Source organism: Lepisosteus platostomus, chromosome 2 (assembly GCF_059453375.1).
Source record: "Lepisosteus platostomus isolate fLepPlt1 chromosome 2, fLepPlt1.hap1, whole genome shotgun sequence".
Classification (NCBI taxonomy): Eukaryota; Metazoa; Chordata; class Actinopteri; order Semionotiformes; family Lepisosteidae; genus Lepisosteus; species Lepisosteus platostomus.
Window position 1 is genome coordinate 22,098,422 of NC_142612.1, and position 72,089 is coordinate 22,170,510.

The window sequence follows — 72,089 nt, forward strand, 5'->3', positions numbered from 1 at the left end:
TCTGTCTCAAAGTATCTGGTGTTATTGAGCCAGGTGAAAATCTTAAGCAAATAACTACATTTAATGATAGAGCTGCTGAATAGTTTTATTTTTGCAAACTACAATCCAAATGTTTGCATATTTTGGGGTCATATAACTTGCAGTGGGCTCTGAACAATTTGTAAAGTTTTAGGATTTTAGATGTACGTCATCACACAAGGACTTCTCAGGGACAACAACAATAAATCAAACAATATAAAGGAAACTTCATCAAAGTTGAATGTATCAAGTGTGGTAATGGAATGTTTCAAACAATTTCACAAGTAGGAGTAATTTAAACCTAGTTCTAATTTGAAAGAAAATCACTACATATTAAAAAGATGCAAAGGTGTAGAACTATACATGAAAACGAGAATTCAATCAGAGACATAATCAAGAGTCAAGGATCTTAGAATATAAATGGGTGAGACTTTACAAATTACAAAGAAGGGCTTAGGATAAAACACAAACAAAGAACATAGTGTTAAGAGATGCTACAGAATTCTACAATTATTTGTTATTTAGAATGCAGTCTTATATAATGAAATCTGGAATACTGGTATGTGATGGAATCATATGTATTGGTAAAAGAAGAATTGAGTATTGTAGGATATTTTAATTTTCTTCACATTGATTTAGAAAATCATCATGTTAGTAGCCGAAATTGAAATACTAGATGTGATTAATGACTATTTTAACTAGAAAGCTAGAAAAGGGCAGTAAGGTGTCTCAAAACTGACAAACATTTAAAATATTACATAGAAATGTGCTGTGTACTAAATAAATATTTTACTCAGGTATTTTTCAAGGAAGGAGACACACAGCTTCAGGCTGAGAAAAGATGAGGTTCCATGTAAAATAGTTTAGGTATATTACAGGCACAAATACTACAGGTACAAGAAGCAGAGATAAACTCTAGGGCCTGTTGGTATTCTAGAAAATGTACATAAGGAAAAAAACTGTGTTATTCATAAGCCATTAACGAAACCCTGACAAAACCAACAAGGTAAGTATAGATTATCAAATATTCATTCTAATATGTTTAAAATGATTGAAATACTTAATCTGTGCTTAATATTTTGGATCATCTAAATGAACAAGATAGATCATGCTTGTAAGACACCTCTAAATGAAGAATAGCAGGAATATATAAATATATAAACAGAACATAGCATATGGTAAAATGATATTTTAATAAGACATTTGAGAAATTTGCTTATTACATATTCATTCTTAAACTGCTGGCAGTTGGTGTTCTAATTTAATTCATCTATTTGGATTAAGAATTGGTTAATGAAAAGAAAATACAGTACAGATAAGGGATTGCATTGCACTCTCAATCCAGAAGCGCAGCAACTCTACTCCAAGATTCATTTTCATTGCCAAGCTCCTCACCCAGTCACGGAGAGTAAACCCAGCAGGCTTATGAAGAAACCATTCCTCCACTTGTACCCACACTCTCAATCTTCCAGTCACTACCCAGAGCTTGTGACCAAAGGTGAGGATGGGGACATAGTTTGACCAGAAAACTGTGAGCTTCATCTGAAAACTCGGCTCCTGCTTCACCAACATGATTTGGTAAAGCATCTGCATTACTTTCACTGCTGCAACAGTCCTCTGGTCAATCTCATAATCACCTCTACCCTCACTTGTGAAAAAGACCCCTAGGTACTTAAACTCTTCCACTTGGGCAACCCTCCTCACCTGGAGAGAGCCAGCCACTCTTTTATGGGAGAGATCATGACCTCGGATGTGGAGGTTCTAAGCCCTTATCTCGACCCCATCACTGCAAACCTCAGTGCAAACCTCAGTGCAAACCTCAAAGCTGCAAACCTCTCCAGTACACACTGGAGATCACAGTCAGATGAGGCAAAGAGGACAATATCATCCACAAACAGTAGAGATGTGTAAATAGGAATGGCAAACTCCAATGCAAGTACAAAGAGTTGTACTACTGTTCCTATGCAAGTATGGATTCGTCATTCTTTCTCCTGTAATTGGGGCTCATCTGTTGGGTGGAGTCTTCCTTCCAGCCTGGCATAAGCTTCCACCCTAGAATAAGCTTTCCCTGGGTGGCTGAGGAGTGTTATCCCTCTGTAGTTGGAATGCACCCTCTGAAGCCCCTTTTTAAAAATGGGGACCAACACCCCAGTTTGCAAATCCAGAGATACTGTTGTAGCGGTGAGGCTTATTAATAAGAAAGAATTAAGCGTTGGTATGCTTTCCTAAAGGAGGCCCCATCTCACCCTCCATCTCTGTGGTGCAGCCACAGAGAAACTATTCATGAAGGCTGATTTAAGGTTTCCTTTGATAAGGGACAGCTCCCAAAGGGGGATGCACTTAGCTAAGCCTGGTTATCATGATCAATGGTCATCCATTGGCGCCTATCTGTCTAGGGAGTGCCAGATGGACATCTGGACTGCATTCCTAAGTGTCAGGAGTAAGTGACTCATATCTCACCTTGATCAACCAATCAGGGACTGGTAGGGCCGAGTAACCCACGTGGGACTCTGATGCCCATGGAACTTTCAGCCAATCAACGAGCTGAAGTTCCTCCAGGTAAAAACAGGCAACACAGAGAGCCTGAGAGATTCTGAGAGAATTCTGTGGACCTTTCTAAAGGGAATTCAAAGGAGAATTCCAGGGCAGGACGGCCCAGGAGCAGAAGGCTCCCAAGGGCAGGACATTCTCGCAGCGCGCCTCCTGACCATCCTGAGACTCAGCCCGGACAACCAAGGAACGGCCAGTGTGTCCGAGTGCCAGAACTTTCCTTTGTTCTAAGAGTCTAGAGCGGAGGTTGCCAGAGAGTATCCAGAGGATCCACCCGAGGTTAGCATCAGCAGCAAGCCTCGTGAACAGGTTGGAACTGTGGACAGCTGAATCACTATTCAGATCTAGCGCTTCATCAGGAACGAACCGGTCTTCTTCCTGACTTGCTGGGACCCACAGTCATCTTTTCTCCTGTGCGTAAACTGTGCTAGTTAAAGCCAACACTAACTAGCCGGTCAGTGAGCATCAGCAGCGCACCCTCGCAAGCCGCACAGCACAGCCTGGCACCTAGCCAGAGAGCTCGGATTGGACAGCAACAGCCTGCAACTGTTTCTTTGTGCCTGCAGGAGATCTGAATCCCCAGAGATTGGATGAGTATTCAACTTCAATGCATTACTGCTTGAGAATTCAATTGTTATCCCAACCAGTTGATATCAATTTAATTCCTAAGAGTTACGGTATGTACTTGTTTTGAGTATCTAATGTAGAAGTTATAACCAAGTTCATTTACGAAACGGTCTAAATGAATGATATACTGAACGTATGTCCTCTTGATATATGTAACTCTTTGTAACTGATTGAATATATATCTTTTGTATTCTGATAACCCTCTCGATAAGATCTGTTAGTTCTACATGCATATTCTATGTATTAATAAATGTATCCTTGTGTATTAGTACCTGTGTGTGTGCGTTGTTTGAGTTATGTCGCATGGTTGGATTCTAAAGCCATCAGAAGAATCAATTTTGTGTTTTACTGCTACAATTAATAATTGTCCCAGTAAATGCCCAAACCCTACAGAACTGGTGCCTTCAGAGAGCACACTACACTGTCCTTGCCTTTGCCTTGATGGTGTCCACCAGTGGGTACTAAGATTCCTGCCATTAGAGGCATGGACCATCTCCTTGTCACAGCTCTTTGTAGCCACCTCAGTGACTGTAGTTTTCAGAAAGGTCTATTTGGACTCAATGTCCCTGACCTCCATCAAGATAGTGTTTCTGAAGTTTCAAGTTGAAGTCATCCCACACAGAGGCATCTGTCAAGCACTCCACTTTGTGCATATACTGTATAATCATGGGAGCAATAATAAATTGTGCTTAAGTATTAAAAAAAGAAAAAAAGTATTAAAAAGTATAAAATATTAACATTTCTAAGTTTTATTTTGTACTGTATATATGTTTAATATGTACAGGTATATACATAATTGGAATGTATACAGGGAAACCTCTGTATTTGTGAGGTTGACGTACTTTGAAGTCTCTACAAATGTTGAATGTGAGACTCCCAGGTCCAATATCCATAATTTACAGGGCAAATTCCCCTTGTTCTATTAGGAGATGTCTGATCAAAATTGAAAAAATATACTTTTTTCTTTTAGTATTCTTTTAAACATAGTTCTCTGCGCCCTGAGGAGAATCCTTTTCTTGTCATCCACATTGACCTGTGGGTTTGTTCACCCATGGCTACTTGGAGGGCCACCTCCCAGAACTGTGTAGTGCCCTTTCCTTCTGGGGGCTCGGTAGCTGGTCTCATCCTGGAGCCAAAGGTACCAGATTCTTGTCGGCGGGCTTTGATGAGCAGTCTAATATGGGGCTGTCACTTTGCCGAGTCAGCCTCTCTTTTTGATCACTAGGGATGCAGACAGCCGGCATCTCCCACACCGTTGAGCTTCACTTGGTTTCTTTTCCTGCTCCACTGGTCAGTTCTGTTTTTTTTTCTTTTTATCACCACCTTTTTGTTTTATCCTGGAGCATCCTAGCCCTCAATCAGTCGGGTCTCCTTGAGTGTTTTGCCACTCTCCGGTCATTTGTGCTTGGGTTCTGATGCATCACCACTCGTGTGGCCGTAACTTATATAATACTTTTCTGGACACTCCACTCAAAGCACCAATGTGTAGCACCCACCTGGATAATGCGACGGCAGCCAAAGTACTCTCACCATACATCAGTAGTCAGTGGGGAAGAGAACAGAGAAATGAAGCCAATTCATAGATGAGGATTATTAGGAGGCCATGGTAAAGGTCAGGGGGAAACGTGGCTAGGACACTGAGGTAACACCTTTACTCTTTTCAGTAAATGGGATTTTTAATGATCACATAGAGTCAGGACCTCGGTTTTAAGTCTCATCCAAAGGATGGTGCCTTTTTCGCAGTAGTAGTAGTGTCCACATCACTATACGGGGGCATTACACCCACACAGACCACAGGGTGAGCTCTCTCTACTGGTCCCACTAACAACTCTACCAGCAACATCCTTAACTTTCCCAGGAGGTCTCCCATCCAAGTCCTGGCTAGGCTCACACCTGCTTAGTTTCAAGGGTTGCCAGTTGTGAGTTGCAGGATGATATAGATGTTGGCTATTTAACCCTAGTTTTTTTAATTGTTTCTCGTATAGTTGCATACCACATCTCCAAATGACACATTACAATACTGTATAACAATAATAGGATTATTGTTTTTTTAATTATATACAATATACATAATTATTAGTAATTTTGTATAAATAGTAATTAGAAAACAGATTATTTTATTGTATATTTGGATGGAAATATATATAGTGGCTTTAATACATATCATTTAAAAGCAAATAAACATGCAAAAACAAAAAGTGGCCAGATTAAAAAGTTTTGAGCAGTGATGTAAATGACTTTGTCACATGCTCTAAGTTGTATTGTAGCTGATACAAGTCTGCACTATATTTTTAAACTGTTAATATTGTAATTTGCTTTATATTGTTTAGGTACTGTAGCACTGCATAAAACATAAAAAAAATCAATCAATGCTTGCAAAACAGTGGTGTAAATAATTGCTTCTAGATGAAGGCAGAATGTTTGCCAGAAATATACTAATGATGTAGTTTTTGCAGACTTCCTTCATCTAGATGCAATTATTTACAGTATGGATATCTGTGGCTATTGCAGAAATTCTTTAACGTGTGTGAAATGACATGGTTTTTGTCCATATATTGGGCTCACACACCATATAAAGATGCAGCCATTCAAAAGGCGCCGGCGATACCGCATTATTTTGCGGTGCGCTTTACGCAGTCTACTGCGAGTTACCGGTAAATACCGCTAGTTACCGTAAATTCTCCTATAATACCACAAGCAAAATAATAGTATCCGGAATTTCTGCAAGGTGGAGCTAATAAAGCTCAACCTCTCATGTTTGAGCTGTCGCCATCAAAGTCTTTAACGAAGATATTACTAATAGTATTAATAATGAATGACTTTGGACAAGCTGTAAACTCAAAGTATTGCCCTGGTCCACATTATTTTTTTCATAGACCGTCTTTGTAAAAGTAACACCACAGCATTTTGCAATCACACATTTGTTTCCAATCATGCAAAGTACAGTAATTTTTGAGAATCGATTCACCATGCCTTTCACATGCTCATAAAAGAGATTGATTTAGGAACATAAACATATTACCATATGCAAACTGTACTATATACAGTATGTATATGTATATTTAATATCTTAACTGTGCCCGTTTAAGTATTGAATATTTATATGGAATTTTACCACTGAAGGGAAATCTTAGTACCTGAGCATAAAAAGAATAGGAGCATACTGCAACGCGTGTGAAGGCCATAAATGATATTAATTTTGGAACTTAAACATACAGTATATGGCTGGTCTCGGTACTTAACATACACACCAGTATTCCATTTCTCCCTAAACATTTTAAGCATCGAAGTCTTTAACTAACGTGATACGGGAGTCAACAAGCATACTTTTAGGACATGAAAACTCCCTTGCTTTTAACAGAGCGTTCCATAATTTCTAACTACGAAAATTATTTAAACTGCAACACTTATCATTCAACAAGAGCTTGAAATATCACAAGGATCCCCAAGAGCACAGCAAAGACTGTATTCAAAGAATCGCGTATCTAAAGAAATTAATACGATATAATTATATTTGTGTACTGCGACAGGGCTGTGTAGGGCTGTTTCACCTCTCTCTTCATGTGACTCTATTCAAAAGCCATTTAGCAAAGAGAAGAGTGACAAACTAGTATACTTTAGATCTTTTTTTCTGAACCGGGGAAAATCTGATCATGTTTCTCTATAACAATAATAAAAAACATTGCCACACCCGGACTCTTAAACCAATGCATTAGCACGTCAAAGCCCATTGAGGAGCCGGGCGCAATAACTCTTTTGTCCCTTGATTTACTGATCTGCATTAATTACAGAAATCGAGTTCCTGCTCTTTGCCAACGACCTGATCCTGCTGTCTGCCACAGAACAGAGGCTGCGGCAGAACCTGGCACTACTGGAGCAGCACTGTCAGACCTGGGCGCTGACAGTCAATCTGGACAAGACCAGAGTTATGGTTTTCAAGAAAAAAAGCCAGACTTCCCTTAGTCTTCCTGAAATTGTCGGATTATGAGTGAATAAAAGCATCTTATTAAAAACACATTTGCGTTTGTTTGGGAGCTATATTATGTATTTTTCATATGTAAGATATAATGATGTGTTCCCGCTTACACATCGCACGACTTTAAAAGCTAGAAAAGTTCGATTCACATTATCTGGCGAGCCTTGTTTTGTCAAAGGACAGCACAAAAAAAAAACAGACAATGCAAAGGGTGGGGGGGAGGGCAAGTGAGAGAGAGAGTTTTTTACCCTCTGTCAAAAAAAACCAAATCACCCGGGGCAGAGACTCTGGGGGGATCATTGTGTGGTACAGAACGGAGCTCATTCAATCCAAACAAGTTCAGTAGTAAAGAGAGAAAAGTCAACAATTGATTTAAGGACGATCTGTCAAAGTGCAATGAAATACAATACTGTTGTTGTTTTTGTTATTGTTGTTTTTATCCTGTGAAGCGTTTTGAGAAGCCACCTATAAAGGCAATATATAAAAGCGCTGATTCTTATGGAATGTGTTCCGCCGGGGATTCAAAAAAACTGCAACGGACATAAAAACTCCCTTGCTTTTAACAGAGCGTTTCATAATTTCCAACTACGAAATTTATTTAAACTGCGACACTTATCATTCAACCAGAGCTCGAAATATCACAAGGATCCTCTAGAGCACAGCAAAGACTGTATTAAAAGTATACTATTGACAAACTAGTATACTTTAGATGTTTTTTTTCTGAACTGGGGAAAATCTGATCATGTTTCTCTATAACAATAATAAAAAACATTATTTTACATATCACCTTTATGTGATATCACCTTAAGGACAGCACATACAAGGGTTAATTGCACAATGGACCGCGCAAAGAAATTTAAAATAGTCTTCTTTAGGTGTGAAGGCAGGAGAAGGCATAATCAGCAAATTAGGAAAACAAAGAACAGGACAGGTGAGACGAATGATCAGAAAAAGGAACAGCTGTTACGCCCAGGTTTTACGCTCTCTCTCTGCTGAATGAATAAAAGCATTTTATTAAAAACGCGTTTGCGTTTGTCTGGGTATTTACTTTGTAATCTGTGGTTTACATCTACTGTATTGCTTTGAGATGGCACTTTTAAAGGTGATATGTAAAATACAGTTTTTTATTATTGTTATAGAGAAACATGATCAGATTTTCCCTGGTTCAGAAAAAAGACAATTAAAATCTGTAATCTTTCCACTTGTATGTCATCGGAAAATACAAGAAGTTTCTGCTTTGTGTAAGGATGGTATCAAAAAGTAATCTAAGTGGTGAGAAAGCTGTGGTCCTCAAAGCACTTTACAGGATAAAAACAATAACAACAATAGTGTTAAGCTGATTTTTTTATAGAAATACAAAATCAGATATAATGATGTGTTCCGGCTAAAACATTAACGAGTACAACTCCCCTCTCTGCGGGAGTGCTGGCTGTGACTAATTAAACCGGTTTCACAGGTATTTTCAAAGTAGAAGGGGGCGAGATTTCCAGCGAAAGACACCTCCCCCCTCCAAAACCAAGGAAGTACAGTACTTACTAGTTAAGAAAGCTAGGCTCCTCAATGAAATCGCTTTAACATGCTAATGCGTTGGTGTAACAGTCCGGGCGTGGCAAGCTTTTAATGTCAACTCGACTCGATTGGAAGACAATGAACATATTCTAGCCCTAAATGAATTAATAGCAAACATGGTTTACATAAAAGACATTTTTCAAAGAAAGTTTATAATAATACGATCTATAGTTGAAATCTGAGCCTAAATAAAAAGAAAAAGCATTTTCAGAGAGCAATTACGCTGTGTTTATGTAGAAAAAGTGATTAGGTTTATGAGCAATCTAATTACTTATTCGTTTAAAACGCTATATTAAATAAAGTTTATTATTAATTTGCTGGACAGAGCAGTGAACATTATTATGGATAAGACAAAGATAACGATCCTGATCAGTTTAGAAATCTGTGTACGCTGTAAGGTTTTTACTTCTTAAACTTTTAAAATACATGTTTCGAATAGAAAGAAATCATCTTCCTGGTACAGTATGTATAGCAAACCAGCACATCTTTTTTCTCCAATCACAGGGGTTAGACGCTCAGTTAAAAGCAAAGGAGATTGTCTGTTATAGTGGATATAAAAACAAGAGTTCGCTGGCATTATATCCTAGAAGACACAGACCGGCGCCAGACCGGGAGAATGCCTGCAGCGTAAAAGAAAATGCCTGATGAACTAGCGATTGGACAGTTTCCAAGTGCTTGTACAATCGATGGAAATGTTCAAATAAATGTGCAAAAGAAATAAACAAAATAATCATTTATTTCTTTATCATATTGGCTAGCTAATGTCCTCTCTTTGCTAGTTAGTGGCTGTGTTTCTGCATTGGGTAGCAACGGGTGACTGTTCTCAGGCGGAAGATGTAAACAGCTTAATTTTCGTGTCAAATATTTTTTTTAAAATTAAAATTCATTCTATACAGCAATCACATATTTGGATACCGTTTCTTAAAACTTTCATGCTTAAAATGTTTAGGGAGAAATGGAAGACTGGTGTGTATTTTTTCTTTAAACTACCAAGACCAGCCATACACAGTACAGTTTACGTACATACAGTAATGTTTATGTTCCTAAATTAATATCGTTTATGACATTCAGATGCGTTATGCTCCTCTTCTTTTTATGCTCAGTTACTAAAATGTCCCTTTAGTGGTAAAATTCCATATAAATATTCAAAACTAAGCAGATTAAAATGTGCACAGTGTAGTGTGCTCTCTGAAGGCTCCAGTTCTGTAGGGTTTGGGCATTTACTGGGACAATTATTAATTGTAGCAGTAAATCACAAAATTGATTCTTTTGATGGCTTTAGAATCCAACCATGCGATATAACTCAAACAACGCACACACACAGGTACTAATACACGAGGATACATTTATTAATACATAGAATATGCATATAAACCTAACAGATCTTATCGAGAGGGTTATCAGAATACAAAAGGTATATATTCAATCAGTTACAAAGAGTTACATATATCAAGAGGACATACGTTCAGTATATCATTCATTTAGACCGTTTCGTAATGCACTTGGTTATAACTTTTACATTAGATACTCAAAACAAGTACATAACTCTTAGGAATTAAATTGATATCAACTGGTTGGGATAACAATTGAATTCTCGAGCAGTAATGCATTGAAGTTGAATACTCATCCAATCTCTGGGGATTCAGATCTCCTGCGGGCACAAAGAAACAGTTGCAGGCTGTTGCTGTCCAATCCGCGCTCTCTGGCTCGGTGCCAGGCTGTGCTGTGCAGCTTGCGACGGTGCGCTGTTGATGCTCACTGACCGGCTAGTTAGTGTTGGCTTTAACTAGCAAAGTTTGCACAGGAGAAAAGATGACTGTGGATCCCAGCAGGTCAGGAAGAGGACCGGTTCGTTCCTGATGAAGCGCTAGATCTGAATAGTGATTCAGCTGTCCACAGTTCCAACCTGTTCACGAGGCTTGCTGCTGATGCTAACCTCGGGTGGATCCTCTGGTTACTCTCTGGCAACCTCCGCTCTAGACTCTTAGAACAAAGGAAAGTTCTGGCACTCGGACACACTGGCCGTTCTGTGGTTGTCCGGGCTGAGTCTCAGGATGGTCAGGAGGCGCGCTGCGAGAATGTCCTGCCCTTGGGAGCCTTCTGCTCCTGGGCCGTCCTGCCCTGGAATTCTCCTTTGAATTCCCTTTTAGAAAAGTCCACAGAAGTCCTGTTTTTACCTGGAGGAACTTCAGCTCGTTGATTGGCTGAAAGTTCCATGGGCATCAGAGTCCCACGTGGGTTACTCAGCCCTACCGTTCTCTGATTGGTTGATCAAGGTGAGATATGAGTCACTTACTCCTGACACTTAGGAATGCAGTCCAGATGTCCATCTGGCACTCCCTAGACAGATAGGCGCCAATGGATGACCATTGATCATGATAGCCAGGCTTAGCTAAGTGCATCCCCCTTTGGGAGCTGTCCCTTATCAAAAGAAAACATCTTTAAATCAGCCTGCTTGAATCGTTTCTCTGTGGCTGCACCACAGAGATGAACAGAGAGATGAGGCCTCATTTGGGAAAGCACCGCAACAGTTAATTCTGTCTTATTAACAAGCATTGCCACTACAACAGTAAAGACATTAAATGATTAAATCTTTTCACTACCAACCAATGCACCACGAGTGCCCCTGTCGGTCATTTTGGCCAGCCAATCACTTACCGCGGTGCCCCGCGGTGGCTTGTGGGTAGATTACCGTACCGTGGGTTTGTACCGCGCATTTTGAATGGCTGCATCTGTAAAATCTACAGAATATATGTTTTGAGTGTTGTATAAAACTACAATTAATTGCAAATTGCAATATAAACAGTTTTAATTGTTTTAAAGTGGTAAGAAAATAAATGTGCAGAGGTATTATTGTAAAAATGTTCCAATTCAAATACAGCCATTCTTCCTAACTGCCTTCATATAGATTCAATTATTACACCTAATATTGATATTTCTCCTTAGCAGGCAGGAGCTACTAATTCTCTTTCCCTGCTAGGGTGTAAGGATTAACATCAATCTGAGGGAAACTTGCTATAGAAACAGACTATAATTGCTCACAGATGCTGAATTTGTTTAGGAACTTAAATTCTCATAAAACCCACTGGGCTTCCTGGTGTCTATGTCATGGGTCCCTGTGCTCCCTGGTTGTGGTGACATCCTGCAGGTCCTGCACAGTGGTAGTTTCACTGTTAGTTGTCTTTTGTCATCACTGCATGCACAGAAGAAATTCACAGGGAATTTTTTGTAAATGGTTTCCTACTTGTTACTTAACTACTTGTTACTTAAATAAGAGTTAAAACAAAATACATTTTATGAAAAAAATGTGTGTATGAGGTCAACAACTAAAAACAGAAATAAAATAATGTAGGAAATTTAACAAATTCAAATCTGATGGGGCACGCTTCTGAGCTACCCTTTGGGGACTAGAGCCTATGGCACGCCACTATGTTCTGTATCGATGCTTTCTTTATTGTGCAGCATGACTCTCAATATAACTTGTAAACTGAAAAGAAGTACAAAGGGGAAAGGCAAGTCAAGAAAAGTACCTGATTTGGAGTTAAAAATTGAGATTTTGAATACATTTAGAGGTAGAATGATGGTGACCAGTTTGGTGCTTATGCATGACAAGAATGAATTTTCCATTCATGCAATTAGAGACAGAGAGGCTATTTGTGAGAGCTGTGCATCTGCTGCAGGAAAGACTGGAAAAGTAATAACCATGTGTGTGATAAAGCCCTAGTAAAGATAAAAGTGCCTTAAGTATGTGAACTGAGGATATAATTCAGAAGCATGTTCCAAGGGTGGGCTTAGGATCTATGAAGATTTTTTTTAAAATTTGCTTAGTACTAGTGATGAGGGGCAAAGGAATGAATTTAAAACAGGGCTGTTCTGGAAAAAGTTGCCTACATAGGCATACATTTAAAAAATGAACTCTAGATCCCCAGTTTCAAGGCATTTAAGATCACATCACATTGCTATTTTGTGGTAATGGGGCCAGATATATGATCAAGCCTGCCTAGTAATATTATGCGGCAAATCCCTGTGCATTAAAGGGAAAAAAAACTTTTTGCCAGTGCGTTGGCAGTTGAATAAGAAAACGTGGGTGACAGCACTACTGTTTTTCAAGTGGTTCGATAAGTGCTTCATTCTGGAATTGAAAAAAAATCTATTAGAGAAAAGACAGGTTTTCAAAGTGTTATTAGTGACAGAGAATATGCTCCGAGACACTTGGACTTGGTGCAGTTTGTGAATTCAAATGCCAAGGTTGTATTTCTCCCTCTTAATAGTCCTTCATCCTCCAGCCACATAACCATGGTGTTATTCATTGGTTTATAAGGTGACAAGTCTTCACTCAGTCTTTCACTTTTCACTCACCTGAGTCAAGAATATGTGGGTTAAATATGGCCTTTCTTCCCTGGGGCTGCATTTTTAGAACATGGAGATAGGCTCCCATTTATTTTGTGGCATCCGTGTGTCAAAAGAACGCCAGACTCAGAGGGACCAGCAGGAGTCCTCAGCCCACTGTGCCACCTGCTGCTGTGCTGAGCACTGAGAGGAACGCTAGAAAAGCACAACAGGAAGAAGTTCTTGAAGATTTCCTTAAATGGGCAAAAGATAGTGTCAACCCTGGGAACTGCAAAACTGCTGGGGGGCAACGCCCGTGCAAAAGAAGAATGAGCTCCTGATTTTGTTTGAAAAAAGTGACTTGTGAAACTGTACTGTATAAAAAGAAAATTTCCTCTGTCTGTGGTGAGGTTCGATGAAGAGAGAGAGAAAAGAAGTAGTAGTAGTTTTAGTTTTAAGTTTTCTTAATTTAGGTAGAGTTAGATTTTTAATTTGTCTCATTATTTTATTTTTCTTTTCTGCTTGAGAAGACCTCTGTAATCGGTAAGCTTATTGTTTTTTCTTTTCATGTGCTGACTTAGCCCTCCTTAGTATCACCATATGAATCCTGTACTGCTTTAAATCTGTGATCCCCATAAGGCTTCTAAATAGTTTGTTGATTCAAAAGTGTGCCTGTCAGATATGACCTTATCTGGAAATCGATCAACTAGCCGTTAAGGGTCACCTTTGGAGCCCTCTCCAAAGGAATTAGACTTGCAGGAGAATTAGGAGGACTACACAAGCTCTGCCCAGGGGTTTTAGAGTTGTGCCCCTATGGGGCAGGAGAGTCGTGTCAGGCAAGCATCCTCCTCAGTATCCTTCACCAGGTAGCTCCTGCTCTTTGAGCTAGTTGAGCTGCAACAAAGGCTTCTCAGGATGAACCCCTTGGTTTTGACCTTCAAGGTAGAGTGAGTCCGTGTGCCTCAGTGTTAACTCTCACCTGACATGTGTTTGCAGAGAGACATATTTGACTGCAGTTTGTATTGCATTTAATTTTGAAGGCGTCTTATCTCTTATTTTTGCCTCTGTAGGCATTATTTAAGAGTCAAATACTTGACAGTAGTCAAGGGTTTCTGGGTGATTACAATATTAGGCCTCTAGAATGGCTTTTTTGTAACTTGTAAATACAGTGTTGTATGTTATGTGTATGTGTATGTTAATTTTTGTATTGTTATTGCTAACTATTACTTGTCTAACCAAGTGTATCTGGATTATTACTCTTTTCACCAAAGCTATGCAAGAGAGAAAAGAATTCACAAAGAGCGTTAGTTTTTTACAGTATAGTCACTATACTGGGGCATTAGGACCCACACAGACCACAGGGTGAGCGTGCTGGCCCCTCTAACACCTCTTCCAGCAGCAATCTTAGTTTTTTCCAGGAGGTCTCCCATCCAGGTATTGACCAGTCTCACACTAGCTTAGTTTCAGTGGGATATCAGTTGTGAGTTGCAGCATGATATGGCTGCTAGCTTTGCTGTTCTTGTGTTTTTCTAACAACTTTGATGAAGCTAAATGGTTATAAAAAACATAATTATATTGAGTAACCCACAGAAAAAAGTGCGGCAAAAACATAAGTATAAAAAATTACATTTAGATTTTAAAAGTTATAATTGAAAAATGTAAAACTATAGTGAGTTTAAAATTTTGAAATACAGTACATTTGTAAAAAAACACAATTGCAAGGACATCTTTTTAAGTGTATCATTAAAATTCCTTGCTCTTTCAGAGCATCCTGGAGATTTTTGGTTTGCAGGTTTATACATTTGATTACTTTATCATCTATATTATTTTAATAGCTGACTGTGACAGAGGAGCCTGTCACGAGGTACAGGTAGCACAGGAAATACACTATTCATACACCTTCCATTGAGCGATTGCTAGATATGTTCTTGAGGGTGCACACTCAGGGCTTGACTAGTAACTGCTATTACTTAATTTCATATACATTCACATACATAAAACACATACTTAAACACAGGAATGAATGAGTATTGTGGTGTGAATGGAGAGCGTTCTCAAAATGGATGATACTCACTGTTTGTTTGGTGTTGTCGGGGTGGGTCAGCCTATGGTTGCCTCAGAAGGCCAAACCTAACCCCAGTTCTCAAACTTTATTTATGGAGATGGGAAAAACCACATGCATATGAATTGGAGAAATGCATTGTTCCAGAGATGGAGGGGCTTACATGCTATTTAAGCTGGTTCCTCAACCTAAGAGAGTTGTTGTTGTTGTTGTTGTTGTTGGTGGTGGTGGTGGTGGTGAGTCAGTCAGGCAGTGTGACTTAAAACAGAGAGAAAGCAATAAGAAAAGGAGGATTTATCTTTATTTGAATAATTATTTTTGCTCCTTTTTGGGATTTTGTTTTTCTGGTGTGGGGGACTGGGAGGACTGTAAATAAACTGCACTTATTTGACTTGAGTGCTTTGCAGCAAAGCCATTCTTTTATAAAACGGACCTACTGCGGCCTTCCTTTTTTGGTATTGGTATTTATCTTGCCATTTGGGCTTTATAACTCCAGCCATGCCTACGGTAAGTCTCAGAAGGCAATAACGACAAGACCACTGTCAGATAAAGAGGTCATCAATTGTAAGTAAAGACGTTTGTTAATATCTCTTCCATTTTACAGGGACAAACATGTGAAAGGTCTTCCTGTTGGTAACCATGTGCTAAATGGTATTATTAGAACCATTTTGTGAAGTAAACGTTCCCTCTAGTCTGTAATAATTAAAGAGTTTTAATCATTTACGCTGAGTTCAAGTAATTAGTTGCATCAGCATGCGTAGGCTGCAAAGGAACAGGTATAGTTTAATTCCATGCTGACAAGAGAAGACAAGGAACATAATGTTTCGGTTGTGGAACCTTCTTCAAAATAGGGCTCCACAAAAAGGCTCTACAGCCAAAACATTTTGTTTCTTCTCCTCTTTTCAGCATGGAATACACCTTCACTTGTTCCTTTTAATCATTTACTCTACCCTCTCTTTGAAACTTACATGAGAGAAACTCATGCTATGGAAGTTAAAATTTCCCAAAGAGTTAAATATAAACATGTACTTGTACTGTTCTATAATAGGATTTAGCAGTTTGATCTTTTTTTTACAGAAGATGTATCACATTCTTTACAAAAGATGTATCACATGTCTGAATCATCACTATTCCATGCCTGCATCTATATCTTTCCACTTCATAACATTCTTGTGGCAATAAATTGAAATTCTTTTCAATGCACAAACTCAAATGTGACTTTAATCAGGCCTCTCGCTTGTTGCTTATCTTATACCTGTGTAAATCTGTAAAAAACATGGAATACAAAAAGCATATAATATGTACTTTATAGTATATAATTGTATCTGATCACAAATTTGACATAGACATACAGATGCAGCCATTCAAAATGGGTGAGGTATTTCACGGCATACCGCGACACGCCCACCGGGGTATCACGCGGTATCACGTGTGTCACGTGACTAGCTATCCGGCATCGCCTTGTAAAACCGCCAGGGGGAGCTTAACCTCTCATGTACAGCATTCGAGCCTTTAATTTTGAACTGTGTATTACAGCATGTTAATCATCAGTCATTCAAATGTTGGTATATTTTATGAAAGCAAGATTGCTCAGTTGGACAAAAGTACACAACCTACCTTTATCAGAAATATTTATGCATCAAAGCCTTTACTGAAGATATTACTAATAGTATTAATAATGGATGACTTTGGACAAGCTGTATACTCAAAGTATAATTTCTTTAGCACATTTGTACAAGCACTTGGAATCTGTCCAAGCCATACTTTGTCAGGCATTTTGTTTTACTTCAACGGGCATAAAAACTTCCTTGCTTTTAACAGGGCGTTTCATAATTTCTAACTACGAAAATGATTTAAAATGCGACACCTATCATGAAAAGAAAAAAATACACACCAGTATTCCATTTCTCCCTAAACATTGTAAGCTTCGAAGTCTTTAACTAACGTGATACCGGAGTCAACAAGCATACTTTTAGAATTTGATTTAAAGGGAATATAATATGGAATCGCGTATCTCAAGAATTTAATAACGGTATGATTATATCCGTGTACTGCGGGAGGGCTGTTTCGCCTGCCTGCTTATGCGAGCTGTCTTGTAGCCTACTGGTCTAGTTGCGTGACTACCAACTGGTTTGGTTGTGTGTTCGAATCCAGCTTGTGCTGGACCTTTCAGCTTTATTTATTTATTTTTTAATCGCGTAACATAAACATATTATGCAAACTGTACTGTATACAATATGTATATGTATATTTAATGTCTTAACTGTGCCCGTTTAAGTATTGAATATTCATATCTAATTTTACCACTGAAGGGAAATCTTAACATAAACATACAGTATATGGCTGGTCTCGGTACTTTAAAGAAAGAAATACACACCAGTATTCCATTTCTCCCTAAATATTGTAAGCTTCGAATGAAACCACTAAATAAAGACATAAATATAGAAATCTTAAGATTTGTTTTATTTAATGTTGGTAGCAGGATGAACTGTCAGAGTGTATATTTTGTCGCAAAGTTGCTACAAGATGTTAACAGTGAAAAAGGTATTTAGAAATGAGTTATTTCAAGATGAAAAAGAAAACATACACGAAACATGGTTTCATTACGACCAGAATCGGTCTTGAGATATTTTTAACTTGATTTACAGTATTTGAGAGGTATGTCTTAACACCGATACTACAGTGCTTAAGTACTGCTCACGTATATGTTTCTAGGTTTATATTATGCATTTCATACGGTCAAATTACTTTTGAGCAACTAATAAGAAGCGCGAAACGGTATGCGTTTTAGTTTCGTTTTGTGCTGGGACCCGTGGATTGATTAGAGATATCAAGTACATACAAGTCATTTTTTAAATGTTGTAGTTCGTCTTGAAAAAATGTTACGAGTACATCATCTATCAACAATTACACAGGTTCTGTTTCCATATTGCGGATTTTGGTTAGGTACAGTATTATCAAATCCAGTGGCGCTGTGTGTTACTTTACTGAGTCCCAATCTGTGATTGAAACCTGTAAAACCGGTTTAATTCGTCACAGCCAGCACTCTTCAGGTGTGAGGGTCTTCTGCTCAGAATGAAACGCTAAAATGTTTGTGTATATTCTAATGGTAGTGGGGGCAGGGTGTGTGGGAACAGGTTTGTTCTTCACACCTGAAACATTTTCTCTGAAAGGATTTTCTTCGGAGTTTAACCGATCTTGTTACAGCATGTTACAGTTTACTATTATTAACCATATTAATTTTAAGTGCTTAATGTAAAATCTTGTAAAAATATATTTTCATTGTTCAAATATACATTAATATACATTAAGTCTGACTATCATATAATAAGTTAAATACAAAACTAAAGAAAAAATAGGGTTAAATATAATTCAAAATATTTTGCTAACAATGTTAACTGTTTATGAATAATAAAATGTATTAACTAAGGAGTAGGATGGCACAGTTGTTAGTATGTTTTTTGTTTTGTTTCTTTTTCATAAATACAACAGTAGTACCTGATGTCTCAGTGGCTTTCAAAATTAAATTATGCATGCAAACCTGTGAACTAGAAAGATAACTAAGATTTTAATACTAATTAAATGACCGCGGGCACTTCCCACCCCCCCCTACATTTTCAGAGTAGAACAGACTAACCTTCTAATGAAAGACGGTCCACCCCCCACGGACAGGAAAAGTGCCCACAGGCACTTAAACTTAATATGGTCAGTAACGGTAAACAGTAACATGGTAAGAAGGAGCACGTACAAACGTTTTCGAAATAATCACATGTAAGACTCTGATCCTAAAAATGTTTAGGGAGAAAGTGGAATACTGGTGTGTATTTTTTCTTTAAACTACCAATACCAGCCATATACAGTCTGTAACGTAGGGATTTCTATATGTCTTTATTTAGTGTTTACATTAGCGACAAAGGCTAAACTTTTAGCTTCAGTAACGTGTACATATCTCCCCTTTTTATAAAACGACTTTGTTGAAAACTGTTCCAGAGCCACTGTTGTTTCATCAGTGAAAAGTACATCATGAAATGCCTCTCCCTGTTCAATCCACTGGAAAAAAGAAAAGGAGCATAAAGCTTCTGATGGTCATAAACGATATTCATTTAGGAGCAGCATCAGAGGTATGTTTTTAACTGCACTGCATTGGAGAGAATACCATAGTGTGTTTTTTTTTTTTACTCCCTGGCGGAAACTGGCTTCCAGAAGAATCAGTATGGCTCAGAGATTAAATAAAACTTCACAGACATTAACGAAGAGCATAACGCGTGTACTGTATACACTGCAAGTATAACCCAACTCTCTGCAGGAGTGCTGGCTGTGACGAATTGAACCAGTTTCACGGGTATTTTCAAAGTAGGAGGCGAGATTTCCAGCGAAAGACACCCCCCCCCCCTCAAAAACCCAGTAAATACAATACTTACTAGTTAAAGCCTAGGCTCCCGACTACGGCGAAAGGAACCCTTCTTTCATTAGAAGACAATGAACATATTTTAGCCCTGAATGAATTAATAGCAAACATAGTTTACATAAAAGACATTTTTCCAAGAAAGTTTAGCCTTTGTCACTAATGAAACCACTAAATAAAGACATATATAGAAAAATCTTAAGATTTTTAAAATACATGACTTTGCTAAAATTTATTTGAAAATAAAAACAATTACAACCGCCAGGGGAGAGAGAGAACAGGGGAGGGATGTTGGTTTTGCATAAGGGGCGGGGCTATGGAAAGTAGGTATGTTTGGGAATGTGTAGTTACATGTTCTGGCTGTTTGTGAATTATCGTTGTTGAGTATGGAGTGTTGAGGTATTGATTTTGTGTAATGCTTTATGTTGAAAATTGAGGTGGATTTTGTTTATGATAAACAGGATAAACTGGGATGGGAGGAAGGTTTGGTTTTGCATAAGGGGCGGGATTATGATAATTGAAGGACTTGCGAGTGTAAAATGGTTCGATTATTTGATTTTGTATTGTGGTTGTTATCTATGTTTTTGGTTGGTATTATGTTTATATGGTTGTTTTTGTTGGTTGGTTGTTATTATGGTTATTAATAATACGATCTATAGTTGAAATCTGAGCCTAAATAAAAAGAAAAAGCAAGTGATTAGGTTTATGAGCAATCTAATTACTTATTCGTTTAAAAAGCTATATAAAATAAAGTTTATTATTAATTTGCTGGACAGAGCGGTGAACATTATTATGCATAAGACAAAGATAACGATCCTGATCAGTTTAGAAATCTGTGTACGCTGTAAGGTTTTTATTTCTTAAACTTTTAAAATACACGTTTAGAATTGAAAGAAATCCTCTTCCTGGTATAGCAAACCAGCACGTCTTTTTTCTCCAATCAGAGGGGTGTCAGATGGTGTCAGCCAATCACCATTCTGCGTTGGGTAGCAACGGGTGACTGTTCTCAGGCGGAAGATGTAAACAGCTTAATGTTCGTGTTAAATATTTTTTTTTAATTAAAATTCATTCTATACAGCAATCGCATATTTGGGTACCGTTTCATAAAACTTTCATGCTTAAAATGTTTAGGGAGAAATGGAAGACTGGTGTGTATTTTTTCTTTAAACTACCAAGACCAGCCATACACAGTACAGTTTACATACATACAGTAATGTTTTAAATTAATATCGTTTATGACCTTCAGATGCGTTATGCTCCTCTTCTTTTTATGCTCAGCTACTAAAATTTCCCTTTAGTGGTAAAATCCATATAAATATTCAAAACTAAGCGGATTAAAATGTGCACAGTAAAGACATTAAATGATTAAATCTTTGCACTACCAACCAATGCACCACGAGTGCCCCTGTCGGTCATTTTGGCCAGCCAATCACTTGCCCTGCGGTATGCTCCGGTGCCCCGCGGTGGCTTGTGGGTAGGTTACCGTACAGCGGGTTTTTACCGCGCATTTTGAATGGCTGCATCTGTAGCATTGACATAATTTTGTACTTATATTTAAAAAAACATACTACTAATAAGCACAAATTTCAATTATAAACAGAATTTTAAAACACCTATTAGTTTTATTAAATTTGACGTTTTGTTTATTCATATTTTTATGTGGTATTGAAACAGTATTGGAAATACTAAGAAGCTGTCAAGCTTGTTCCTTAAAAGAGAATTAGTGAAGATTTAGTTAATTCAAAATGTGCACATTGTTGCTGCATCCCCTTCTTGTGTGCAGTGTCTAACAAGAAATAATCCTCAAGGGAAACGGCTCATACAGAAAAAAATGTAGCTAGTTTTATTAATTTTTCTTCTTTTTACAAGTGAATGGCCATCATTTTCATCTATCATTCCCCTTGGCACTACTTTGTTCCTTCCTACTGTATAGTACTACCAAATGTGAAAAATCAGGATATGTTTTATTCAGCTTCACTTCACATCAAGTGCTGTAGGGAAATTAGAAAAAAATTTGTTCAGGGTGATGTAGAGAGTGTAATGTGTAGGATAACTAACAAATCTGCTTCGTTGATGGTGTGGTATCATTAGATATGAGCTGTTGTGGGATGAAGGATGTTATTAGAGCATTAAGTGTTGAACTTCTGCCTTATCGTGAGTGGCGCTCTGTGTTTGCCAAAGAGGAACTGCTGACATCTGTAAAACATGTTCCACTTCAAACTGCTGTGTGTTCAGCACAAATGGTGTATGGCAACCTGCCATGTCTAAAAACTGTATATGTTTCCTTTGATATGAAACACTTAAAAGCATTTGATTTGTAGTTTGCGCAAAAAGTTTTCCCCAAGAGTCAAAAAAGAACAAAAAAGTGTTTTATTTGTTGAAAGGGAATACAAAAAACTTCTTAATTTAAAATGCCAAAATTATATACTTTATAAAATGAACTGTTTTGCTCAAGATAAAACTAGCCTAAAATAAATAGTCAAACTAAAAATAATCTAATTGTAACATTGAATTTCTTTCAAACTGCACTGTCATTATGATTTAATTCAAAGGACAGTGAGATACCCTATCTCTGACAGATACCCTCAATGGATGTGGCTCTACTTTGACTGACAGATACTCTAAATGGTTTAAATTTATTTTGTAAAAAGTGCAAAATATGTAGTTATGCCTGCCTTTGTTATTTTGCATCTGATACTAAAGAGAAAATATGATTGTTGTGTTTAATTTCATTATCAGTAGAACTATCAATTCATCTTTATCTAGTCTTTTGTCTTACTGATCTATGCCTTCTGAACTCATAGCTAGAAGATGTCTTTTTTTATTTCAGTCATGAAGTACCCTCAAACCATTGTGGGGAAGACACTTCTTGTCAACTACTGTCTTAACGATTTAACAGACTGTCAATAAACTTAAATTCCTCGTTCAGGCTGTAGTTTTTTGGCTTTTGAGGTATCAAATGCATTGCTCTGAACCATGGGTTTTGACCAAATTCCAGATTTTTGTTTTAACTATTTATTTTTTCAGTTAGTGATAAACATGTGGACTGCTCTTAATTTAAAACAAATATTCATAAAGGTGCAGGATAATATTTCCCACTGCAATACTAATTGCAAAGTGGTTTAGTATTCAAGCAAAATATGATATGTGTGCTTTACAAAAGAGCCCCTTTTTAATTCAATTACATAATATCCTAAAAAGATATCAGAGTAACTGCAATACTTTGAAATTTAGGACACAGTTGTAGTGGTTTGATGGGTTTACTGAGACAATTATTAATTGTAGCAGTAATCACGAGGTTGTTCGTTGGGGCTTTTAGAAAATCAATCGTCAGAACAACTAACAACGCACACACACGGGTTCAATACACGGGATACATTTATTAATATAACTGTGCACCAAACATATACTAGTCTGCCTGGATACGAGTGGCAGACCTTACGGTGAGGGTTATCAATATACAAGGTATATAATCTCGAAGAGATGCAAACACAAAGAGATACACAACAGAGAATATATGTCAATATATATCGTTCGGTTACCAAATCGCTAATCAGTGTTATTACCCACTGTTACTCTAAACTCGGAAGTAAATACATTACTCATGAATTAAATTGATAACAACTTGTGTTGAGGTACAATTGAATTCTCGAGACGCAATGTAGAACATGGGGTTTACTTATCCACTGTGTATGGATTTGGAATTCCCGGCACGAACACCAAACCAGCTGACAGGCCCTGTTGCAGCCTCTGTTCCAGCGGTTGTCCAATGGGCGTTGTGTCGGCGTCCTCTGGCTACCGGCCAACCAGTCGAGGTGCAGCTCGGAGTAGGACGGGCGGAGGAATCTGACTGCGGCGCGCAGGGCAGTCGTTGCTCTGAGGGGATCTACCAGCAGTCCGGCTGGCTAGTAGAAAGTCTCTATGCACAGAGTGTGACCGCGAGTCCTCACAAGTCACTCTTTTGCCTGGGAAGAAACTGGTTCGTTCCCGGTCCAGCGCTGCTTCTGAATAAGCTATTCAGGTTGTCGACGAGGGTCCAACTGTAGGCTGCCGTTGATCAAGCGGAGCATTCACGTTGGTAGAATTCTGAGTACGTACGGGATCCTCGGCCTCGCGCTTAGAACAAAGTCCAAGTCCTTTTGCAGACAACAGCAGTTGTCACGTGATTGTCTCTGAGGATGCGCGAAAATGGCCAAGGAGAGCCCAGAACTGAGCTTGCGCTCCCTTTTTGATCAAGACCCAGATGTGTGCTGATTGGTTGAGAGTTTGGCGGGCATTGGAGACCCACGTGGTATTACCACGCCCTGCCAGTCCCTGATTGGTTGGTCAAGGTGAGATATAAGTCACTTACTCTTGACACTTAGGAATGCAGTCCAGATGTCCATTCGGCACTCCCTAGACTGATAGGCGCCAATGGATGACCATTGATCATGATAGCCAGGCTTAGCTAATTGCATCCCCGTCTGGGAGTTTGTTTCTTATCACAAGAAAACATCTTAAATCAGCTTGCATGAAATCTTTCTCTGTGGCTGCACCACAGAGATGGAGGGTGAGATGGGGCCTCTTTTAGGAGCATACCAACGCTTAATTCTGTCTTATTAACAAGCATTGCCGCTACACTGTTTATTAAACACATGTTATCTTTACATAATGTGAGTGGTCACTATGAAGATTTAATGTCTAAGGCACTGGTTACAAAACAAAACAGATAAAGTGAATTAAATGAAAAGAGAAAACAATCATGATGTAAATGTAACGGAGGGACAATTTGCTGCAAACTGAATACTTATTTATGTTCTGTGATTAAAAAAAAACAAGGACATTGCCCTTATAGACATATGTTATTAATTAAACATATTGTAGTATCTATCACTGTTAAATAGAAAAAGAAGGACTGGATGTTCAGAATTGTGTTCTCATTCATTAATGTGAATAGTTAATATAGGTACTGGGGTGAGTTTCACAAAAACGATGAATCTTAGAGATTAATGAGCAATTTTAAAATGTATATACGTAACGTACGTGCTACTTTTTCGAGTGTTTCCCAAAACCCCTCTTAATGGGTCATTTTACGAGTGAATATAAAGTACTTCTTTGTTAACTACTAAGCTTGGCATGTGTCATGTCCACAAATTTCGATGGTCTCTCAGCACATACAGGACCTATAATCAAATTTAAAAGCAAACAGGTCTAAGCATTATCGTCAACAATGAGTCCAGAGAATTGTCATGACGCGAATTTAATGTGCTCTGTCTGGCAATCTCTGTCGCTAAGGTTGGCGCAAGAGGTAGTCAGTTTAAGAAGCACTACTTTAGTTATGATAGGTTTTGGGAAACACTCGTAAATTAACGATCAATCTTAAGATGGAGTTAACGATGTTCTTAGTGCTACGATGCTTTCAGGAAACTCACCCCTGATTAGTGCTGTGTGCTATAAGTTTCATGAGAGAGTAACCATAGCATGCTATGAGACTCTGGTGGGCTGTCTTTGCTTAGGCAGAGATGTAGCCAAGATTGAGTATGGAGTGTTCTCAGCTTCTTCATGGAAAAAGTATTATGATTGGGTCCCCTTCACAGGGTTTGAGGATTTGGGTTTTATAGGTCTATGTGATCCATCTCATAGCTCTCTGCGTCTTATTCCTCCTGTAAAATAAATACCACTTACTATGATGTTCATTCACAGGCTCCAGTCCTGATGCATCCACTACATATGTTCATTAATATTGTTATTTGGCAAGACTAACTGAATCAATTTAAAATAGTTTATTGCTATTTGAATGTTATCCTTTAATTGTATGGTACGAAATCAACAATTTATTTACTGAAAAAACTGGTGTTGCCCATTTAAAATATATATTTCTAAAGGATGTTTTTTTTTACTTTCATTTTAGTGCTGTAAGCATTTGGATAGTTCTAACTTAAAATTAAAATTGCTAATGTCACACCTGATGAAGACTCTACAGCTGAAAGATTGTCTTTATTCTTGTTGACTTTTTTAACATGGAATTGTCCTCAACTAATACAATTGCAAATATATACGAGCTACTTTATGAGATCCTTGAATCCTAGTGGCTTAATGTATGAAGAAAATGTGATTTTGAAAGTGAATAATTTAGTAAATGTTGTTCTGATTGAGGTCTGGTGTGCTCCCAAAAGTAAAAATCCACTTTTGCCATGAAGAGAGAAAATTAAATTAAGAAAGCAGTAAAGTGTGGAAAATTATTCCCTTGTAGTATATTTATTTCCATATCTGTATATAAATCTCACAGTGCAGGGAAAATAAATATAAAGCAACCGTCAGTAAGTCATACTGAGGATTAGTGGAAAATTAAAGCAAAACACAAGTGGTTAAATGGTTATTATTATTTTAGAATTAATAACAAAAATAAAAATTCTACAAAAGCTGTGCTTCTAAAGTAGGTTTATAACTCTTAGTAATGTATAATACTATATAATGTGAAGCATATTTAAAAGTATACACACAACTTGTTGATTTTGTACATTTTTACAGATAATGCAAATATACTTATACATCTGTCTTAAACTAATGATTAAAATCTACAACACAGGGGTATGACTTTCATAGACTAAATTTATTCCAGATTAAATTTCATACTAATGTGTTTTTAAAACTTCCAGAGCAAATTTTAAGTAAGTTTTTTTTTCTTTAATGTTCTGGAGCTCTTATAACCAATTTTAGCAAACCAAAAGTTTGGATGATGCAATATCAATAGTCAAATATAACACTTAGTGAGGGATGAGCTGTATTATTATATAGGTAAATGCAGGAATACTGAAAACTGTCCCTGATTGGTAGATGGATGTATAGCCTAGAGATATACTTAGGGCTATTGGTTGCAATAAGCTAAGAAGGAGGTATTTTTTCTTTTTTAATTATTAATGCCTGTTTATTTCCCTTTTCACTAGTTACATTATGATTGCCATTAAGGATAGACCTGACCTTCAATTGTTGAAATGCTCAAACCCCAACAATATTGGCTAGGGGGGAATTATTTCTCCTATAGGACAAAACAAAATAGTTCAATGAACATCTGTCATCATCCTACTGAACAAAATACATATTGTTCAATGACAATAGAAAAAAGATGACTCTGCTGGTCACTGAAAAAGCAATTTCTAAAGTAGGTTTATGCCTTTAGGCAATTGCAATTACTATTAATTTTCCCATGATATTTCCTTAAACTTAAACTGTATTGTTTTGCTATATTTACATTATTCAATTATAACCAAGAGCACATGTTAAAACACCCTGAGGTGCTATGAAAATAGATTTTATATTAGATTTTGCAGGCGACGCTCTGGGCATAACATTTATTGTTGCTGTTGTTTAAAACATTTTAGTACAATATTTTTTAAATATATATGTATTTTTAGTCTTAGTTGGAAGAAAGAAAACAGCACTGTAGAAAGAAAACAGCACTTTAGATGTTTAGGTTAACAAAGAAAACAGAATTAAATATTAATTGCAACAGGTTCTGTTGTTCAGTTATTCTATGGGTTCATGTAGTTGATATTATCTGAGTTTACATGGTACAGAGTCCAAGAATGCACTGAAAGTCATATATCAAAAAGAGTACATATGTTATTTTATTAGATTTAGGTGAGAAAAATAATTCAAGGTTATATAAACAACACTTGAATAGAAAATATTGTTTTTGGATAAGCAACAGGCAATATCATTTTCTCTTGTTTCAGCAGAACATGGGTTTAATGCAGTCACAATACCTACTCTTAACTCTCTGTCATGATCTTTTATGCCATTATGTCATTACCTTTTATGACATATTATTGTTATGTCTTTTATTCCATCCATTTTGTAATGGTAGCAGGGTAGTAGAGGAACCAGAGACTGACATGCTCTTAATATTTATAATCAAATCAAGGAACACCAGCCAAAACAAAGTATCTACACTCCATCTCAACACGGGTTGGGGATATACAAGTGAATATGACTGTACATTAGCTAAGTTGCATTATGTTGGCTGTGTTTTTTTTTATGTAATGGACTCCATTTACACAGGATCAAATTACTATTTAGAGAAGATTTTATTTTCCATAGTCTATTTTCCTTGATATAATGTTTACTGACTCCACTATCCCTACAAACCATTGCTAAGTACAGACTGTATACTTGATGAATACTCTATGTACTGTATACAGTATGTGCAGTATACAGATGCAGCCATTCAAAACAAGCGGGGTATGCCGCGGTAAAACACGGTGGGCGTGTCGCATCACAACGCGTCATGACATGTATGATACCACCGTATGATACTGCAGTAAGATAATAGTATCCGGAATCACCGCCTGGTGGAGCTAATAAAGCTTAACCTCTCATGTACAGCATTTGAGCTGTTACCAGAAAACACTATGTTTTGAATCCCGATCTCTGCTGAAGGACAATCTTTATTCAATTAAGAATTTAAGTTGTATACTCTTTAGACTTTTACATTTAAACTGTGTATTACAGCATGTTAATCATTACACATTAAAAAGTTGGTATATTTTATGAAAGCAAGATTACTCAGTTGGACAAAAGTAAACAACCTACCACCTTGATCAAAAATATTTTAATTATGCAGAAATATTTCATGCATATGCAAAGTCTTTACCCAAGATATTACTAATAGTATTAATAATGAATGACCTTGGACAAGCTGTAAACTCAAAGTATTACCCTGGTCCACATTCTTTGTAACAATCTGTGTAAACGAAAATACTTTATTTTTTCATTGACAAAAAGTAATACCATAGCATTTCCTTGATCCGATCACACATTCGTTTCCAATCATACAAAGTACGTCTTGAGAATCTCTGATTCACCATGGCTTTCACATGCTCATAAAAGATATTAATTTAGGAACATAAACATATTACTGTATGTAAACTGTACTGTATATGGCTGGCCTTGGTATTTTAAAGAAAAAATACACACCAGTATTCCATTTCTCCCTAAAGATTTTAAGCATCAAAATCTTACAGTACATGTGGTTATTTTGAAACGTTTTTACCTGCTCCTTCTGACCATATTACTGTACGTTTATATACTTTGTGAAAAATTGATCATTTTAACCTTTTCTGCGAATACGCTCGTTATCCGATTAAACAAAAACATACTTTTGGAATTGGATTAATAGGGAATATAATATTGATTTGTGTATCTAAATAAATTAATAACAATATAACTATGTACACAGCGGTACCGCAGGTTGTAGGGCATAAATCCACATGAGCCCAAAAGCCCTACATTAATGCTGTGCATTCGCCTGGCACTGCGTGGTTTTCATCTCTCTCTCTGCAGGATTACACAATGGCTTTACTGAGCTCCGAGCTCCCTCTCTCTCTCGGCGCCACCTCCCCCTCTGACATAGCGCAGTAGGCAGCATGCTGTTTTCAGTGCCTCTGATTTTTTCTATTAGAAGCATGTGTTGTTTTTATGAAATCGTGTATTTTAAACATTCAATTAAGAAGTAAAAACCTTACAGCGTAGACAGAGATTCTAAGCTGATCACGAGGAAGAAAAATCACCCGTTTTTCGCACATAAAAAGTGGTTATTAACTATCGAAACCTGTTTTTATAGCTTTTAAAGTCGTGCAATGTCTAAGTAGGAACACATCATTATATCTCGTTTTTGATTTATTTTTTAAAATTAAAATAATCGTTTGCCCAACCTAATTTTAAAGACCTCTACTTCTGAAACTTTTCACAGCCTGTACATAAAACTATTATTAAAAAGCTTATTAAAAACAGCCCCCATGGAGTTCAAACCAATGTTTTTACACAGAAGACTGACACAGCTTCGCGCTGTGAATCTAAGAAAACGTGTCCGTGGGGGAAGGGAGAGTGTCTTTCGCTGAAAGACTCGTCCTATTCTACTTAGAAAATACCTGTGAAACCGGTTTAATTCGGCACAGCCAGCACTCCCGCAGAGAGAGAGATGAAAACAGTTCAGTGCCAGGCGAATGCACAACATTAATGTAGGGCTTTCGGGCTCATGTGGATTTATGCCCTACAACTGGCGGTACCGCTGTGTACATACAGTACGAACATGTTGTGATATTTAGAAATATAAAAAATGTCAATATACTGTAGTGTTCATAATATTTGCTATTTTAGTTTTTCAAAGAAATGTTTATTTGTTAAAAGAAAACTCATAGCGATTGCTGGAGTTGAACACCCAACCTCACGCTTATAAATTAGTCACTTAAGCTGTCATGCCACCAAGGTAAGTCGTGTGACATGCACTGAAACAGCAATACACATATCAATATAAAAATATAGTTATGACGTTATTAATTTATTTAGATACACGAATCCATATTATATTTCCAATCAATCGCAGAAAAGGTTAAAACGATCAATTTTTCACAAAGTATATAAACGTACAGTAATATTGTCAGAAGGAGCAGGTAAAAACGTTTCAAAATAACCACATGTACTGTAAGACCTTCAGATGCGTTATGCTCCTACTCTTTTTATGCTCAGCTACTAAAATTTCCCTTTAGTGGTAAAATTCCATATAAATATTCAATACTAAGCGGATTAAAATATGCACAGTAAAGAGATTAAATGATTAAATATTTTCACTACCGACCAATGGACCACGAGTGCCCCTGTCGGTCATTTTGGCCAGCCAATCACGTACCGTGGTATGGCGCAGTGGCGCATGCGTAGATGCCCGTGGTACAGGTTTGTACCGTGAATTTTGAATGGCTGCATCTGTACATTAATTAATGTACAGTATGTGAATTGGTATCATTAGTGTTCTCATAAAAGGGTTAAAAATACATTGCATCACTAATTAGCACACAAGAAGTATAATATTTAAGGGAAACAATGATAAGGGAAAATAACAACTTTAAACCCACAATTTGTATTTGGAGAATATATATCATTGGAATGCCGGTTGGATATATTATATGATTCAGTTTTTGTGCAGTAAACCAGATAACATCTGTAAACTTTCCTTAAATTAACACCATTATTAATTAATTATTAATTAACACCTTATTTCATTTTAACCCAAAACAAATGCCTCAAATTCAATGAGTGATTTTGCTGTTTAACGTACCAAAAAATTCTAACAAGAAAATACGAATCAATTTTAAATAGAAAAAATAACTAAAAGGCTCAAACAAACAGCAATAAATAACATGGTCACAAAATAAACTCATATTACACTGATGTTCCATTTGTAAAAAATATTACTTATTGCTATTTAGAATGAACAGCTTTTTTATATAACATCCGTTCAGGTATTTATAGTTAGTGTACTATAGAATTGATTGAAATCTTAGGAGAGATCCTCCTTTTTGCATTTTAATTTTATGTAAGTGCATAATCAAACATTCTCAAGGTTATTCAGTAGATCATAATCTGAAATAGAAATTATTTTCAGGTCTCAGACTGTACAGTGTGAGGGCATGAAATCAGCATGTGATCAGCTCTCAAGCTTTGAACACAAGCTCAACCACTTGCTTGGGATCTAAACTTGGGCAAGTCTCTTAACATGCGTATTTCAGTCACCTAAAATATTAAGTCATCTAGCAATAAGAGCCTTATACAACTATATACTGTAGCTTCAATTAACTAACAACTACAATATTTTGAACAGCTGTCCTTTTTTCTTCACTTAGATACTAAACACGATGCTGCTTAATGCCTCTGATCCACGCTTTTAGGAGTGCATTTGAGATTCCTATGCAGCATGTCCTAATTTGCTATAACACATATTACATTGCAAAATTGGGGTCATCTTGACATTTCAAATGGTGAAGTGCTCAACTGTCAATATTTCTTTTTCTGTTATCCTTAGGGGAGAACTAATTTGGACTGGGACCCTGAACTGGAGATTACCTGTCATCACCAACCTGTGAGGAACCCTCTGGGTGGAGAAGGACACTATATCTGATGATATCACAACAAATCGTGATTACTGGGTTAACAAGATAAAACACATCTCATTTTTTCTTTTGACTCTACTTTGTCAATCGAAATGTGGGAAAAGAATGAACCACCTCACTGTAACTACAATTGTCCATGTTTGGGAAGACTCAGGGCACAACGTGTTGGAAAACCGGGCTCAGAGCAACACTAGCTTTCCCTGAAAGCTGCCTTCTGTGTGAAGCTAAACAATTTTCTGTCTTTCCTGGTCACACAGGAGTTTTTAATTCATAGAACCACTTGGCCAGCATAGTCCTTTTGGATGAGTATAACTTCAATGTTCACAATAAAAATCTTGAGAATTAAACTATTATTCCAAACATGTTTGATAATGTTTAGCTCACAACATGAGAACATAAATCTGCTTAAATATACCTTATATCATTATTAATATTTGCAATCCCTAGGTGAATGATAAGCCATTTTTATCAAGACTGATTTATTCATACTGCATATACTGTAACATTACTCTTGTTTTGCATGTTGTTTTTGTATAAATAATTGTATATTGTATATCCAGGTGCTGATATTGCTTTTTATTTTGTCCAGTTGATTCTTAGGGGCCATAAGAGCAATCTGGCAATTTGCTGTTCCAATTTCTAATTGTACCAGTATATTCAAACTATCACATCAATACAAGTGTATCTGTGTACTGTTTATGCAACATGTTTTTACAGAAGTGTTCTGGCCAAATGGAACACTGCATATTTTGTGGTGTATTTACATAAATAATAATTGTCTTCTTTAGAATGTTTTAATAAAATGTTGTTTTGTTTCCAAAATACCTCAGTTTTATGGTAACAGTTAAAACATACTGAATATTCAGCAGTCCTATTGGTGTATGGTGTGGTATGGATAAGTCACTTTCTTATTTAGTAAAAAGTGTGTTTTTCATGCTTAGCTTTGTTCTGTCCTGCTAACTTCCATCTCAGTTTGGAAAAATGCCTTTACCAGAAACCAGTCTTTAACCAGCTTTTTTCTCTCAAAATAAAGGCAAAATAAAACGTTTTTTTCATTTTAAAATACCTTTTTATTGCTAGCATTGGTTTTCAATGTGTTTTGGATTGTAAAATACAGTATATACACATATAGAAACTCTGATGCTAGGAAGATCAATGAACATTATCCAAAATTAACTATTTTCTTTTGTTAAACTTCAAACCTGTTAGCCTCAAATCATTAGAGTGACAAGAAAGTTTGAAGCTAAGCAATTATTTATAGTCTCTCAACTGTCACACAAAGTAAATATGTGTTTCACTGAGATTTTTCAATATTCCTGTACACTCTTGGGAACCTTGGAATGTCCATATTTACTCCAATCAAAAGGGTTAAGTTCTAAGAACATGTTTTTCTACATTTAATGAGTCACAAGACTGTTGTACACTTCTAGTACTGTTAAAGAAGATTAATGGCTAAAGGGTTTCAGCCAAGAAACACAGAACATTTACAGGTACCTATTATTTAACTTGAATACAATGCACTCAATTTATATCCTCTGTACTTAACAGTGACACTGCAAATGTTGATGCTATGACCAAAGCTTTTCAAATATCACCGATAGATAAATGAGACAAAAAGGTTTAAAATAATGATTTCATCAACTGATGTTTGTTAAATTTTTTCAAATAGATTGTTTCTGATTGCTGAAGAGAATGAAAACCTTGATCAACAAATCATTTCCTCAATAGCTGCATTTTCAGCTGAACTGGGTTTCTCCATTCATCTGCTTAAAAAAACAGACATCCCCAAAAATATATTAGACATATTATGGGTACTTTTGTTTTTGCTGACATGCCATTAATCTTTTACACACATTTTCATTCCAGTTACTACTGTATGCATGCCACTAATTGTATCTGTATAAATATATAGTCAAGGATCACCATATAGATTTAAGAAATGCACAGAGTGGGGTGATATGTACATTTGCTTTTGTAGATATATACTCATAGTAAAAAGTAATTATTATGTATAATCAATCAAAATGTATTATAAATGGTTGCCATAGTGTATATATATATATACTGTTATTATAATTATACTGTTGTTTCAATTACTGTAATTGGTGTAGACAGCACATGATTTCTTTTATCTACTTCATACAAAAGAATGAATCCTTTTTTATTAACATAAAGAGATAAAACACATGATGTATTTATAACTGCAGTACCCCTTTTTAATAATTAATTTTACATTCACATTCATATGCCTATTGTTTCATCTACTGTACAGTGCCTGTAGAAAGTCTACACCCCCTTGGACTTTTTCACATTTTAATGTGTTACAGCATGGAACGATGATGTATTTAACTGAGATTTTTGTACACTCATTAACACAAACTACTCTATAATGTCAAAGTAAAATTTTTTTTTGCTAAATTAATTAATTAAATATGAATTCTGAATTAATTATTTTATTTCTTCTGCTAAGAACAACATTTTAAATATATCAAACCACCTAATGTACACAAAAAAAACAGAAATTAAATACTCTTCCTTGTACTGTATTACTTACAGTAAATGCAGTTAGATAGCATTTTAAGTATCATTTGCACATTTTTACCCTGTAAAACATCCTCTTTCTCTCAAAATAGATGATGAAAGGCTTTCTGAATCAACAAATGTAGTAGAAAGCCACAAGGTGCACCAAAGCAATTGGTGCCAAAGCTAAAAGTACAGGTATCTCAATTTGTCATCCAGTCTACAATTCTGACACACTGAGTGGGATGAGGAGTAGCTAATGTCACATTTTATCTTGGAATATTATTCAGTTATTGCAGCTTTAACATATTCTGTCATTTTAAAGACCACTCTGACATAGCAGATTGACATACTTCTACACATCACCTGCTTTCAAATTCTGGCAAACAATACTGCAATGTAATAGATTGGGGGTGCCAATCATTCTCTTTAGTAGAATGACAGTATTTGAAAAAAGAACATTTTCAGGTCTTATTGTTGTTTTTTTTTTGGAGACTTCTAGGTATTGGAAATAATGTGAGCTGTTAGAAATTTCAGTTTTTGAAGTTATCTTCAGGATATTTTTATTTTTTTAAATGATTAATATAATTGTATACACACCTTTCAGGGGAAATTATTAAATGTTTGTTTAGAGGTTGGAATAGGGAAATAACATCAATTGTTATGTATTTGCATCTCTTTAATGGTGATTTTGTTTAACAGTTTTGTCAATTTTATCATTTGCATGCATGAAAGACAGTGTCAGAACTGGATTAAACAGATAGATACTTCTTATTTTGTCATTTTAACACCCCAGTTGTAAGAATATTCATTCCACAAATGAGAAGGTGCAGTAACTACAACTTGTGATCACAACGTTTCCTGAGTCATTCTGAAAATCTGAATACTGATGGAACATCAGGTTTGCCCATATTTTTTACAATGTACAAAATTAATCCCTTCTTTCACTTTTTGAGGACATACTTTACACACGTGATGTCAATCTTAATCTTATTTTTTTTATTTACCTACATTGCCATAATAGTGAACTCTGCAAATGCACCAATATTAACAAAATGACAAATTGTAAACTTTTACACTACAAATTGTAGTGATAGGATAAGATGGGTGTACTATATACAGTTATGAGCACAATCCTGTTTTATAATACAAAGGTTGCATGATAATGCTACTGAACACTTTCTGTTGTTATGCATAATTTGGTTGCAGAGTTCAGAAAATTCTCACCAAAATTCTGTATCCACAGATTTTGCATCCAGCTGTTTATAAGACGGTCTTAACATTGCTACATTTATTTTTAAAATCCATTCTGTGTGTGATGTGTTTAAAATTATATGTTTCTATTTTGTGAATTTTGACACAGTGATTAAGATTAAACACCAATGTTATAGACAAAATAGGGTAGCCTGCCTTTCGTGTCTGGCCCATTTTTGTAGATTATTTTAAAGATTTCATAAATACGAAAGACTAAATTTTGAGGTTTTATACTACAAATCATGAGATATAAGTATGCTATATACAGTTAATATTAATTATATCACAGTATGAATTTGCTAAAAGCAATATTGGCAGAATTTGCATTTCTTTAAGTCATTTTATGTCTCGCCAAAAGGCAGTTAGCTATCTCATTCATTGAAAGGTCAGGGTCAGTATGTCTTTGACAGAAAGACAGAGTTAATTAACTGCTAATCAATAAAAAGGTCATTTCTCTGCAATCTAAATGAGGTGCTTCATCAAAGGAAGATAGAGGCACTTGGCCAGTATCCGTATGGAATACTGTGAAGAAACTGTCATTACTGTCAGGGCCCAAATAACACTGGGAACTAAATGTAACTTCAGACTTGCAATAAAACGTTTTTAACTAATGACAAAGTACTCATAACAGATACTAGTCCTTCAAACAGAGTTGTTCCTCCAGTATGTTGCTATGTTGCACCACCCTCACAATTGATTTTGCCAAATCCTGGAATATGTTAAAGGAACAGTTCTTCAGAATACCAAAATAATTTCACAATTGGGAAATAGCCCTTCCCTCTCTATACCATAAATTCTTTGCTGCAATCACATTTTAGTTAGATTATAGAATAAATATTAGCCCTAGTATTAAATACATGTTTTGTTCAAACTGTTCAGTTTGATAAGTCTTAAACTACATTTGTTCTCTTATCTTAAAATTGTATGTATTGACTGATATTTGTTTATGTAGTGAAGGAGTTTAATCCAGGCTAATTGAGGAACAATTTACAATAATTGTCTGTTCATGATTAATTTATAAAGAATAGAGGAATACAAACAGGCTGTGAGTACATTCTGGCTTAAAGGACGTATCATATCAGCTTCTTAGAAAATTACGTACTCCTATATATAATTAAAATACAGACACATGGTGCATTACCATGTCTACTATCTATTTCAGGCAGTGTTGGTAAGACCCCGGGTCCATATTCGGGGATGGGCGCTAACTATGTGGATTTTGTATTTTTTCCCGTGTTCTAAAAGGTTTGGATTCCTCCCACAGGCAAAAGACATACTCGTAGATTAATTGGCTTCAGGCAAAATTGGCTCTGGTCTGAGTGTGTGAGTGTCTGTATCTGTGTGTGCCCTGTGATGGACTGGCATCTTATCCATGGTGTACCCCATCTTGTGCCCGGTGCTTGCTGAGATAGGCTCTGTCTTTTCCATGACCCTGAACTGGATGAAGTGGTTAGAAAAAAGATGGAAGCACTATCAATTTCAGAAAATCTTGTTGCATTTTATTTCTTTACGTTAAGTTTAATTTGATATTTTTTTCTTTCACATTTTCCAATTGTGGACTATATGACATTTTGTTTATCCCAGTAGCTCTGTAACAGTCATATTTTCCAATTAAGGTAATAGTGTTGTGCTCATTAGAATATTGAAAAGGGGAGGTATCTGGGTGAGGAGGTTTGTGTGAAATTGGCAATTGTTATTTTTTTCTGTATCTCCGCATTGTATTGTGTTTGGGGGAAAATACACATAAGGCATTTTATTCACAAAAAACAAAGAATAATATTGTTATATCTTACCCTGAAAATCATTCAGAAGTGGAACAATTTCCTCTTAATTCCATATTATTACTTTCTCTCATTGATAAATTCAGCTTTTACATTTCCTTACAGAAATTTATTGCAATGCCCTTGAACACCAACAGTTTTTGTAGCAAATTTGTAGCAATTTACAGGTTATAACAAAACAGACAAAAAAAAAGAAAACTCAACTGTCACAATTGCAAACCCCTCCTCTTAAGGGATCTCCTGCCCTTCCTTGTTTGCTTCATCTCTCGCACCTGTTCCCTGTTTCAGCCCCTTTTCAGTTCCCCCTTAAAAGCCAGACGCTGACGCTAATCCTGGCTCTGCATTGATTCCCACATCATGTGAGCCCGGGACCTGGATGCACCTGGCTCCATTATGGTTTTAAGTTTCTGTTCCTTTTCCCGTTCCCGTTCCCATTTCCCCTGCCAGTCCTGACCCGGCTCTGGTTTTTAATCATCAGTCCCGGATGGATTGCCTGGCTTTGGACATTTGCCCTGTCTTTGGATTCTGCTTTTGACTCATCCCTGGACTGTTTGCCTTGGCCTCACCTAACCTGACCACCAGCACCCCATGGACACGCCCCCCCCTTTTTCATTCCTGTATCCTGGATTACTTTTTCCCCGTGTTTTTGTCACTTTTCCCTGGATCGTGTTGTCTGCATAGAGTCCGGAAAGAACTCTCCCTGACACAACATAAAGACTTGAATACAAATACAAAAATAAAGATAAAAATGTAGAAAAAGGAAGAAAGGGAAAAGCTTCTTAAAAGGTGACGAAACAAATAAGGTTTTAGTCTATATTTAAAAATGTAACATAGTTAACATTTCTCAAGTTAGCGGGAAGTGAGTTTAGGAGTTATGGAGTAAGGCAGCTGATAGTATGAGCCCCAAGATGCTTGTACAGATGCAGCCATTCAAAATTCGCGGTAAAAACCCGCGGTACGGTAACCTACCCACAAGCCACCGCAGGGCAAGTAATTGGCTGGCCAAAATGACCGACAGGGGCACTCGTGGTGCATTGGTTGGTAGTGCAAAGATTTAATCATTTAATGTCTTTACTGTGCACATTTTAATCCGCTTAGTTTTGAATATTTATATGGATTTTACCACTAAAGGGAAATTTTAGTAGCTGAGCATAAAAAGAAGAGGAGCATAATGCATCTGAAGGTCATAAATGATATTAATTTAGGAACATAAACATTACTGTATGTATGTAAACTGTACTGTGTATGGCTGGTCTTGGTAGTTTAAAGAAAAAATACACACCAGTCTTCCATTTCTCCCTAAACATTTTAAGCATGAAAGTTTTATGAAACGGTACCCAAATATGCGATTGCTGTATAGAATGAATTTTAATTTTAAAAAATTATTTAACACGAACATTAAGCTGTTTACATCTTCCGCCTGAGAACAGTCACCCGTTGCTACCCAACGCAGAATGGTGATTGGCTGACACCATCTGACACCCCTCTGATTGGAGAAAAAAGACGTGCTGGTTTGCTATACCAGGAAGAGGATTTCTTTCTATTCAAAACGTGTATTTTAAAAGTTTAAGAAGTAAAAACCTTACAGCGTACACAGATTTCTAAACTGATCAGGATCGTTATCTTTGTCTTATGCATAATAATGTTCACCGCTCTGTCCAGCAAATTAATAATAAACTTTATTTTATATAGCTTTTTAAACGAATAAGTAATTAGATTGCTCATAAACCTAATCACTTGCTTTTTCTTTTTATTTAGGCTCAGATTTCAACTATAGATCGTATTATTAATAACCATAATAACAACCAACCAACAAAAACAACCATATAAACATAATACCAACCAAAAACATAGATAACAACCACAATACAAAATCAAATAATCAAACCATTTTACTCTCGCAAAGTCCTCCAATTATCATAATCCCGCCCCTTATGCAAAACCTAACCTTCCTCCCATCCCAGTTTATCCTGTTTATCATAAACAAAATCCACCTCAATTTTCAACATAAAGCATTACACAAAATCAATACCTCAACACTCCATACTCAACAACGATAATTCACAAACAGCCAGAACATGTAACTACACATTCCCAAACAGACCTAATTTCCATAGCCCCGCCCCTTATGCAAAACCAACATCCCTCCCCTGTTCTCTCTCTCCCCTGGCGGTTGTAATTGTTTTTATTTTCAAATAAATTTTAGCAAAGTCATGTATTTTAAAAATCTTAAGATTTTTATATTTATGTCTTTATTTAGTGGTTTCATTAGTGACAAAGGCTAAACTTTCTTGGAAAAATGTCTTTTATGTAAACCATGTTTGCTATTAATTCATTCAGGGCTAAAATATGTTCATTGTCTTCTAATGAAAGAAGGGTTCCTTTCGCCGTAGTCGGGAGCCTAGCCTTTAACTAGTAAGTACTGTATTTACTGGGTTTTTGAGGGGGGGGGGGGGGTGTCTTTGGCTGGAAATCTCGCCTCCTACTTTGAAAATACCCGTGAAACCGGTTCAATTCGTCACAGCCAGCACTCCTGCAGAGAGTTGGGTTGTACTTGCAGTGTATACAGTACATGCGTTATGCTCTTTGTTAATGTCTGTGAAGTTTTATTTAATCTCTGAGCCATACTGATTCTTCTGGAAGCCAGTTTCCGCCAGGGAGTAAAAAAAAAACACACTATGGTATTCTCTCCAATGCAGTGCAGTTAAAAACATACCTCTGATGCTGCTCCTAAATGAATATAGTTTATGACCATCAGAAGCTTTATGCTCCTTTTCTTTTTTCCAGTGGATTGAACAGGGAGAGGCATTTCATGATGTACTTTTCACTGATGAAACAACAGTGGCTCTGGAACAGTTTTCAACAAAGTCGTTTTATAAAAAGGGGAGATATGTACACGTTACTGAAGCTAAAAGTTTAGCCATTGTCACTAATGGAAACACTAAATAAAGACATATAGAAATCCCTACGTTACAGACTGTATATGGCTGGTATTGGTAGTTTAAAGAAAAAATACACACCAGTATTCCACTTTCTCCCTAAACATTTTAAGCATCAGAGTCTTACATGTGGTTATTTCGAAAACGTTTGTACGTGCTCCTTCTTACCATGTTACTGTTTACTGTTACTGACCATATTAAGTTTAAGTGCCTGTGGGCAATTTTCCTGTCCGTGGGGGGTGGACCGTCTTTCATTAGAAGGTTAGTCTGTTCTACTCTGAGAATGTAGAGGGGGTGGAAAGTGCCCGCGGTCATTTAATTAGTATTAAAATCTTAGTTATCTTTCTAGTTCACAGGTTTGCATGCATAATTTAATTTTGAAAGCCACTGAGACATCAGGTACTACTGTTGTATTTATGAAAAAGAAACAAAACAAAAAACATACTAACAACTGTGCCATCCTACTCCTTAGTTAATACATTTTATTATTCATAAACAGTTAACATTGTTAGCAAAATATTTTGAATTATATTTAACCCTATTTTTTCTTTAGTTTTGTATTTAACTTATTATATGATCAGACTTAGTCAGACTTAATGTATATTAATGTATATTTGAACAATGAAAATATATTTTTACAAGATTTTACATTAAGCACTTAAAATTAATATGGTTAATAATAGTAAACTGTAACATGCTGTAACAAGATCGGTTAAACTGCGAAGAAAATCCTTTCAGAGAAAATGTTTCAGGTGTGAAGAACAAACCTGTTCCCACACACCCTGCCCCCACTACCGTTAGAATATACACAAACATTTTAGCGTTTCATTCTGAGCAGAAGACCCTCACACCTGAAGAGTGCTGGCTGTGACGAATTAAACCGGTTTTACAGGTTTCAATCACAGATTGGGACTCAGTAAAGTAACACACAGCGCCACTGGATTTGATAATACTGTACCTAACCAAAATCCGCAATATGGAAACAGAACCTGTGTAATTGTTGATAGATGATGTACTCGTAACATTTTTTCAAGACGAACTACAACATTTAAAAAATGACTTGTATGTACTTGATATCTCTAATCAATCCACGGGTCCCAGCACAAAACGAAACTAAAACGCATACCGTTTCGCGCTTCTTATTAGTTGCTCAAAAGTAATTTGACCGTATGAAATGCATAATATAAACCTAGAAACATATACGTGAGCAGTACTTAAGCACTGTAGTATCGGTGTTAAGACATACCTCTCAAATACTGTAAATCAAGTTAAAAATATCTCAAGACCGATTCTGGTCGTAATGAAACCATGTTTCGTGTATGTTTTCTTTTTCATCTTGAAATAACTCATTTCTAAATAACTTTTTCACTGTTAACATCTTGCAGCAACTCTGCAACAAAATATACACTCTGACAGTTCATCCTGCTACCAACATTAAATAAAACAAATCTTAAGATTTCTATATTTATGTCTTTATTTAGTGGTTTCATTAGTGACAAAGGCTAAACTTTCTTGGAAAAATGTATTTTATGTGTTGCGGAAAAAACTGACTTGCTTTAACAAAATATGTTTACAAATCCTTTCACCTGGCATTTTCGTAGTTAGAAATTATGGAACGCTCTGTTAAAAGCAAGGGAGTTTTTATGTCCGTTGCAGTTCTTTTGCAACATGAATATAATTATATCATTATTAATTTCTTGAGATACGCAATTCCATATTATATTCCCTTTTAATCAAATTCTAAAAGTATGCTTGTTGACTCCGGTATCACGTTAGTTAAAGACTTCGAAGCTTACAATGTTTAGGGAGAAATGGAATACTGGTGTGTATTTTTTTCTTTTCATGATAGGTGTCGCATTTTAAATCATTTTCGTAGTTAGAAATTATGAAACGCCCTGTTAAAAGCAAGGAAGTTTTTATGCCCGTTGAAGTAAAACAAAATGCCTGACAAAGTATGGCTTGGACAGATTCCAAGTGCTATTAATACTATTAGTAATATCTTCAGTAAAGGCTTTGATGCATAAATATTTCTGATAAAGGTAGGTTGTGTACTTTTGTCCAACTGAGCAATCTTGCTTTCATAAAATATACCAACATTTTAATGACTGATGATTAACATGCTGTAATACACAGTTCAAAATTAAAGGCTCAAATGCTGTAAATGAGAGGTAAAGCTCCCCCTGGCGGTTTTACAAGGCGACGCCGGATAGTTTCCGGCAGAGCGTCAAATGATACGTGATACCGTGTGACACCGCGACACGCCCATCGGGGTATGCCGCGAAATACCTCACCCATTTTGAATGGCTGCATCTGTACATAGGGATTAATTAGAAATGGTAAGAACTTTTGAGATTTGGTGTGTAGGACTTTAAAAGTTAAGGTAAGCAAAAATGTTTATTAAATGCACTGGGTAATGGGGATCAAGTGAAGACATGTCAGAATAGGGTGATGGGGTCATGGAGCCTTAAATACATTAAAAGTCGCGCAGCTGAGTCTTCGACCATTTGAAGTTTGTTTAGTGAGAGAGTAGGAAGAACTGTATACTATTATAGTAATTCATCTGAGATATGATGAAGGCGTAAATCAGGGTTTCTGCAACAGTGTAATCAAGAAATGACCAAATGTGGTCAATGTTAAGGTAAAAGTAAAAACAACTTTACAAATGGCTTTTATTTGTGCATCTAAACTTATGATCAAAAACACCCACTGATTTCTCATAGTAGGACGTCATTTGAGTTTCCATGTTGTAGGTAATTTAATAAATTATATTTACCTTCCCTCAGATTTATGCACATCACTTCAGTTTGGTCATATCTGAGCCCAATCAGGCCTGAATTTTGCTCACACAACTTGACAGAATTGAGATATTGCACAGAGGATCAGACAAGATAGAGATATAAAGATCATACTGATCTCTCCGTCTGCGTTCTCAAAGAAGGGTTTTGGAACTCCTAATGCAGAAAGACATCCAAAATTAAAATTATCCTGAAACTAGGATCACATCTTCCCCCTTCTCTCAACAGACTTGTTTCCTTCTAATCCTCATTCATTTGCAGATCTTGACTTCACAACCCCCGAGTGTCCAGTCTGTTTCTCCCCTGTTCCCACCTCCTCTCCACCTCTGCCTTTTGTTCTCCCATGCTTTATCAGCTGCTGATTTCCCTCTCTTTCTCACACCCAAAGAAGGCTCCACAGCTGAAACATGTTTCTTTTCTTCTCTTTTTTCGGCAAGGAATAAACCTTTACTTGTTTCTTTGTAGCCTGTAGCAGCTACCTACTTGAACTACTTGTTCAGGTTTTGTAGAGTATGAGTGTGCACATGCGGTATGGCTACTGCAGTTTGAAAAGCAGAGAATGTATTAATGAAATAGCCCAAGAGATCCTGACACTGAGCATCAGATGAAGTGAAGAAAAAAAAAACCTCTGAAGGGATATTAATTTGTCAATAGTGTAGAACCAAAATCTACAGATGCAGCCATTCAAAACGCGTGAGGTACAACGAGGTGGGCGTGTCGCATCATAACGCGGTATGACGCAGTGTAACGCATTATATGACGTCATACCGGAAAGTATCCGGAATCACCTTGTAAAACCGCCAGGAGGAGCCAATAAAGCTTAACCTCTCATGTACAGCATTTGAGCTGTTAAATTTAAACTGTGTATTACAGCATGTTAATCATCAGTCATTAAAAAGTTGGTATATTTTATGAAAGCAAGATTGCTCAGTTGGGCAAAAGTACACAACCTATGTTTATCATAAATATTTAAATTATGCAGAAATATTTTATGCATCAAAGCCTTTACTGAAGATATTACTAATACTATTAATAATGAATGACCTTGAACAAGCTGTAAACTCAAAGTCTTACGCTGGTCCACATTATTTGTAACCGTCATTTTAAATGAAAGGACTATTTTTTCATCGACAAAAAGTAACAACACAGCATTTTGTTGATCTAACTAACAAGGATGGGACATTAGCTAGCCAATATGATAAAGGAATACATTACTTTTTTGTTTATTTCTTTAGCACATTTATTTGAACATTTTCATCGATTGTACGAGCACTGAAAATCTGTCCAATCCCTAGTTCGTCGGGCATTTTCTTTTACTACGACAGACATAAAAACTCCCTTGCTTTTAACAGAGTGTTTCATAATTTCTAACAACGAAAATGATTTAAACTGCGACACTTTTATCATTCAACAAGAGCTCAAAAGGATTCTCAAGAGAACAACAAAGACAACAGAAAAAGATATGTGTATCAGATAGTGTACATGAGAATCCAAGCTTTTTTATCTAAGCTAAGAAGTAGTCTTTAAAATGTCTTCATCACACAGTGAAGTCAAAAATCCGGGATGTGCCTATATTAGAAAATATAGGACTTCTTCGAATGTATGTGAGGCAATCAGACTTCAGGACCGGAATTATCCATTTTATAATGGGGAATATAGTGTAAAATCCTGGGTTCTGTAAAATGTTTCAGGCATTCATGTGAAGGACAACAGAGCTTTCACTGGCCGATTATCATTATTATCATTATTATTAATAATTTTATTAATTTAAGGGTCTAAATATCTAATAATATGTATCTATGTAGCAGGAAGTATCACTGTATTCCATTTTCTTTGTAAACATGGAAAAACAGATTCACAATGCGACGCTGTGTCACTGTAAAAAAACCCAGTTTGAACACCCTATTTGTAATAAGCTGCTAAGCTAAGAATAGGAATGTTCGTGCTGTCAGAGGGGGTGGAAAGTGCCCGCGGTCATTTCATTAGTATTACAATTCGCACTGATTCCCTTGCGAAGATATGGACATAAGAATATTCGTGTGTGGTTAAAAAATGGCATTGAGCACTTAATATTAATATGGTCAGTAACAGTAAACTGTAACATGCTGTAACAAGATCGGCTAAATTGGGAAGAAAATACATTCAGAGAAAATGTTTCAGGTGTGAAGAACATAGATCCCCAATGCAATTTCAACCAAACCTGTTCCCACACACCCTGCCCCCACTGCCATTAGAATATACACAAAGCACTGAAATCTTTCGAGCTGATGATCAAGTGTTTCTGTCAACACCTTCCAGCAGCACTCCCGTGCCCAGAAGAGAGAGAGACACAAGGGAAGCCCGCCAACAGCGCAAATGAGCCAGAGCATTTGTACATGTGTACAATGCTGTAGTACAGTTTAAATTAATTAGAAGTTTAAACAGTATTAACTAAACTCCATTAATATAAGTATAGAGTGTTATTAAATAAATACAGCTTTTTAGTATAGATTACACTTTTCTAAAATGTATTTTAAAAAAATAAAAACGATTACAATCTAATCTTCCCACATTTGATCCCAAAATCCCAAGAAAAATAAATCTAAACGGGGAGAACGCTATGCTGAAAGTTTATTAAGATACTTAGAAGACAAAGATAACAATTTATGTTGCATTTGTCTGATTGTGAATCAAAAAAGACATTTAATTAAACACGTGTTTGCGATTTAAATCAAAATGGGGGTATAAAGGGGTATTCAGGTAGATTGCCAGGTGAAATAAAAAAAGGTTTTGAAAGTTAATAACCACTTTTTATGCGCGAAACACAGGTGATTTTTCTTCCTCCTGATCAGCTTAGAAATCTGTGTACGCCGTAAGGTTTTTACTTCTTAATTAAACTTTTAAAATACATGTTTTGAATAGAAGCAACATATGCTGTTGTCTTCCTGGTATGTAGAACAGATCAGCAGGTCTTTTTTCCCCAATCAGAGGGGTGTCAGATGGTGTCAGTCAATCACCAATCTCAAGGCGTAATTTCTGGTATAGAGACACCCCAGAATTCTGTCGCATAGTCTAAATAATTAAAGCATGGGAGATTGTCTGTTATAGTGGAGATAAAAACAGGAGTTTGCTGCGGCGACTTTTAACACAAATCGCTGGCATTATATCCTAGAAGACACAGACCGGCGCTCTTGGGAGCATGCACGGAGCGTAAAAAAATGCAGATGAACTAGGGATTGGACAGTTTCCAAGTTCTTGTACAATCGGTGGAAATGTTCAAATAAATGTGCAAAAGAAATAAAAAAATCATTTATTCCTTTATCATGTCCTCTCTTTGCTAGTTACCTGTGGCTGTGTTTCTGCGTTGCATAGCAACGAGTGACTATATTCTCAGGCGGAGGAATGTAAACAGCTTAATTTACGTGTTAAATACTTTTTTTGAATTAAAATTCATTCTATACAGCAATCGCATATTTGTGGACCGTTTCATAAAACTTTGATGCTTAAAATGCTTAGGGAGAAATGGAAGACCAGTGTGTAGTTTTTCTTTAAACAACCAAGACCAGCCATATACAGTACAGTTTACATACAGTAATATGTTTATTGTATGTTCCTAAATTAATATTGTTTATGAACTTCAGATATGTTATGCTCCTCTTCTTTTTATGCTCATATAAATATTCAATAGTAAGCGGAATAAATGATTAAATCTTTTCACTACCGACCAATGCACCACGAGTGCCCGTCGGTCATTTTGGCCAGTCAATCACGTACTGCATTACGGCGCGGTGGCGCACGCGTAGTTGCCCACAGTATGGGTTTGTACCGTGCATTTTGAATGGCTGCATCTGTAGGTTTTTTCTTATTAGTAGTGATGAACTCAGAGATGTATGTTGCTTGTGTGAGTTATGTGAGTTGAAGTTTCTCCCTCTACAATTTCAACATATCTTGATAAATCTGTTTATGCATTTCTGCTTTAGTCTGTTATCATTTTTTTGGTTTTGTTTATAATTAATTTCATGGCTGTGAGATCATTTGAACACTGGTAGAGTATCTTGAATCCTTCACAGTGGAATCAAGACATAATAAGTGCTAAATAGTCAGACAGAGTAGACAGATTGAATAGTTGAAATAATTACCACACCAGTGGCCTGCACTGTTTACAAAATCTTTGTTTAAAAGCAAATCAGATCTATTTAGGAAATCAGTGACTAAAGTACAGATGCAGCCATTAAAAGTGCGCGGTACAGACACATACCGGAGGTAATTGGCTACGGTGTCGCGCATCATGACGCAAGATGATGCGGGGTACCGCGGTATGTGATTGGTTGACTGACAGGGGCACTCGTGGTCCGTTGGTCTGTCGTAGAAAGATTTACAGTAAACGTCTTTACTGTGCCCGTTGTAGTATTTAATATTTATATGGAATTTTACCACTGAAGGGAAATCTTAGTGCCTGAGCATAAAAAGAATAGGAGCATTCTGCAACGCGTGTGAAGGCCATAAACGATATTAATTTTGGAACTTAAACATACAGTATATTGGTGGTCTTGGTACTTTAAAGTAAAAAATACACACCAGTATTCCATTTCTCCCTAAACATTTTAAGCATCGAAGTCTTTAACTAAAGAGATACCAGAGTCAACAAGCATACTTTTAGAATTTGATTAAAAGGGAATATAATATGGAATCGCGTATCTAAAGAATTTAATAACGATATGATTATATTCGTGTACTGTGACAGGGCTGTGTAGGGCTGTTTCGCCTCCCTCTTCATGCGACTTCCCTTGTAGCCTACTGGTCTACGTGCCCGACTACCAACTCACAGGTTGTGTGTTCAAATCCAGCTGGTGCTGGACTTTTCTTTTAACAAACATTTCTTCGAAAAAATAGAATAGCGATATTATGGACAATCAATTGACTTTTATATTTCAAAATATCACAACATGATCGATTCTAAGTCATTTTTGATAACAATCAACAAACAAACATTTCTTTGAAAAAATGAGACATTTCCCTTGGTCAGAGATATAAATATATAATATATAAATAAATTAAATTTAACTAACATGTGAAATAGCGTGTGAAAAAGTGGTAGTTTTTAGCTTTTCTGCTAATATAAAATGGAATCGCGTATCTAAAGAATTTAATAACGATATGATTATATTCGTGTACTGCGACAGGGCTGTGTAGGGCTGTTTCGCCTCTCTCTTCATGCGACTGTACCAGGAAGAGGATTTCTTTCTATTCGAAACGTGTATTTTAAAAGGTTAAGAAGTAAAAACCTTACAGCGTACACAGATTTCTAAACTGATCATGATCGTTATCTTTGTCTTATGCATAATAATGTTCACCGCTCTGTCCAGCAAATTAATAATAAACTTTATTTTATATAGCGTTTTAAACAAATAAGTAATTAGATTGCTCATAAACCTAATCACTTGCTTTTTCTTTTTATTTAGGCTCAGATTTCAACTATAGATCGTATTATTAATAACCATAATAACAACCAACCAACAAAAACAACCATATAAACATAATACCAACCAAAAACATAGATAACGACCACAATACAAAATCAAATATATCAAACCATTATACTCTCGCAAATTCCTCCAATTATCATAATCCCGCCCCTTATGCAAAACCAAACCCTCCTCCCATCCCAGTTTATCCTCTTTATCATAAACAAAATCCACCTCAATTTTCAACATAAAGCATTACACAAAATCAATACCTCAACACTCCATACTCAACAACGATAATTCACAAACAGCCAGAACATGTGACTCCACATTCCCAACATCCAACATCCCTCCCCTGTTCTCTCTCTCCCCTGGCGTTTGTAATCGTTTTGTGTCTTTCGCTGGAAATCTCGCCTGCTTCTACTTTACGAGTACAACCCCCTCTCTGCCGGAGTGCTGGCTGTGACGAATTAAACCGGTTTCACAGGTATTTTCAAAGTAGGAAGTACAGTGTTAACTGGTAGCTGGGCTCCTCAATGAAATCGCTTTAACATGCTAATGCGTTGGTGTAACAGTCCGGGAGTGGCAAGCTTCCAATGTCAACTCGACTCGATTGGAAGACAATGAACGTATTTTAGCCCTAAATGAATTAATAGCAAACATGGTTTACATAAAATACATTTTTCCAAGAAAGTTTATAATAATACGATCTATAGTTGAAATCTGAGCCTAAATATAAAGGAAAAGCATTTTCAGAGAGCAATCATGCTGTGTTTATGTAGAAAAAGCGATTAGGTTAATGAGCAATCTAATTACCTATTAGCTTAAAACGCTATATAAAATAAAGTTTATTTAGAGATGAATGATCAGTGTCCCAGTTTAAATAATTTTCGTAGGAGGGCTTGGACAGATTCCAAGTGCATTTTTGCAATTTACGTTGCATTGTCCAATGTGCTGTTGTAATACAGTTTAGAATACAGTTAGTCTAAGCTTTATTAGCTTTATTTATGGGTTGCAATTTAGAAAAAGTCAAAAACCGCACTCAAAATGCAATTTAGAGCTTTCTGGCAAGAGGAGACACCCAAATTAGAATGTAACATGCCACTGTTTGTGCATGAACAAAGTTATACTGCAATTTTCCTTAGATACGCGATTAAAAAAAAAATTTGAATCCCCGGCGGAACACACTCCATAAGAATCAGCGCTTTTATACAGTATATCGCCTTTAAACACATATATTTAAACACGCGTTTACGATTTAAATCAAAACGCGATTCAAATCAATATAAATGTTTATTTTGTAACGCATAGGTGACTATTCATTGTTATTAAAAAGACTTAAATTCGATCATGTTGTGATATTTAGAAATATAAATTTGTTTGGTGCGAGTGAGGTTTTATTTAATCTCTGACCAAGGGAAACGTTTCATTTTTTCAAAGAAATGTTTGTTAAAAAATAAAGTCATAGTTCCATGGGATTCAATCACAGACCATGTGACATGGGAGTCAGGAAACTAACACACAGCGCCACCAGATTTGATAACTCTATAAAAACGCTATAAAATAATGTGACTAGGCACAGAACAAGTTTACAGCACAGTACAATAATAAATGCTGACCATGACTTTAGAAGCATAAATTACCTTACACTCAATTTAAACACAAGCTGTCTTTAGCCCTCTAAGCTGGTTCATACAGAAATGTAGAGAACCAGGCTCAGAACACACAGCTTCATTAGCGAATACATATGCAGGACAACTGGAGAAGACGTTTTACAGTGGATGGATTTTTAGAAACATCCCATCAGTGACATCACTGAAGTCAACTCCTAGGTAACTGTCGTGTGGATAGTTTCACAAGAATCAGACAGAGGTTTAAGCATCGTTTGTTCTAGATAAAACTGCAAAAAAAAAATAACAACAACCCATAATGTACTTCTTTGCGGCTCTGTTTGCCCAAATCATATATTCACAACGTGAAATTTAGAAAATAATATTACGTTACCAAAATCCGCAATATGGAAACAGAACCTGTGTAATTGTTGACAGATGATGTACTCGTAACATTTTTACAAGACGAACTACAACATTTAAAAAATGACTTGTATGTACTTGATATCTCTAATCAATCCACGGCGACATTGTTAAAGCAGAGTCCCAGCACAAAACGAAACTAAAACGCCCTGGGCATACCGTTTCGCGCTTCTTATTAGTTGCTCAAAAGTAATTTGACCGTATGAAATGCATAATATAAACCTAGAAACATATACGTGAGCAGTACTAAAGCACTGTAGTATCGGTGTTAAGACATACCTCTCAAATACTGTAAATCAAGTTAAAAATATCTCAAGACCGATTCTGGTCATAATGAAACCATGTTTCGTGTATGTTTTCTTTAAAGTACCGAGACCAGCCATATACTGTATGTTTATGTTCCAAAATTAATATCGTTTATGGCCTTCACACGCATTGCAGAATGCTCCTATTCTTTTTATGCTCAGCTACTAACATTTCCCTTCAGTGGTAAAATTCCATATGAATATTCAATACTTAAACGGGCACAGTTAAGACATTAAATATACATATACATACTGTATACAGTACAGTTTTCATACGGTAATATGTTTATGTTCCTAAATCAATCTCTTTTATGAGCATGTGAAAGGCGTGGTGAATCGATTCTCAAAAATTACTGTACTTTGCATGATTGGAAACAAATGCGTGATTGCGAAATGCTGTGGTGTTACTTTTACAAAGACGGTCAATGAAAAAAAGAATGTTGACCAGGGCAATACTTTGAGTTTACACTTACAGCTTGTCCAAGGTCATTCATTATTAATACTATTAGTAATATCTTCGTTAAAGACTTTGATGGCGACAGCTCAAACATGAGAGGTTGAGCTTTATTAGCTCCACCTTGCGGAAATTCCGGATACTATTATTTTGCTTGTCGTATTATAGGAGAATTTACGGTAACTAGCGGTATTTACCGGTAACTCGCTGTATTTACCGGTAACTTGCGGTAGACTGCGTACAGCGTACCGGAAAATAATGCGGTATCGCCCGCGCATTTTGAATGGCTGCATCTGTTGAAGCTCCTTTTTTTCCATGGGTGAAAGCAAACTACTCAGGATATCAGCTTTGGAGAAAGTATTGAGATATTAAAATGTATAAAAAGGCGATCTGACAGGCTTTTGTCTGAGATGGCTAGTTCAGCAGCATTTAAAGCTGCCATTACCTTTACTGGTACAGTTAGTATTTTTAAACTTTACAGAGAATGTCATCCTTACTAAATCTTAAGTGTTGCAACTAATATTCTTCCAAGGCACCTTTTTGGACTGTCCTTGGGCTGCACATTTCTTCTGTAAATTTTTACAACTAAACACTTCTGCAGTTTAGTGTTACTTTATACTTGATACTTTATAAAAATAAAATATTCATACGTTTGAACTAGACCATAACTGAAGTTTAATGCTTGTTTAGTGATGAGATCCAAAATTATACACTCGTTGTGGTAGCTTTGAACCAACTGTCACCCAATTGACAGTTTTTCTGTTAAGCCATTTATTCTGAAGAATGGTATTTTACAATTCATTATATCATGTGAACTGCATTAGATTTCTTATATGGCAATATTTTCCAATCTATTTTTGATTTTCATTTGCTCCTAATTTTAAACATGGGTAATAATTATCTTTAATTATCTGTTCTGTCTGTTGACTTTTTACTGGGAAATAGAATGTTAAATTGATTGAGACTGTTCTATACGTATGGAAAATACTATACTTTTTGTCTTTGCTAAAATGTAAAAATCACATTTCATTTCATATGATTTATTATTATGCTTTCACTTTCAATTATATGCTAGCATTTAAAGAACATTAATAGTTTGCAGTTCAAATTTCTTTTGATCCTGCTGCCTTTTTAGGGAAAGTATTGAAAGTTTGAAAGAACATGGTAGCTAGAATTTTTATATTTTCATAAATGTTCATAAACCCTTGTGAGTTTATTTTATTAATTAAAAAGTCAATATTTCACACTTTTGAACATATACCAATTTAAGGAAATTGTATTACTGTATTAACTGTATTTATTTACTGTATTTTATTTAATAAATCAAGGAGATCAAAGTTTACCGTCCCAGTAATTAATTAGGTTATATGGCTTGATTTATTTTTAATTCAAACATACAGTGCATTCCCTGGAAATAAATGAATTTAAAGCAAACCCTGACTTGAATTATCTTTTGAATAATTGCTTATGCCTATGTGTTATGTGTATTGTAATGATATTTGAATAAGCTAACAAAGTTGATTAAACTAACAACTATAAACAAACAACATGTAAATAAGGCAATAAAATAGAATAGTTCTGTGATTCAAATTGTCAAAGGTCCTTGATCTTTACCATTAATTAGAACTATAGAAGAAAAATGTGGATTGGATTAGCACTTTATTAAATGGCTCTTCATCATTTTAAGTGATATCTAGTGTTGTATAAACATGTTTTATGAGAGTACATTTGGAAATAACATTAACACCTGACTTATCTAAGTGTTGCTGTTTGCTTCTAGATAGCCCTTGGTACTGTCATCTTGGAAAATGAATCCACCTTCATTCAATATTAAATTCAAGGATGTTGAAGGATAGTATGTAGACACAACACAGTCATGACATATGTTGGTTAGTTTTGCAAGTTCTAAAGATACTGCCTCATATCAATCATAAAGCAACATTGTAGAAGACTATCAGATTATCAGAAATGGAGTGTGTCTGAGATTGTGAACACTATTTTTTATCTTCCCTATCCATGAAACATAATTATCAAAGTTAACATTCCAGTTTATATTTGTGATTCAGCATTGTAAATTGTACTTTTCCATCTTTTAACAACAGGACTGCTAGACTTATTGTGAAATTGTATTGAGACACTATAAGACTACATATTTATGTTCATTTTCCCCACACACAGTTATTTGAGGAAAATATATGTTTATGTTTATGATATAAATTTTGTCATGGGTTAAAACACATTGTACTTCAGCGCTGCTTTAATTACCTTGCTGAGGCAATATTGTTTATTAAAAATACACAAATTGCAGTATATTTTGAGATAAGCTCTGGAGTGCACCTGGGGAAAGATGAACATTTTCATCAAAAAATAAGTAGGAGAAGAAGATAATGATTTAATTCCAGCTCATTACAGACATTTTTGAAGTAGTGTAATTACTTTAATCTGTGCAGAATGCTAGGGTAAAAAATATAATATTTACTTATTCTTTATGCCCTCTTCAACTATATTGCTTTTCCCTTTAGGGGTTGTTTGTTAATGCACATCAAATATTAATGTGGTATAAACAGAAAATAGCAGCATTATAAAGCCTGACCTAGTTCCTATATTTGCCCTGAGAGAAACTTGTTCTGGAATAGCAAGAAGGAACAATACTGTGCTAAGAGCTTTATTCCAATGGAGCTCAAATGACAGTAGATTTCTATAGAAACCTTTTTCACTCAACATGTCTTCAGTAAATCCATAATTGTGCCATTAAATCTTGTCTATATGAAAAATCATAATATTTCCCTCTAACATTTATTGTTTTCTTTTGTTTTTAAGTATCGATGCCAAATAATTAAATGAGCAAAGTTCATTTCATGATCTAGGCTCCAAGTTGTCAAAAAGAGAGTGAAAGTGAAAGTGAGCTCCAGAGGCAATGCTCTGTACCAATGGTTTGAGCTGGCTAACAGGCTTGTGGGACTCAGTGAGCAAAGGAAGCTTCAGAAAATATAGTTTAGGCTATACTGAGGGGAATCATAAATGCTGGACAGAAGGGCAATGTGGTAGTTCTCTTGCCAAACAATGGGCTGCCTAGGGACAGTGTTGGCCAGCTGAACCAGGGCTGAAGGGAATTGTAAACAACTGGAGGAGTAGGGCATTACCTGACAAAGTAGCAGTAGATATTCTCCCCATAACATAGAGTGAAAAGAGTCTAGATGGCATCAAAAAAGCCATGAGTACTCCTGGGCTATAAAATCTGCATACGGGTACGTGGCCGCAGAGAGAGCAAGATGTATTAGAGAAAGAATAAAGAACTGCAGCTGTGTCAGGTGTGCAACTGAAGACAGACAGGAGTCTCTGGTCAAATATGATCAGCCAGTATAGTTAGCAGTTATCTGTAAAAAAAATGAATGTTGTTGTGATGCACTTTGAGAAAACAATGAGCAAATATTTGAAACAGCAGAGTCTAGTGAGTTAAAGTTATTAGATTAATAAAGAATTAAATAAATTAAAAAGTATGATAAATGAAGTGAATTGGGTAGAAAACCCCATGCCTGATTATAGTAGTAAACACTGATGAGTGAAGATATGGAGTAAGAGAAAGAATGAAACGCCAAGAGCAGAGCAACAATAGAGAAGAGCATGCAGACTTCCCTGATGGGTGATCAATGAAAGAACTAGAAGTCCAATTGGATTCTTACATATATTATAAATGAATTGCAGAGCACTTAAAACGTGGAAAATTAAGGTGACATAACTGACTGATGGGACTGAGATTATAATTAGTAATGTGTTGGCATTGTTATAGTGCTGTATTAGCAGAAACTGTATCATCTTATGGATTGGCTTTATATAACTTTGACTATCACACACAGGCCATAACCTCTAGTACAATCCACTATCAATGGAGGGAGGCGTATTTCAATTACATTATATTTTCACGTTTATAATTGTGCAGCCAGAATTTGTGAGGTATCAGTTGATATACCTGTAAAAGCATGGTGGTATCTTCATCACCACCGCATCATGGCAGTTTCAAAACTAAAAAAAAAACATGGGATATGAGATGACACAGAGATTGTGTTTTCCTAATGTTCTAATTTGGTGACACAGGACACAAATAATGGTGAAGCACCCAGTAGTGAGGAACAAACTCACAGTTGCTTACAAACATCCAGAGGCTTCAATCTAATATTATATAGCATAAAGTGATCATTTAAAACAGAACAAATAAATTGTACCATCCTCTCACCTTTAACATTCATTGATTCTGTAATGTCCCCTATCTTGTGTTTCTGAATATTTAGAAGAGCACAGAAAAGTCTGTTAATGTAAGTATTGCACATAATCTGTCAGCAGCTCTTTGTCGTATGACGTGTTGATTCCTGCAATGAGTTTCAATTGCAGTGGGAGGGAGTGCCAAATCATCTCTATTGGATATAAATCAGGGGATTCTGATGGCATTTTCACCAAGTTTATTCCCTGCTCTATAATACTAGACATTGCTGCTGTGTTTTTCAGATCATTGTCCCTGATGAAATGGTGTCTAGATCCATAATGCTCACTGATGTTATTGATTTTAATTAAACTGTACAGAAATGCATAAAAATAGACCAGTCTAAGGAAATACTAAAAATATTGTCTGAATTGTGCCGTTTAAGTTTTTCAGCTCTAGAGATTCTGTTTAAGGAGCAGAAACCACATTTTTGCCATAATGCCACAATAATTAAGACAAAATGTTTTTGATTTATAAAATGCTGTTTTTTCATTTGTTTCATAGAAATTTCTTTTTTGTTCCTTTTTTTGTTCAATGTTTTTATTCTTATCATTTATTTTAAAAACATTTCTGGTTAATTTCATTTCACTTCCCCTGTAAGCAATTTTAACATCAGTAATTACTATAATAATTAAAAACAAATAAATGTATGTATACATTTATATATATTATAATATTTAATCATTTGTATTATTATACTATATTGACATTTTTATTAAGTGTATATACGGTATTACGTTAAATATTAAATTAATATAAATACATTAATCAATTAATAAATTAAATTGTTTTGGATTTAAATTCTTAGTAGCTGTTCTTTGTTTTACTGAACTTAGTAACAATGCTTGTTTTAAGAAAAAAATAATGTTTTTTTTAAACAAAGGTTTGGTATTGTTCATTCTGCAATACTCTATTCCATAAAACATTTTTTAGATTATTTTTTCTCCAGTGCAAGACATTAAAGGTGATATCACTGACATGATTGAATCTCACAGGCTTTGCTATAAATAATCATTATTTCTTGTTACACATGTTCCTAGATAATGATCAGTGGGAGATAAATTTATCACAATTCTTGCTGTAATAGCAACAGGTTACTGTCCTGACTAACAAGCTGCTGTGATAGAATTAATTTATTGTAGTAGCTATACCTCTTTTCTGACAAAAAAATTCTTAGAACCAATGGCAAAAAGAAGCTGCAGTAGAAGACAATAATAATAGGGTAGGAATAAAAATATGGTAGGCAGGCTCAGCAGCTTCACAATTCAAAACTGATTTCATGTTGGAAAGCAAGTTAGTGGCATTAAACATATTATCCATTCCATCATTTAAATACTAGCCAGAAGAAAATGTACTTTTCTGTCTGTAGGTTAGTCATTTATCTTCCAAAGTGTTGTAACATTAATGCTGGCATAAGGTCTGCTAGAGCTGGCATAAGTCAGGTTTGTTTGACAAAGGCAACAGCAGAACTCCTCCTCAATTGGCAGCTTGTGCTTCTGGGATTTTTAAATACAATTTCTAAATAAGAAAGGCTAGAAAAAGTAAATATACATAATTTTACTGCTCAATGGACCTTGCAGCAGAAATGTTTTAGCAGTTATCCGTAGCAGCAGATGGTAAACTAATGAGGTCTGGTGCTGGCTGCATACAGATAAATTTTGCTCAGAACAGCACTTATACACTGCTCATTCAGGGTCAAAGGATATCTTTTATTAATTGATTTTATTTATTTAATATTTCTCTAAGAAAAAAATAAAAGATTTTGTTAACCAGTGGGATAAATATAAAAGTAATATCCTATAGGACTTACCTCATTTACTTGTATTATTCTTCTATTTCTATTGTAGTAGTAAAATAATTGAATGCATAAGATTTCACATGTGCTATTATAGTATTTGCAGATTTAAAGGCTATTAACTCTCCTGCACTTACAGTATCTTTAAAAATGAAGGATTAAATAATTGCAGACATTAGACTACACAATTATAAAATAAATCAGAGATTTAGATACATTAAGCATTTCTGAAATCAAGCTTATGATAATTGTATATTTGTTATGTTTTCATATGCAGCTTTGGAATTTTTTAATTTATTTGTAAAGTGTTTTCAAGGTTGCTATATAAGATAAAGTTTATTATTAATTACTTGTGTTCATTTCTTAGTTTTCATGAATGAATTAAATAATTAATGAATAAATGCATCATAGTGTAATAAACAGGTGTTTGAGTATTACAGAAAACATATTAGGTATCATTTAAGTGATTTAAATGTCATGTTCGGTCACATGTTTTTTTTATTTCTTGGCACAACAGACAAAAGAAACATCTCTTTATTTGCAAAACTAATAGACAAAAAAACTACTAATAAGCTAATATTAAGAAATATGTAAATGTCTAACTGGAGCCTTTTTCAAAATCAAAAACTAGTACTGGGTATCTTAGTGACACACAGATCCCATCACCATCCTAATGACACAAATTCTACAAGAAAATATAAAGCTGTTCTTATTAACTTAAATAACTAATTCATGGCAAAACTGCTCACTTAACAGAAGCTGAAACTGAAGTTAAAATGCATTTTTCTCTATATCAAATGCATTAAACATATTAAGATTACAACAAGGTTTATCTGGTTTATTTCTTTTGAACTTTGGGGCATGTTTTTTTCACAAACTGTCCATTTAAATAGGCCTTTGACACGTTCTGTTTTACTGGTAAACACACTAAACATCTGTTAATTTCAAACAAAGGAAATACATGATCCCTATAAGAATGGAACACCTTCTTCTAAAATTTACATCATTCCTTTCAGATTACAAATAACTGTTAATTTTCTGTGTTTCTAGGAGTACTAAAAATCTGGGCTGTAAAAGATGGCACTAATTGACATTAATGCACCTTCTCTCCGCTTGGGTAAAGAGAGAGAAATAGATGACCAAACCTTCACTGATACACTGATTGGATATCCAGATACCCTGGATTGGCTTTTCACCTCTTGACTTGCAATTTCTTAATTGTATCAGGGATCTTTCACACAAATGGTCTTGTATTTAAACCCCTTACTCAATGGTTGGTTTACTTTCACTTTTTTAGGATGATCTGGTATCTTTCCGGAGTCATGCGAATTATATGCAATGCCTGGTAATTTCCTTTTAAAAAAAAGGGATGTTGCTGTATAATAAATGACAGAGACATAAAACATAGTGTATGATATATTATTATTAGTTTTAAACTCCATCTTCAAAGTAAAACACATCCATAAAAATAATAAATGTTTGTCCAGAGTTATGTTATTTTCCCATTTCAGATTCACAAAAGGAACTGGAACTCACCAATCAACAAAGAAGACTGTAGTCTGATGAGAATCCTCAGATCTCATTGACCTGCCAGATGTCCTTTTCACTCTGCAAATTTCATCAGCAGATTTTCTAGAGCATCTGAGTCCTGTACAACTGTTATTAAGGTGAGTGCTCATCATATATCCTCTCTGAGTGTCTATTTCGTATAGGTCACCATGGTGAGATGAGTCAAAGTTCCTAACCTATCCTCTCGGGAGCCCAGATGTAAATTTTGCATTCTCTGTAGCTCCCTAGCCATTGAATGAATATAAACGTTTTGAAACTGAGTCTCATCTGATGCATGACAGGGATGTTCTGTTTGTGAACTGTTTGTTCATGTGAACTGACACAATTCCACATCCCTTTTATGTCAAATGCAAGGTTATTATGTGATTGCCCAATTTTACCACATGCTCCTATTGAATAATGAATAATAATTCAAATAATTTAAAATAATTAAATAATTAAAATTCTACAATTACATAGTCATTGTGCAATATAGATGATTGGCTTATTCACTCTAAAATGTAAACATTAAAAATATTACATACATAAAATGAAGCTATACATTTACAATGAATGGCACTTGCATTTATTTGGAAGACAGTGGGATTACATTGGTTTTGATTGCTAAAAAAAGCGAATTGATTTAAAAGTGTGAAAACAACATTGTGATTTCATTTTTGTAATACGTGTCTTTGACAATATTTCATATGATCTTTCCTTGATGCTTGAGATCCTTTATGTTGGTTCAGCAGTGTGTAAACATCAGTGAAGCTTCTGGCCTAAATAGTACAGACGTTCACCGTTCTGACCATGTTGATGCCATATCAATTTATACATTGATCCCATACATACAGTATTTGTTGTTTTCTGCAACATCATGCAGCAAGTTGCAAAACGTTCTTTTATACCGATGTGCTCCATCAATATATACAGATGCAGCCATTCAAAATGCACCGTACAAACCCTTACCGCACGCAACTAACCACCGCGGTAAGTGATTGGTTGGCCAAAATGACCGACAGGGGCACTCATGGTACACTGGTCGGTAGTGAAAAGATTTAATCATGTAATCACTTTGCTGTGCACATTTTAATCCACTTAGTATTGAATATTTATATGAAATTTTACCACTAAAGGGAAATTTTAGCAGCTGAGCATAAAAAGAAGAGGAGCATAACACATCTGAAGGTCATAAACGATATTAATTTAGGAACATAAACATATTACTCTATGTAAACTGTACTGTGTATGGCTGGTCTTGGTAGTTTAAAGAAAAAATACACACCAGTTTTCCATTTCTCCCTAAACATTTTAAGCATGAAAGTTTTATGAAACGGTACCCAAATATGCGATTGCTATATAGAATGAATTTTAATTTGTAAAAAATTATTTAACACGAAAATTAAGCTGTTTACATCTTCCGCCTGAGAATATAGTCACCAGTTGCTACCCAACGCAGAAACACAGCCACTAACTAGCAAAGATAGGACGTTATGATAGCCAATATGATAAAGAAATAAATTATTATTTTGTTTACTTCTTTTGCACATTTATTTGAACATTTCCATTGATTGTGCAAGCACTTGGAAACTGTCCAATCCCTAGTTCATCAGGCATTTGCTTTTACGCTGCGGGCATTCTCCCGGTCTGGCGCCAGTCTGTGTCTTCTAGGATATAATGCCAGAAATTTTTTGTTAAATTTGGGTTTCCAATAACGCCACAGAAAACTCTTGTTTTTATGTCCACTATAACAGACAATCTCCCTTGCTTTTAACTGAGTGTTTCATAATTTCCTAAAATGAAAATGATTTACTTTATTTCCCTCACGTGATCAATAAAGTATCTATCATCTATCTATCTAAACTATGGGACAGAATTCTGGGGTCTCCCTATACCAGAGATTACGGTAGGGCTTCAGAATGGTGATTGGCTGACACCATCTGACACCCCTCTGATTGGGGAAAAAAGACATGCTGATCTGCTCTACACACCAGGAAGTCAACAACATATGTTGTTTCTATTCGAAACGTGTATTTTAAAAGTTTAATTAAGAAGTAAAAACCTTACAGCGTACACAGATTTCTAAGCTGAATAGGAGGAAGAAAAATCACCCGTGTTTCGATCATAAAAAGTGGTTATTAACTATCAAAAGCTGTTTTATTTATTTTATTTTTATTTAGATTAAGAGTTTCCGTCACCCCCATTTCCATTTAAATCGCAAACCCGTGTTTATTTTAATGTATTTTAATGTAAATCGTTATCTTTGTCTTATGCATAATAATGTTCACCACTCTGTCCAGCAAATTAATAATAAACTTTATTTTATATAGCGTTTTAAACGAATAAGTAATTAGATTGCTCATAAACCTAATCACTTATTCTACATAAACACAGCATAACTGCTCTCTGAAAATGCTCTTTTTCTTTTTATTTAGGCTCAGATTTCAACTATAGATCGTACACTAATTACTAGCAGTAAATACTGATGTTTTGCTCCCTCTTACCACAAAAATATAAAAAATAATGTATTGTAGCTGGGATGAACTTTTTTTCGAACGTGTCTCTACCTACTGTGACTCGGAAACGGAATAGTTAAAGATGGATGCAGAGATGGGGGGGCGTCTTTCTGCCTCCATAACTAAAATGCCAAATAGGAGTAATTTTTAATTCAGTTTGAATTATAACTGTATGTACTGTCTTCGTATTTGGCCAGGGCTTTAAAGAGAGGGCACGCCAAAATTTTTCAGTGCCGTCGTCTGCATTTTAAAGGTACCCCCGTCGCGGAAGAATTTGACCTCGGAACATTTACCAAGCGTAATTTTTGTATTTCATTGCAGTTTGACAGATTGTCTTTAAATCAATTGTTGTCAGAATATCCCCACCTCCAAACAAGAACAAAATTGCAATGATTTTATTAACTGGCTGTTTCAGTAACCTAAAGTATATAATTAAAGTAATAATTTAACAATATACGTAAATGTTTTAAGATATGTTTATGTTGTGAATGTCTGTAGATTGTATCTTATTTTTAGTTTTTGTTTTGTTTCACATTAATTTTATAAGGGAATTTTGATTAAAATGCTTTTATTTTTTCAGACAGAATTCACATTCGCTGCAGCTAAATGGCCTTGCAGATCAGATATCAAGGAACAAAACAATGATTGTGCCTGGCTCCTCAATGGAATCGCTTTAACATGGTAATACAGATGCAGCCATTCAAAGTGTGCGGTACAGACACGTACCGGAGGTAATTGGCTACGGTGTCGCGCATCGTGACGCAAGATGACGCGGGGTACCGCGGTACGTGATTGGTTGACCGACAGGGGCACTTGTGGTCCGTTGGTCTGTCGTAGAAAGATTTACTGTAAACGTCTTTACTGTGCCCATTGTAGTATTGAATATTCATATGGAATTTAACCACTGAAAGGAAATCTTAGTGCTTGAGCTTTGCTTTTACTGCAACGCGTGTGAAGGCCATAAACAATATTAATTTTGGAACATAAACATACAGTATATGGCTGGTCTCGGTACTTTAAAGAAAACATACACGAAACATGGTTTCATTATGACCAGAATCGGTCTTGAGATATTTTTAACTTGATTTACAGTATTTGAGAGGTATGTCTTGACACTGATACTATGTAAATTCTGCTCACGTATATGTTTCTAGGTTTATATTATGCATTTCGTACGGTCAAATTACTTTTGAGCAACTAATAAGAAGCGCGAAACGGTATGCCCAGGGCATTTTAGTTTTCGTTTTGTTTTAATGCAGTGCAGTGGATTGATTAGAGATATCAAGTACATACAAGTCATTTTTTAAATGTTGTAGTTCGTCTTGTAAAAATGTTACGAGTACATCATCTGTCAACAATTACACAGGTTCTGTTTCCATATTGCGGATTTTGGTTACGTAATATTATTTTCTAAATTTCACGTTGTGAATATATGATTTGGGCAAACAGAGCCGCAAAGAAGTACATTATGGGTTGTTGTTTTTTTTTTTTTTGCAGTTTTATCTAGAACAAGCGATGCTTAAACCTATGTCTGATTCTTGTGAAACTATCCACACGACAGTTACCTAGGAGTTGACTTCAGTGATGTCACTGATGGGATGTTTCTAAAAATCCATCCACTGTAAAACGTCTTCTCCAGTTGTCCTGCATATGTATTCGCTAATGAAGCTGTGTGCTCTGAGCCTGGTTCTCTACATTTCTGTATGAACCAGCTTAGAGGGCTAAAGACAGCTTGTGCTTAAATTGAGTGTAAGGTAATTTATGCTTCTAAAGTCATGGTCAGCATTTATTATTGTACTGTGCTGTAAACTTGTTCTGTGCCTAATTACATTATTTTATAGCTTTATCAAATCTGTACATTGTGTGTCGATAATGTTTCTGTAGTGCTTTTTCAGCACTCAGCATGTGACCGCGCCGGTGGCGCTGTAGGTTAGGTTCCTGACTCCCATGTCACACGGTCTGTGATCGAATCCCATGGAACTATGACTTTATTTTTTAACAAACATTTCTTTGAAAAAATGAAACGTTTCCCTTGGTCAGAGATTAAATAAAACCTCACTCGCACCAAACAAATTTATATTTCTAAATATCACAACATGATCGAATTTAAGTCTTTTTAATAACAATGAATAGTCACCTATGCGTTACAAAATAAACATTTATATTGATTTGAATCACGTTTTGATTTAAATCGTAAACGTGTGTTTAAATATATGTGTTTAAAGGCGATATACTGTATAAAAGCGCTGATTCTTATGGAATGTGTTCCGCCGGGGATTCAAAAAATTTATTTTTTTTAATCGCGTATCTAAGGAAAATTGCAGTATAACTTTGTTCACGCACATCATTATACAGTATCTAATTTTGTATTTCTATAAAAAAAAAAATGTTTGCCCAGCCACTATTGTTGTTATTGTTTTTATCCTGTAAACCGCTTTGAGGAGCACAGCTTTCTCACCACTTAGATTACTTTTTGACACCATCCTTACACAAAGCAGAAACTGATTGTATTTTCCGATGACATACAAGTGGAAAGATTACAGATTTTAATCGTCTTTTTTCTGAACCAGGGAAAATCTGATCATGTTTCTCTATAACAATAATAAAAAACTTTATTTTACATATCACCTTTAAAAGTGGCATCTCAAAACAATACAGTAGATGTTAACCACAGATTACAAAGTAAATACCCAGACAAACGCAAACGCGTTTTTAATAAAATGCTTTCATTCATTCAACAGAGAGAGAGCATAAAACCTGGGTGTAACATCTGTTCCTTTTTCTGATCACTCGCTCTCTGGATAAACTTCTCGCCTGTCCTGTTCTTTGTTTTCCTAATTTGCCGATTATGCCTGCTGCGATCCACTCCTACCCTCACACCTAAAGAAGACTATTTTAAATTTCTTTGCGCATCCTTAAGGTGATATCACATAAATGTGATATGTAAAATAATGTGTTTTTTATTATTGTTATAGAGAAACATTATCAGATTTTCCCCGGTTCAGAAAAAAAGATCTAAAGTATACTAATTAAGAAAAATAAATCTAAACGGGGAGAAAGCTATGCTGAAAGTTTATTAAGATACTTAGAAGACAAAGATATCAATTTATTTTAGTTATAATATTTTATATCACCTTTAAAAGTGGAATCTCAAAGCAAAGTAAATACCCAACACTGATTGTACCCATCTGTCATGCTAATAAAACACCTTGAATTGAATTGAATTGAGGGAGAGAGGGGGGGAGGGCGAGCGAGATAACCAGGACGTAAGGCAAATAAGATACACTCCATAGGCATTCACAACAGCGACATATGAAACGTTTGCACATATAGTTAAGTTATTACTTGGTTTTCAAAGTGCAATGAAATACAATATTGTTGTTGTTGCTGTTCTTGTTGTTTTTATCCTGTAAAGCATTTTGAGAAGCCACCTTTAAAGGCGATATATACTGTAAAAGCACTGATTCTTATGGAATGTGTTCCGCCGGGGATTCAAAATTTGTTTTTGTTTTTTTAATTGCGTATCTAAGGAAATCTCAGTATAACTTTGTTCATGCACAAACAGTGGCATGTTACATTATTAATTTGGGTGTCTTAATTCGATGTATTTAAAGCAGTGAACTACTGTAGGTGTAACATAACATTCAGATATACAATTGAGAATAGTTTTGTGGTGTTTGTTTAGATGAAACGTTCCTAAAACGTATAACGTAACAAAATTAAAGACGATTAAAATCTGTAATCTTTCCACTTGTACTGTATGTCATCGGAAAGTTTCTGCTTTGTGTAAGGATGGTATCAAAAAGTAATCTTAAGTGGTGAGAAAGCTGTGCTCAATGTATTTAAGGGACTTAAAAGTAAAAGGAGATGCTTCATATTGCTTGACTAATTTTAAAAACTAAGTTATAAATGCAGATGCTCCCTCGGTGCCGTGCCGGGTGTAAATATCAAAATATACATTCGTCCCGGGCAGAGGCCGAAGAGCGCCCGGCTGGGGCGCGCGGGCAAGAGCAGGACAGGAGTGAAAGGCGGGGTTTAGGAAGGCGTACAGTCTGGGCAGGTATAGATTACACTTTTCTAAAGCGTATTTGAAAAATAAAAATGATTACAATCTAATCCTTCCACGTTTGATCCCAAAATCCCAAGAAAAATAAATCTAAACGGGTAGAAAGCTATGCTGAAAGTTTATTAAGATACTTAGAAGACAAAGATACTGTATCAATTTATGTTGCATTAGTCTGATTATGATTAAAAAAACACATATAATTAAACACGCGTTTGCGATTTAAATCATAACACGATTTAAATCAATATAAATGTTTATATTGTAACGCATACTGTCCAGCCTCCATTTCTCTATAAAAATTTACTCTATTACACACACACACAATAGAAGCAGGAAGCAGAAGCAGGGACCGTTGTCAGAAGGGAAGAAGGTGACTATTCATTGTTATCAAAAATGACTTAGAATCGATCATGTTGTGTTATTTTGAAATAGATATTTTGAAATATAAAAGTCAATTGATTGTCCATAATATTGCTATTCTATTTTTTTGAAGAAATGTTTGTTAAAAGAAAAGTCCAGCACCAGCTGGATTCGAACACACAACCCGTGAGTTGGTAATCGGGCATGTAGACCAGTGGGCTACAAGGGAAGTCGCATGAAGAAAGAGGCGAAACAGCCCTACACAGCCCTGTCGCAGTACACGAATATAATCATATCGTTATTAAATTCTTTAGATACGCGATTCCATATTATATTAGCAGAAAAGCTTAAAACTACCACTTTTTCACACGCTATTTCACATGTTAGTTAAATACTTCGATGCTTAAAATGTTTAGGGAGAAATGGAATACCGGTGTGTATTTTTCCTTTAAAGTACCGATTCCTGGAATCTGACTGGCTGACACCTTTCTGAAGTGGTTCCATAATATCTGGTAAACGGAAAAGAAAGCGTTGATAAAAAAGCCTGGATTCTCATGTATCTCATACAAGTATCTTTTAGTACAGTCTTTGCTGTGCTCTTGAGGATGCTTGAGATATTTTGAGCTCTAGTTGAATGATAAGTGTCGCATTTTAAATCATTTTCCTAGTTAGAAATTATGAAACGCCCTGTTAAAAGCAAGGGAGTTTTTTATGCCCGTTGAAGTAAAACAAAATGCCTGACAAAGTAGGGCTTGGACAGATTCCAAGTGCTTGTACAAATGTGCTAAAGAAATTATACTTTGAGTGTACAGCTTGTCCAAAGTCATTTATTATTAATACTATTAGTAATATCTTCGGTAAAGGCTTTGATGCATAAATATTTCTGATAAAGGTAGGTTGTGTACTTTTGTCCAAATGAGCAATCTTGCTTTCATAAAATATATCAACATTTTAATGACTGATGATTAACATGTTGTAATACACAGTTCAAATTTAAAAGCTCAAATGCTGTACATGAGAGGTTAAGCTCCCCCTGGCGGTTTTACAAGGTGATGCCGGATACTTTCCGGCATGACGTCAAATGACACGATTAACCGCGTGATACTGCGTGATACCGCGACACGCCCACCGGGGTATGCCGCGAAATACCCCACCCATTTTGAATGGCTGCATCTGTACGTTGGTGTAACACTGTGTCTACAGTACATTGTGAAGAAACCGGTTTCACAGCTATTTTCAACCCCCAACCACTGTTGTTCATAGGTTGTTATCCTGTAAAGCGCTTTGAGGAGCCACCTTTAAAGGCGCTATATAAAATAAGGTTTTTTTATTATTATTATTATTATTATTATTATTATTATTAATATTGATCATATTTTTCCTCCCAGAACTTGTAAATTGTTGTTGTTATTGTTGTTGTTATCCTGTAAAGCGCTTTGAGAAGCATATTGTCCAGCTTGTCAGGTGCATTCTCTTAATAAGTAGAGCTTTGGGCTTATTAGTGCTCCACTTACAGCAACCCAATGTAAATACATTTTGTCTCCAAATCCACCACTACTTGTATGAATCATAGCCCTGCCAAACGATGCAAATTCCGCTGCAATGGTTGTGTGCAGGAATTATTCAGTATGGCATCTCCATGTTCAAGTAAACACTGCTCTGTGTGCAAATGCAAATACATTTAAAAAAAGTTTTTTTTTTTTTAAAAAGCCACCTTTAAAATAAAGCTATATAAAATAAAGTTTATTATTATTATTATTAATATTGATGATATTCTTCCTCCCAGGGATTGTTAAATTGTTGTTGTTATTGTTGTTATCCTGTAAAGCGCTTTGAGAAGCATACTGTCCAGCATCTTGTATTTCATTGCACTTTGACAGTTCGTCTTATAATCACTTGTTGTTAGAATATCCCCCAAGAGGATATTCCTCCCAGGAGGATATAGAGGATATCCCCCAAGAGGTATCCAGGTAACAGTGAAACGGTCTGGGGAGATCGCCCATTTTCCATGTAAATAGTTCCCTGGTTCCGCACCCCTTAGTGTCTGTCTGTCTCTCTCTCTCTCTCTCTCTCTCTCTCTCTCTCTCTCTCTCTCTCTCGGGCCTGCGCTCTTGGCGGGCTTGTCTTGTGTTTCTCTCTCGTCTGGGTGTGGGAGCGCTGCTGGCGGGTGGTGACGGAGAAGAAATAAAGCGTAGTTTTTAACTCCACAAGTTTGAGTCTCTGTGTTCGTCCTCAACGAACCCAAATTAATTACATTGGTGTGAGAAGCGGGAGGATGGACAGTGAATGGCCGATGATGTTGGACTCAGAGAAGCACCGGTTCCCCCAGCAGCCGAGTGACCCCCTAAAGCACCTTTTGGGGGTGAGCAGCAGCTGCCAAGGGCCGGGACAATTTATTACAGTGCTAAATTTAATATTATTGATTACTAATAGTTTATGCTAACACCTAGCTTTCTTAACGCGAGAAGTACTACCTTTAGTAAGTACCGTACAGTTAGTTTTTGGAGGTTTTGGAGGGGGGGGGGGGGGAGTGTCTTGCCCCCTTCTACTTTGAAAATACCTGTGAAACCGGTTTAATTCTCCCGCAGAGAGTGATGAAAACCGCGCAGCGCCAGGTGAATGCACATTAATATGTTGGGCTTGTGGGCTCGGTTGGATTTGCGCCCTACAGTTCAACCTGCGGTACCACTGTGTACTGTACATACAGTACGAACATGTGTTATTTTGAAATATAAAAAATGTCAATATACTGTAGGAGAAATTGAATAAGATACCAATAACAGCAACATACAGTTTACATAATATGTTTATGTTCCTAAATTAATATCGTTTATGATCTTTATGACCTTCGTTATGCTCCTCTGCATTTTTTGCTTAGCTACTAAAATTTCCCTTTAGTGGTAAAATTCCATATAAATATTCAATACTAAGTGGATTAAAATGTGCACAGTAAAGAGATTAAATGATTAAATCTTTTCACTAACGAACAATACACCACATTATCTTCCGTGTCGCATTAACATTGGAAGTGTCAAAAGAAGCGATACACAACCTGTCTCCTCTATAACTGTTCAGTTTACAGAGAAATTCTGCCAGAGCCTGACAACATTGTCCAATAATACTCTTCTCGTGTCTAACTTTTAGTTAAGCAGGATTTGAGCTACAGACCATAACAGACCAAAAAACAGAATCCACCTGCCATTCGGGTGTTAACAAAACGTGTTTACAAAGAAAGTGAAATACAGTAATACTACCAGCTATATAGATACATATATTTAGATATTTAGATCCTTAAATTAATATCATAATTAATTTATTTAGATACGTGCTTACATATTCTCGATTATAAAACAGATAATTCTGGTCCTGGAATCTGACTGGCTGAAACCCTTCTGAAGCGGTACCATAATCTCTGGTATACGGACGCCCCTGAAATTTGACTTGTTACTGTGTGATAAATTTTAAAGACTACTTCTTAGCGTAGATAAGAAAGCGTAGATAAAAAAGCTTGGATTCTCATGTATCTGGTACAAGTATCTTTTAAAACAGTCTTTGTTGTGCTTTTGAGGATCCTTGTGATATTTTGAGCTCTGGTTGAATGATAAGTGTCGCAGTTTAAATAATTTTCGTTGTTAGAAATTATGAAATGCTCTGTTAAAAGCAAGGTAGTTTTTGTCTGTTATACTAAAAGAAAATGCCAGACGAACTAGGGATTGGACAGTTTTTCAGTGCTTGTACAATCGATAGAAATGTTCAAATAAATGTGCAAAAGAAATAAACAAAATAATCATTTATTTCTTTATCATATTGGCTAGCTAATGTCCCGTCCTTGTTAGTTAGATCAATGATCAATGCTGTGGTGTTACTTTTTGTCGATGAAAAAATAAAGTCTTTTCATTTAAAATGACGGTTACAAATAATGTGGACCAGCGTAATACTTTGAGTTTACAGCTTGTCCAAGGTCATTCATTATTAATAATATGAGTAATATCTTCGGTAAAGGCTTTGATGCATAAAATATTTCTGCATAATTAAAATATTTATGATAAAGGTAGGTTGTGTACTTTTGCCCAACTGAGCAATCTTGCTTTCATGAAATATACCAACTTCTTAATGACTGATGATTAACATGCTGTAATACACAGTTTAAATTTAAAAGTTCAAATGCTGTACATGAGAGGTTAAGCTTTATTGGCTCCTCCTGGCGGTTTTACAAGGTGATTCCGGATACTTTCCGGTATGACGTCAAATGACGCAATAAACCGCTTGATACTGCGTGAAACTGCGCTTTCATGCGACACGCCCACCACGGTATACCATGAAATACCCCACTCGTTTTGAATGGCTGCATCTGTATAAAAATTCAATTAAATAACCCACCTTACAGCCATTCAACATTTGACATATTCTGAACTCCATTTTCTTTTATAAGAGGTAGCTGCAATTAAGGGTGCATTGTGTCTCACACATGCCACTGTAAATTTGGAGATGCCTTGAAGGTTCTAGCAGCTGCATTAAGGGGATAGAGGAGCCTAAAGCCTCTGTTGCTGAGCTACAACTTGTAGAACCTTAGTTACAGTCCACTAATGACATGGTCAGGCTGTAAGAACTCTGAGCAAGCAAATTCACTGTATGAGTCACTATATCACCACAATGCAATGCAGTACATGCATGTTAAATGTAAATATATTTTGCTAGGAGGACATGTCTTTGAATCCTTTTAGAGGCTGAGAGGTGAGTTACCAGGGTGATATTTTCTCATTTCCACCTCATATTTGAAAACTGCTTATTTGGGTAGTATTAATGAAAGGCTAGTGACAAAACTTAAACAAAACTTAAAAGATTGTTTGTGACATTCCCAAAGCACTGTAACTCTTCTGTGTCATGTTGTCACTAGTCTGCTCAACTGATTTCCACATTGACATTACATTTTCTCCTTTTCAAACATCCTGCAGTTGCCCAAGCAGTTTTGCAGGTGAAAAAAGTAACAAAAAAAACCCCACAAGAAATTATTTATAATTTTAATTTGACTTTGAAGGTTCAATCCTTAGAAAATACTGAAAAATATGTTTTGTAATATTCAATACTATACTTCTGAAAATCATTGAATGGAATTACTCAAGTGATATATATAAGAATGAAATTGCTGGTGGCTATGTTACACGAAGAATGAAAGATAATTTTAGATTAAATGATTAAAGAGAGAGGCAAATTAATTTTACACTTGTGTAAGAAGCTAATTAATAATAATAAAATCACATTAATTAATTTATGTAACACACTTAGCATATACCAATAGTTACAATGTCAAAATCCCTATAGAAAAGTCAAATATCACATTAAACTAAATTACCTGTACTGCTTTCCACAAGGGCATACATACCTATACCCTTGTAAATTTCTAGATACAAAGCATAAAATGTATTTCTTAAAAAATGTTTAACTTATATCAACATTTCCATGATTAATTTTATTTTGCAAGACTAATTAAAATTATATTTTTAACTGAAACATTATTGATTTTTAGAATATAAGAATATAAAATGTCTAATTGTTTGTTTGCAGACTGATATTTACTGGTACATGATCATTAGGTAATAATTAAAAAAGTTACAAATACAAGCATTAATATGCATTAAGTGACTGACATTTAGATTAAAAATAAATATGTATTTTAATTCCTTTTGGTTTTCACACAAAAGGTTTGCAGTCTGTAGAAGAAGTGCCAGTGAAATACTGTATATTTTATACCAGCTCTAAAATCCCAGATCAGTAAAAAATGTCTACTTGTGCATTGTTGAAAATTGGTTTATGAACAGTTATGTGTATTCAGACTGAATGTGCCAAATAAGTATACTGTTTTTCAAATTTTCATGTGCCACATTCAAAATGCTCATATATTCACAATACACACATTTTCATAATGTGTAGATCAGCTGTATTTTTAAAATTATGCCTTATGAACAAATAGTCTAAATTGTTGTGCTTGTACAAATGGTAGTTTTCATGGTTAATATGTACATCATTTAAAAAATCTAATATATTTTGTTTATACTGGGGACAGAAAATATTTTCTCTATGTTACTAATGTATAGAGAAGATGACATTTGACCACCTGAAGCTTGAACTTAGTGTTATACTTTCTTCAATAAATTAAGAGCTAATTTTCAGTCATTGTCAAAACAGGTGTCTTCTTGTATATAATAAAAATTTTAAGCTATGTATGTACTATATTACTTTACAAAATTAAGTTAACAAAAAGGGATTTGCATATTATCAAATTAAATACACAATTAATGTTGTGTATGAGTATAATGTAAAAATTTTAATGGAATGCTGCATCAGCAGCTGTAAATCAACATACATTTTAAGATTATGTGATAAAGTGGATGAATAAAAAGATAGCAAATATAAATATGTAATTAATTTAACTTTGTCTAACACTGTCAGAACACTGGCATTACACTACATCCCATCATGGAAGTATCAAAAAAGATTTACGCTTGTCATCCCCTCACATACAGAACTAAACATTTCCAAATTAAGTGAAAACGTCTAAGA